This window comes from Folsomia candida, unplaced genomic scaffold, assembly GCF_002217175.1.
Source record: "Folsomia candida strain VU population unplaced genomic scaffold, ASM221717v1 Fcan01_Sc022, whole genome shotgun sequence".
NCBI classification, from domain to species: domain Eukaryota; kingdom Metazoa; phylum Arthropoda; class Collembola; order Entomobryomorpha; family Isotomidae; genus Folsomia; species Folsomia candida.
The window spans coordinates 1095749-1156204 of record NW_019091214.1 but is presented as its reverse complement, the minus strand read 5'-3'; the positions used below and the strand labels follow the sequence as shown (position 1 = coordinate 1156204).

Here is a 60456-nt window from a genome sequence, read left to right as displayed (position 1 = left end):
AAAATATGTATATTTAGAAATCCAGATAAAATTACACACTTTGCTGTACTTAAATAGGACTAAATTGGTAACAAAAGCCTAAATTGCAACGTCATAAAAAATGTTACCAAATTAGGAAAAACAATTCCCGGTAAAATGTTACCAAACTGCTAAAAATCAGTTTTTCCTGTAATAAATACCCTCCCTTTTCCGGGAACGCATCTTCGTCCCGGGATTAATTAGTACAACCACGCCACGACTTGCAGAGCAGACCACAACCGGGTGGTAATATTAGTTGGCTGGCTGGCTGGTGCATATGGTGGTTGGTGTGAAAGGGGTATTTTTCGTCCCATCATGAATCTTCATTGGGCTCATCTCACGTCATTACTTTTCCTTTTATTCTGCCTTGTTTTTGCATGTTTTGAGCCTTCTGCGTCTCGTAATTTGGTCGCGCGATGATTGATGCGGACCTGGTGGCAGTGAGGACAGCTCCGACAGTGATGGACGACCACTAATCGCTCCCAAGTTGAGGCAAGACACTCATTTATAACGGGCCACTTATCTGTCAACCAACTACCCGGGTAGGGACGGAGAGAGGCATAAAAATCCCGTGTGAGAGTCATGCGGGAGAAAAGTGTTACTTGTTGGGAATGAGTGTGATGATAGGGGTGGGGGTAATGTGAGACGAAATAGGTTAGAGGGAAGTTTAAAATTTGTGGTAACTTGGTAAAAATAATGATTAAATTTAGACCAAATGGTCATTTAATTTGATAGAGCACGTTTTTATAGGGTGCGTTTATTCTCCGCGAAATTTGGATTTGTAACTGAAATGGTAAATTATTATCAAGTTCTTTAAACAGTCACATTGGTAACCGTGTTACCGAATTATTTACGTTGGTAAAAAAATTTGTTAAGGACCGGTAAAAATAATTGGTCCAAAATTTAAATTTGGTAAATCGATTACAGATTTTAATTTCGTGCCCAAGTCTTTCTTATTACCAAATCGTTACCGACTCGTTACAATAATTCCGGTAAACTCGGTAACACAATGAAAATAATTGTGCAGGAAACTTAAGGCAACTAATTTAATTAAACCTAACCAAATTGCGGGGGTGGAAGTTTAAATTTCAAATCGAACCGTTACCGACTGGATAAATTCCAAGGGCGGGAACAAATTTAAACTTCATACGCAATCTAATTGTTACGTACTAGATAAATTTTCTTTACCGACACACTCATCCCCAATTTTACCCCCGCATTATTTACAGTGCAACTTAACTATACACACATCCCGGGATTTTTCTGCGCTACGTAACTGTCCGTAATCTCTGGCGGGTCTAATTTATCTCAGGTGGCTGTGAGACGGGGTGACATGATGAGTATGCAGCCGTCAGAGTAAATGATGTTCCTCGTTAGGCGCCGTTGACACAAGTGTCATAAATAAGATTACTCTGCTTTCCGGCACCACGACGAGGACGAGGAGGATTATTAACGAATTTCGTTTCACCACCTCATCAGCCTCTCAACGTGCAAGCAGAAGCACGAGAAAATATGATTTCCCATCCAGCAAAAACCGTCATGATGATGATGATGACACTAACCGGGCATTACCGGGTAGAATATATACCGAACCGAGAAAAATATAGGACGCATTCCTTATGAAATGTTGAAATGTGTTATGGGACTTTTTGAAGTGATTATATTTATTGGAGAGATAAATTACTAGGTGGCAGGTTTTGTAGATATGCATTGTCCAGGTTTTGGTAATAGTTTGGTAACGGTTTGGTAACAAGTTTGAATTTCGTGGGGAAATTAGTGGTAAAATGTGGAATTTTAGTTTGAATTGATTGTGCATGTATTTGTAGTAAATCAGACTTAAATTGTGAAATTTGGTAAATAGTTTACCGGTTTGGTAGCAGATTTGAATTTCGCAGGAAAATTAGTATCATTAAATTGTAAATAATAAAAAGAAATTGCATAAATATTTAAGTTCACTTTGCAAGAGTTAGTAATTTTTTACCATTTTCGCACAAAATTTAAATTTCCCGGTAATGAATTTATTAAAGAATTAATTGTGTTGAGGTTTCCGGTAAACTTACCAATTTACTAAATAATCAAAATTTACTATGACAGGTTCAACCTCCCACTTAATTTGAAGTGGTTTTAATTTGATGTCCGTAATTTTTTGCACTTCGCGCGATTCCTAGTTTATTAGCCTTTTTATTGGTGTTGTGTTATTTTAGGAAATAATTTTTATTGCTTGGGCTCAAAAAGTGGGGAGAATTGATTGGATCCGTGACCCGAGAAATTGGAGAATGTGACATCGAACTGGTGACATTTTAGCGTGTTTTTTACGTGATTTATGCCACCTTGTTTGTCTCCCTCCCCGTAATTAATCCTTTCTTGAGGAGGAGCAGTAAAAGTTAATGTTGTTTCCGGGGGCCGGTGACAAAATATGTCATCGTTTTGGGTGCGACATCCTCTAATGTTTTTGATATTATGTTAATTGATTAATTAATTAATCAAAGATTATTAGGCTCAAAAATTCAGTTATCTCATAAAAATCGAAAAATTACTCAACAACGAAAAACGTAATCAACGACTTCTTTCTTGATTAGAAAATGTAATCTTATTGTGGATTAAATTATTTCTGGAGTATTTTTCTTTTGAGTTAAAACTATTTTTTATATATTTAAAACAAGCTGAGATATTTTTGTATTATATTAAAAACTTTTGATATTAGTTTTTAATCCCGTAATCCGAAAAATAATCCTCACATTACTGTAATCCGTAACCCAATACAATCCAAGAGTTAAAATCCACTTCAATAATTTTACAGGTAAAATAATCTCAAAAGTAAACTTTCCCAACGATTTAATCTGTAATCCGTAATCCGTTACGACTAAAAATAATATTTACATAACCAATTCAATGTCGCGCTAATCTAGACTTTCCCAAATTTACCAGTCTGCAATAAATATTACGAAATTAAATTGAATATTTCTCTAATCAGATTTCTTTTACAAATTGATATTTAGGAACCTTTTCATCTAACAATTATTTTGACCAAAATCTTGGTATCATTTCGTTTAAAAAAATTATGCAAATTTTGATGACACATTATCCGTTGGGTCCCTGGCCCTTCATGGTGGAAAGAAATGGATGGAATGTGTGTTGAAATAAGGAAGGAAGCAGTTGTGGGTCGTAAATTTGTCATCAGATGCTCCATCCATCCATTAGCTTGCTCTCTCTTGTTAAGAGAGACCCGTTTCTGTTGCGAGATGAAAAATATTGGAGGAAAGTGTCACCTCCGGAATTCGGGGATTCTTAATGGAGCGTACACTAAAATCGGCCCACCGTCAATAAGGCGGGAGAAAAATTAAGTAGTTTTCCGAAATTTTGGTACAATCAATTTTTGAAAAATGTGACCAAATTAGTGTCAAAACTACACAACATCTGAGTACCGAAACTAATTAAACATTTACTCTGGTGAAATTTATTACGGCATGGTAACTCTACAATTTGGTAAAAAAATTTAAATCTAATTTTAATTTATTTAATTTATTACTAATCTGGTAAAAATATTTAAAAGGTTAATTACCAAAGTCGATAAAAGATAAATTGTGTAACAATATTTTGCTACTTGACATGCAAAATTAAATTCCGCGAAATTTAAGAATGTTACCGACCCGGTAAAAATTACTAATTGTAATGGTAAAGATATTTAATTATTACAAGTATAGTATGCAATAATATTTTGCTACCGAATTACGTGGAATTTCCCGGGAAATTCAAACCTGATACGAACACAATTACTCATGAAACTCACACTATGGTAAATCTTTTACTTAATTTTTACCATTTTTTTCGGTCGTTCCATCTGCTTACTTGGTCCCGAAAATGCGCAGTATCAATTCTTTCACGAAAATTAAATCCGTTAAGAAAAATTATCAAAAACTGGTAATATTCTTTACCAAACTTTTTAGATCAACTCTTGGACAAATCTTAATGTATTACGAAAGTTTACCAAACTGGTAATATTTTTACCGAACTTTTTACCAGATTTTGACCGTTCCATTTCTTTAGTCCCGGACAAAATTACTTTAAGTCTAACATCAATTCTTTCACGAAATGTAACCCCTGTTCCAAAAAATTACCAAAAACTTGTAATACTTTTTACCAATTTTTTTACCAAATTTTCCTCCCCGTCCCATCTGCTCGGTCCGCAACAGACTTAATCTGTCCCTCGTTGGAGTGAATCCATTACGAACAAGTTAACTATGTTTGATATTTATGGCCTGTCACGTACCCTGCCAAGCAACCAACAGTTGTCTCACCCGCGTCGCATCCATCCATTTTCCTCACCCGGATTTCTTCTTCTTCTTCTTCTCCTCTCCTCCTCCTAACTGATATCTGACACGAGAAGTGACTCCGGTAGTGCGGAGTGATAAATGCCCGGGTAGAGAGGATTCACTTCTTCGCCGAGGTGGTGGTGTGACGGGGGCAAGATTTATGGCCGTGTATATGCCAACGATGTGTTCCTTCCTTGTGGAAAAATGTGATTGCTTACACACATGTACGTAGACAGACGGATGGATGGACGGATAGAATACCCGGGTAATAAGGAGATGGGGAAATGTATCGGTCAGGAGGAGAGTGAAGTGGGTAATTAGGCGGGTATAGATATTTAGGGTGAGGAGATGGATACCCGGGTATTTAAGAAGAAAAGTGATGAGATGGATTGGGTTAGGGAGATTTTGGAGAGGTATAGATATTTGTGTGGGGTACGGTATTATTTAATCGGGTAGGAGAGGATAATAAATACCCGGGTAGTAGGGAGTATATGGGGTACTGCATATTACTACCCGGGTGACTAATTTGGGGTTATTAGAGGTGATTTTTTTGGTTATAAAAGTGCACGACAAAAGAGGAAAGTGTCACTGTTTGGTAGGAAACGAAGTTGGTAGGCGGACAGAATTAAAGGATATAATTTTGACCTCGCGAGGTCACACAAGAGGGGTCACGGCAAAGGTCACATGCTTGCATAAATTATCGTAAAATTACAAGTTTCAGGTCAAATTTACCAAGTTTTAGACATTGTCTCTACTTTCTCAGCTTAAAAAATCGTATTTTATGTTATAATTCATGAACCACCATTTTTTGTACAATTGGTCACCACAGGTCAAACAGGGTTCACACTAGCCCTTAAATTACCTATTTTACCCATAATTTAAAAAAAAATTTACTAACAAAAATCTTGATTTTACTTCTTTCTGGCATCATGTCTAGCCTGAAAAAATCGCATTTTCTTCCCTCTCAATTCATGAACGTCCCTCCTTCTCTCTTAAAACTCTTTACGACCCTGTTTCTTCTACTCTGTGACGTGATAATGGGTGCAAAAGAGTGGCATCGGTCTGGCGAGATCGTAAAGAAGGAGGAAATGAGACGCAATAAATGTCAACAATTACTTCACTAATGGTTTCTCGTTGGATGGAATCAATTACTCGGATATTTTAGCACTTTGTAGTATCACTAAAGTTGAATATAAATAAAACCCGGGTGATTTTGGTTAGTTGGCTGCCAAGAAAACCGGGTAGGAAGAAGACAAACTGGGGCGGACGAGGTGAGTGACGGGGAAGAAATGAGGCGAGCCCGATGCCATGTCGAAGGTCATGCGGAATGAGAAACAGCGACAACTCGCCTGTCACCCGGGTGTCAGGCATTAATCAGAACAAAACCGACTTTTCAGAGAGATGAGATTTTCTTCTTCTATGAACTTGTTGAGGAGAGGAGAGGGACGTACAGGAGGGATGGCTGGATGGATGAGGAGGGAATTATTAAAACCGGTAAAAATCTGGGGGACCGAATTGGTAAAAGTGCTGGGGACGTATTGGTAACAATTATTCAAATAATTCACGCGGTCTTTGGCAACTTTGTAAAATGGGTAAAGTTTGTAAAACAATTTTTCAAAGATTTTTACGAAAATCTGTGCGGGACCGGATTGGTAAAAGTGTACGGTTTGGTGGGACGAAATGGTAACAAATATATTCAAGAAGTCCTTCGTAACTTTGTAAAATGTGTAAGGTTTTAAAAATCGTTTTACAAACTTTTACCAAATAAAGAAATCCCCTTGATCTGTGTAAGTTTACAAAAATTTGGGAAATAATTTTCCTCGGAAATACATATAAAATTTTGTAAAAAGTTTGTAAGTTTACGAATTTTACGGATTTTACAATGTTACCAAGGCCTTGTGAGTTGGACCGAATTGGTAAAAGTGTAAGGTTTTGTGGGACAAAATGGTAACAATATTCTCCCAGACTTTGGTAACTTCGTAAAATGGGTAAGTTTTTAAAAATCATTTTACGAACTTTTACAAAATAAAGAGACGCCCTTGATCTGTGTAAGTTTACAGAAATTTGGGAGCCAATTTTCCTCAGAAATATATATAAAATTTTGTAAAAAGTTTGCAAGTTTACGGATTTTACGTGTTTTACAATTTTATCGAGGCCTGTGTGAATTCTCTGAAAAATCTGTGGGACCGAATTATAAGGTTTGGTGGGGAAAAGTCAAATAATTATTACCATTTCGGTAATAATTATTTAGCTTTTTTAGCTGGGGTGTAAAAAATTTTGAAATTTTGAATATTAAAAATTTAATATTTTTAAACAAACTTTTTGAATGACTTACACACCGAAAATTATAAATTAGTGAAATTTATACGGTTTTACTTGGAAATATAGATGGGTTCGCTTCAATTGGTTCGCTATGAATTCAATCTCGGAGAAATGAAATCGTATTTACCTATTTATATGTTTTAAAAAATCAGTTGTAAAATTTTTTCATAATTTTAAATCGTATAATTTCCTAATTTTTCATATTCATTTTTACTTTAAAGATATCTTAAATTTGTTGCAATTTCGCACCGATTCAATAATTATGGTGAATTTGATATCCATAAATACGGTTTAGGTGTCTCCAATAGTCTCCATTCTGGATGTGGCGAGAAAAATTTTGGAAAGGAATTTTTACGAATAATGCAAATTCAGTTTTTTTTGAAAATTCAAATTTTTAATTTATAAAATTATTGTTCAAATTATTTTATCACGATGGCCGAATTGGTAATCATGTAATATTGGCACTGTGATTGTACATGTGAATAACATGGTAATCATTATTAAAATGGTTTACAGTTTTATTTCAAAAAATCGTATTTTTCCAAAATCGTATTTATCCCAAATTTTATTTATTCATAAAAAAACAAATTTTGATTCTTAATCTAGCATTTCCAAATCTAATTTATCGTCAATTCAGAAAATCTATAATACTTTAGGACATAAAATAATCAATAATTTTTTAAACACGGTCAAATTCCTACAATTTTGTGTAAGCTAAAGATATTAATTCATTAATTTTTTTAAAAAACATCAGAAATTTTATCTAAAAATATTTTCCTGGCACAAATTCATTCCACACATTTCCAGCATAACGACACCACCTTAAACGTACTTGCAGCATAAAATTGTCCATAATTGAGTGAATTTCAACAAATTTGTGATGTCTTCAAAGTTAAAAGTGACCATGAAAAATTATGAAATTGACCAGTTACAGTTTTCTTCCCTTTTTAAAATTATGACAGAATTGCTAACCTGATTTTTTTTACGTTTCACCAAAAAAATTATGATTTCGTTTAAACTGATTACCATATACACCATTCATCTGTATTTTTAAAATAACCGCTAAGAAATTTAATTAATTAATAATTACGGTGTGTAAGTCATACATTAAAAATTTTTTTTTTGCTAAAATCATGGGTTCAAAATTCTTCAAAAATTCGATTTATTTTCAAATTTTATATCAAACTTGCTAGTTTTGGGTAAAGTTTGTATTCCACAAGTCTAATTTTTTCTCTCGATATCCTCAAAATGTGAGAAATTATGGGTTCAAAAATTCAAATCTTTCAAATTCAAATTTTTCAAATTTTATGGCAAAGAAGGAACATTAAATGTTGTACCTCATTAATCTCGATAAATACACTCAAAAATACGAAAAACTGATATTTACCCAGAAAACTGAATAAATAAATATCTAAACTGAATTTGTTTGTATTGTTAGCATTACTATAAAAATTAGGATTTAATATCTAGATTAAATAAGCGACGCAGATTAAGAGGCATACAGTGTCGGACAGATGTCTACGTCCACATAGTCGCGTCAATTTCATTTTCAAATTGTCACTGAACTACTGAACCAATTTTCATCATTGATATATCAAATTCTCACAAATTTAACGTAATTTCATAGCACATTATTAGTTTTCCGCTAAAAAATTTATTTTAGGCCAGAGATGTATTTTAATTCAAAATGAAAACAATTGGATGGACAAAAGTCAACGTCCAGTAAGAGAAAACATACAAAAAAACTGTAATTTATAAGGAATGTTATAACAATTAATTTTTAATATTTGGTTGGGCCTCCGTTCGCTTTAAGGCGTCGAGTCATAGAGTTTACCAAATTCTTGGTCACATCTTCAGAAATGGTTTCCCAAACTTCAAGAATTCTGGATTTTAGGCCCGGAATTCCTGAAAAAGATTGTTTTCTTATTTCTCTTTCAATGTGGTCGCACAGATGCTCAATGGGATTCAAGTCTGGAGATTGGGGAGGCCATTCTAGCTTCGGAATTTTTTTTTCTTGAAGTATTCCATGGTGGACTTGGCAGAGTGTTTCGGATCGTTGTCTTGTTGGAAGGCAAATCGTCGTCCAAGTCCAAGTTTTCGAACAGATTCCTGGATATTACGGTCAAGTATTCCCTGGTACTTGTATTGGTCCATAATTCCGTCAATAAATTCCATTTTTCCTGCCCCACTTGAAGCCATGCATCCCCACACCATTACCGACCCGCCGCCGTGCTTAACTGTGGGGTTGAGATTTTTTGGATTCAAAGCTTCTTTTGGATATCTCCACACTCTACGACGCCCATCTGACCCAAAGACATTGAACTTTGACTCGTCAGTCCATAAAATATGTCCCAGAATGTTTGTGGCTTGGAAATGTGGTCTCTGGCAAACTTCACTCGTTTGGTTGCATTCCTCTGTACAATAAGAGGCTTCCGGACTGCTCTGTGGGATTTCAAATTTCCCTTGTTCAGTGTTCTTTGGATGGTCCTAGGACTAACTTGTTTGTCGAACATCTCCTTGATCTCGGTAGATAGCTTTGGAGCACTAAGTGAGGGTGTAACGTTGACTTTGTTGAGCACGTGGCGTACTTCTCGGTGAGCCAAAATCGGTTTTCGACCACTTCTGACCTTGTTTTGGACTGAACCATTAGCTTTAAAGTTCTTAATGATTGTCTGGATGGTTGTCCTTGCTAATTTATACTTGGTCCATATTTGTCTCTGCGACAGCCCCCTTTTTGTCCACCCTTCCAGTCTTGAATGACAAGATCTCGAATAGCGATAGGAATTTCCTTGCGTGTCGACGCCATCATATTTTTCTGGAAGAAAATTATTTAAACATTAATGCGGCATATGTTATTGATAGATTTATTAAGTTACCTGATTTTTGTTGTTGACAATTAAAGTGAAGTGGACGTAGACTTTTGTCCGCTCAAATTTCAACCTCTCTCGCTCTGCACTATGATTCTCAGTTTTCCCAGAATTTTCAGAAATAACTCATATGTTTTATGAAATTACGTTAAATTTGTGAGAATTTGATATATCAATGATGAAAATTGGTTCAGTAGTTCAGTGACAATTTGAAAATGAAATTGACGCGACTATGTGGACGTAGACATCTGTCCGACACTGTAATACCAAATCAAAAGTTGTATTAAATTTGTACCTAAGCAAAATTGGCTTATCGAAATTGAAATTAATGATTAGCAGGCTCTAAATTTTGTATAATCAAAATAAAATAATGATGTAAATTAGGAGCCAATATAAAATCTTTCTACGCAATTAAAAATGCAGACAAATTTTGAACGGGGCCCTGCTTGCAAAAAACTATCTACCAAAATGTTTTTTTAGGTGTGCGGAAAACCTTGTGGATTACGAATCGCTAAAACAATTAGATAATTTACGCTGTCATTGGTAACTTTGTAAAATGAGTAAGTTTTATAAAATAATTTTACAAACCGAACCATTAATCGGGATAAGTTTACATAAATTTGTGAACTCATTTTCTTCAGAAATATTTGCAAAATTTTGTAAGCGTAGAGAACTTACGGGTTTTACAATGTTACCAAGGCCCGCGTGATTGGCTTCAATACTGAATTGGTAAAAGTGTAGGTTGTTAATGGGGGCGAAATAGTAACAATTATTTGAGTAAATTTTTTGGCAAGGTTTCAAAAAAAATTATTTAAAATTTATTCAAAACATTTAAAACATTATTTATTCAAAACTTTTAAAATTTATTGCATGATTTACACACCGCAATTATAAATTGCTTAAATTTATACCGGCTATAATTGTAGATTTTGCAAATATCAAGATTTGAAAATCAAGATTATTAGAATCTTCCGGAACGGAAGACATCACTGTGTAGTGGTCGAGATCATGTAGTGAGTGAGACGCGCATGCCTATGTTCAAAGTAGAAAAAAGAGGGTTTGGTGAGCTCCTGCTGGGCGCCGAGAGAACCATTGTTTTGAAAGTATGCGAATCAACATATGTATAAAAAGAAAAGGGGGTGGGCAGGTGGGCAGTGATGTCTTCCGTTCCGGAAGATTCTAATAATCTTGATTTTGCTTCACGCTGCTACGCAGCGCTCGCAAAATCCACAATTATTCTTCATCTTCCTTCACTTCTTACATCACTGTGTAGTTGTTTAAAGTACATATGTTGATAAGGAAGAGACCGGGTAGAATATTATATGATTATCTTACAAACAGCACAAATTTATTATAAATCATATTTATGAATTACAACCCAGTACGGCATCAGCTAACATATTATTCGTAACAATTGGCTTGTGATAAAAAGTTGCAAAAGTTTTTGAGGTCGCAGACCAGCCAACACTTTTCATAATTACGTCTACATTTACACCCCTATTTGCAGCCGTTGATGACGCTGCATGTCGATAACTATGTGCACTAAACTCTTTAACATCAATACCAGCTAATTTAAGTACAGTACAAAGCCAGCGACTAATTGTCTGTGAAGTTACCTGACCATGAGGCTTTACAAACGAAATTAACAATTGATCACAATTTTGTAACCTAATTTCTTTAGTTTTATCTATGTATATCTTAAGACAAGCTACGGGACAAAGTCTAACATCATGGTAGGGAGGTAAAATTATTAATGGGTTCTGATTACGGATCGTGGTCGTTTTGAGTACGTCCGTCAATTTTATCTGAACAGGATTGGACCAAATTATGTTACTAATCTTTAAGGACTTTAAGGTCTGAACTCTTTGTGCTGTCGTTAAGGCTAAAATAGCAACAAGTTTTAAACTTAACCGTTCTAAATTTATAGTACTATTATCCCATTGGGAAATTAATTCTAAAATAGAAGAAGGATCCCAGGTCACATTATATTTACAAAGTGGGGGCTTGGATTTGTACACCCCCTTCATAAACTTACATATTAATTTATTTTCTCCTATATTTATATCGCTATTCATTCCAAAAACTGTAGACAATGCTGATCTAGCAGTATTTATAGAATTGTAACTTAGACCAGATTCAACCAAAGATGATAAAAAATTTAAATATTGGGAGATATCGATTTTCCAAACATCGTAACCCTTTTCAGTACAAAATTTTACATATTTTTTAAGTGACGATTCGTACTGCTTCCACGTACTTAGTGATAATGATTTTCTAATAATATTTATAACTTGATCTGGAAGTTCTAATTTAATCAATGCTGTCCTGATAATATAGCTGCCATCAATGTCACTTGGTAACTCAAGGGATGTGCCCTATTCAAATAAGGAGAAAATAATTCATTTTTATTCTTTGGAATTATTATTACTTGAGATATACTCATATCATTGAATAGTGGGAACCAGGCCTGAGTAGGCCAATAAGGAGCCACGACAATTCCTTCACACTTTTCTATTCTTATTTTATTTAAAACTCGAGGAATAAGAGAAAAAGGAGGAAATGCGTAAAAATATGTTGTCCAAGGTTGTGTAAATGCATCGACCCATTCGCAACCTGGAGAAGGCTTCCATGATACGAAGCAGTCACACTGTCGAGTTAAATTGGACGCAAACAAATCAATATTCGGATCACCAAGTTTGTTTTTAATTAAGTTGAAATTACTACTGTTAAGCATGAAGTCAAATTCGTCAACGCTTTCTCTAGATAAAGCGTCGGCTACAAAATTATCTTTTGTGCTAATATACGATGCAAAAATTGTTATTTGTCTTTCTTCGCACCACTGCCAAATTGACTTGGCAATCGCGTGAAGTTTTATAGATTTGCATCCACCATACTTATTTATGTATGAAATGGTGGTAGTGTTATCGGTACGGCACAAAATTTCCTTATTGGCACCAGAAAAACATTTCAATCCATTAAATAGTGCAATCATTTCTAACTCATTGATATCGTACCTGTTTTCTAATATTGACCAAAAACCTCTCGTCGTTTGACCATTACATTCTGCACCCCACCCTGTGAGTGATGCATCAGTTGTTATCCTCAAGTCAAACGAATCTTTCCTTAACCCCTTTTTAGCTGACTGTACGTGTGATAACCACCAATTTAGGTCTTTAATAGCTTCGTTAGACAGCACCATTTTTGCCAAAAATGAATTATTTGAATTTTCCAGTGCTAAAGTTTTTTCAATCTCTAATTGTCGTGTGTAAAGTTGACCATACTTCACAGCTGGACAGACAGAAATCAAAATACCAATTATTTCAGCTAACTTATGAATTGTGTTACAATTGGAAGACAAATACTTAATTATTTTTTGTACAAGGTTGTTTTTCTTTGATATCGGAAGGGTTAAGTTCATATCAATTGAACAAATTACAAATCCTAAAAATTTAACTTCACGAGAAGGAATTAATTGAGACTTTTTAAAATTTATTCTGATTCCTAGCTCTTCAAATAATTTAATTGTGAACTGAAGGTTGACAAGACAAGCTTCTAAAGTTCTTCCTATTGTTAATAAATCGTCTAAATAGCTCACGTTTTGAAATCCCCTTGATCGTAAATAAGCTAGAACTGGCTTCATAATTTTTGTGAATAACCAGGGGGCCAAATTCAAACCAAAACAAAGACAAGTGTATGCGTACAGGACGCCATTCCATCGAAACTTTAAATACTTTTGAGATTCGAGAGCTATTGGGATCATATAGTAAGCATCTTTCTGATCAATCACCGTCATGTAGCACCCTGGACTAACTAACTGTTTTGCCATTCTAATATCTTCTAATTTAAAGTGCGGTGCAAAAATAAAAGTATTAAGTTTCTTTAAGTTTAAAACAAATCGACGGCCCCCGTCTGATTTGGCAACTGTGAAGACTGGTGAAATAAATTGTCCAGCTTCTTCTTCAGAAATTTTGATTGCGCTACTTATAACTAATTCCGAAATCGCATCATTAATAAATTTGGACTCTGTTTCACTCATCTGTGGATTATTAGGCTCAGATAATTGTTGTGGCTCAGATTCGAATGGAATTTTATATCCCTGAATGGTTCTTAACACAAACCTATCCTTAGTAATTTTTTGCCACTCATTAACAAAATATTTTAGTTGACCTGCCTGATTTTTATTAGCTTGATGACTTGCTACTTCCTCTGGTTTTGATAATGTGGAGTTGATTGTTGAAGAAAGTTGTTTGTATGCCAACGTCGACGTGGAAACATTCCTCCCCTCTGTTGCTGCCCGAACTGCTGCCTCTGGGGAGTGAAGAGCCTTGGGCGATTCAAGTTTAAAGAACTGCGAGGATTAAAATAAGGTTGGGGACGTTGGTTCTGTCCTTGACGAGTAAATGACTTGCGAATAACATTGGATGCAGTTTTGGAAGCTTTTAAGGTTTCGTTCAGATCGGAACCGAAGAGAAATTCTGAGACTGGAATCTTTTACACAAAAATTTTGCATTTAGCACACCCTCAAATTTTTTGTTTACAAAAAATTATTACTATAAAAAATACCTGCGAGTTACATATCCCGTGGTATTCAGAGTTAATGTGCTTTTTTACTTCAAGTCGTCTCTTTTTGGAAATTGATTGGATTTGGTCACCCAAAATATTTCCCCCGTCAATTGCAAGTTTAAGAATGGAAATCTTCACCTCTTTTGGTATATTGCTTGCATTTTTCGCAACTTCATTTGCAATTTGTGCCAAAGCATTGAGTCCAATTCCAAGGGAGAATTGATTTTGTTGCATATTTAAATCGATAAAACGAGCCGGCCCTGGGAGGTGTGACCAAATCTCTTGATTCATTTTTGGACTAACAAACGGTTTACAATTGATTGGGATCTTGAAATTATTTTTCAAATTGTCTGAGGTCTCTTTTGATAGTGGACGACACATTGTTTTATTAAAGCCCTCAGCAACTTCAGCCATTATCTCCGGCCCAAATTCAATTGATTTCTCCACATCCCTTAACAAATCTTGAATTTCACTATCCAAAGGGGCCACATTATCAATTCCTAATAACAATCATTTGCTCGTAAATATAAACAGGTCAAATGAATATCAATTGATAGGATTAGTGAGCACAAAAATTTACCCTTCTCGCCTGATCCATTGAACAAATTTGCAAAAGCATTCGCCTCAGAATTCACATTTGCCGTATTCTCAACTTCATTATCAGATTCATCTGATAAATTAAGATCCCAGGATGCTCTTGGGGTTGTCATAATTCTGCGACATAATAATTCTAATTAGAATCTAGGTGAGGGCCGTATAGGAACACCTCGGGATTTTATTTGGGCCGTATAGGCACCAATTCCCGTACCTATTCAAGGTTGCTCAGAGATTTTATTTTACTGTTATTTTTCTTGTGGCAAAAACATCCTTCTTACGTGGAAAAACTGCCCACCCTCGTAAAAAATGGTTACCTTACCTTGTTGATTCAGGAGGGAAAGACGGGAAACACCCACTCGAAAATCCGGCGAGAAAAAATCCGTTGAAGAACGAAAAATCGGGAGCTCAGGCACACACGTCCACACTGCACTGCTATGAAAAAGACAATGGTTCTCTCGGCGCCCAGCAGGAGCTCACCAAACCCTCTTTTTTCTACTTTGAACATAGGCATGCGCGTCTCACTCACTACATGATCTCGACCACTACACAGTGATGTAAGAAGCGAAGGAAGATGAAGAATAATTTACAAAATACAGATAAATCCATGGTTTCTTTTTCCCATCAATTCAATCTTGGAGAAACAAAATCATATATATTTTTTGGTGAAACATGAAAAAAATCAGTTTCAAAATTTTGTCATAATTTTAAATCGTATACATAAGCTGTGTAATTTTCTATTTTGTGCATGTTAATTTTGTCTTTAAAAATTAATGTAAATCAAAAATTTGTTGGAACTGTACACCGATTTAAGAATTATAGGCAATTTGATATATGCGTAAATATGCTTAAGGTAAAGCCTTCTCTTGATTTTGGGACGAATTTTCCTGAAAGATTTTTAAAGAATAATGCAAAATATCGGATTTTTAAAAAAATTAGAGTTTTTAATTTACAAAACAATTGTTGCGGATATTTTTGATTTCTCCAAAGTAAAAAATTAATAAGAAAAAATAGGAAATTACACAGATTACTTACGATTTTAAAATTGTGATACGATTTTTTAAACTGATTTTTTACGTTTCACTTGTAATTATAAATTCGTTTAAACTGATACTCAGGTCTATCGGAGGATTCCATCTGAATTTTTTAAATAAGTTCTTCCAAATCACTAATTATTAATTACGGTGTACAAGTCAGTAAAATTTTAAATATTTTCTTTCCCAGAAATATAAGTAGGTTCAAAATCCCTGAAAAATTCAATTTCTGGAAATTTTATATCTATTTAACTTGCTAGTTTTCGGTAAAGTTTGTGCCCCACAAGTCTCATTTCTTATCTCGATATCCTCAAAGTGTTAAAAATCATGAAATCATATGAGTTAAAAATCGCTCAAGTAATTAATTTGATCACATTTTACATAATAGAATGAATATTTTTGGTAAACTTTTGTGACTCGTAAATCTCAATATACTCAAAGTACGAAAAACCTTTAAAGTATTTATTACACAGAAAACTGAAAAATTCCCAAAAACTGAATTTTTAAGCATTACTAACAAAATTAGGATTTCGTGTCTCCACTAAACTCTCAATTCACCATTACGAAGAACAATTTTTTTTAAATAAAATAATTTCCCCAATTAAACAAACTGATCTAAAATCTAATTGAGCAGTTAAAAAACTCAGTAATTTCTCAAACGGCGTATTGCAGTTGCAATAGCTTCGTACATACGAGATTTTGTACCAAGATGTTTTTATTGTGCGAAAAATCGTGTAAATTATGAATCGCTAAAATAATGAGCTAATGTACGCAGTCATTGATAACTTTGTAAAATTGATAGATTTTGTAAAATAATTTTACAAGCTTTTACAAAATAAAGAGATCAGAGTAAGTTTACAAAAATTTGTGGGCTAATTTTCCTTTAAAATATTTGCAAAGGTTTAAAAGTTTACGGAATTTACGGGTTATACAATCTTACTAACTATGCGATGACGCCAGCGGTCTCGCTCCGATTTTAATGAAACCACGATAATTATGTAGCCTTAGGTATTTAAATAATTGAAGACATGTTTCGGGATTTTTCATAATTCTCAGTTTAAACAAAGTTATGATGGTAAACGGGGCCGAAAATTCGCATTTTTCTCGTGAAGTTTTTCGTTTTTCTTTTTTGAGGGAGAAAAATGCGAATTTTCGGCCACTTATACCATTGTTTAAACTGAGCATTATGAAAAATCCCGAAACATGTGTTCAATTATTTACCTAAGGCTACATAATTTTCGTGGTTTCATAAAAATCGGAGCGAGACCGCTGGCGTCATCGCAATGTAAGGTCTGTGTGAATTGCCTTAGTAATTAATAATTGAGGAGGGTAAATATGTACGTCGCTTTATGAAATTACTATCTACACAGATTACGCAATTTAAGACTAGGGGAAAAACTGTAAGTGAAAATTTTGTAAATAAATATGCTTATTTTCTTCCATTAGAAAACTTATAGTTATCTATTGATATCCGAACGCCACAAGAGGTGTCTAAATTATGGAAATATTTATTCATTTTGTGTTAACAACTTACTTGAAAATAAATTCATTCGTGTAATGATTCATGTAAAAAGAGTCATTTTTATAGAGAGCGTACTCACGTCAACCTTCGCACATCTCGCAAATTGAGCAGTGCAACATAATTGCGAAGTTTTGCGAGATTCATGATGGCCGAATTGCCAACTATGAAATGGTAGCAGTGTGGTAGTTCATGTGAAGAAAATGATAATCGGTATTTATGTAAATGGGTACAATTCTACTCAATTTTATTTCAAAAAATTTTATTTTCCCAAAATTGTATTTACTCACAAAAAACAAATTTTTATTGTTACGCTAGCATTTCCAAAGCTTATTTATCGTCAATTCAGAAAATCTATATTACTTTAGAACATAAAATAATCCATAATTTTTTAAATAGGGTCTAATACCACCAATTTTTTTGTAATCTAAAAATTTTAATTTTTAAAAAGAAAACATTGGAAACTTTGTATAAAAATTTTTCTGGCACAAAATTCATTCCACACGTGTGGAAATGTGTGCACACATTTCGAGCATAACGACATCACCTTAATCAAACGTACTTGCGACCATAAAATTGTTCATAAAAATGGTGAAATTTAAACAATTTTTGTAAGTGTTCAGAGTTAAAAATGAATATTAGGAATTGGGAAATTACACAGGTTACGTACGTTTTTAAAATTGTGATAAAATTTTTAAACTTATTTTTTACGTTTCATCAAACATTATGATTTCGTACAGTTTCTAAAAGTCCAGCCCATCGGATGTAGAAAATCTGTATTTGTAAAATACATGCTTCGAAACAAATAATTAATAATTACGGTGTGTAGGTTATACATAATTTTTTATAAATATTTTCGTTGTTAACAAGTGTTCAAATTTTGAACTTCAAAATTCTTTAAAAATTAAAAATTCAATTTTTTCAAATTTTATATCAAACTTGTTAGCTTTGGGTAAAATTTGCACCCCATTTTGTCTCTCGAATATCCTCAAAGTGTGAAAATTTATATGGGTAAAAAATCGCTAAAAAATTCTATTTTTTCAAATTTTAGATCAGAGAATAATCATTTTTAGTGAAATTTTGGGCCTCATAAATCTCTATGTGCTCAAAGTATGAAAAACCTTGAAATTATTTATTACACAGAAAACTGATAAATTTCCGAAAACTTAATTTGTAAGAATCCAGGATTTCGTATCGGGATTAAACTCACAATTCACGATTTGAAGTACAAAAATTTGTTTCTTTAATAAAATTATCGCCTTAAAATTAATCTAAAATCTTGTTAAGCAGTTAAAAAACGCAGCGATATTTTAAACGGCGTGTTGCAAGAATTCGTACATATGAGACTTACTAACTTAAAAGATATTGCTTTTTTGTTATGTGGAAAACCTAATAGATTATGGGATTATGAATTTCTAAAGTAATGAGATAATTTACGCATTAATTGGTAACTTTGTAAAATTTGTAAATTTTGTATAAACAATTGCAAACTTTTACAAAATAAAGAGAATCCCTTTGATCGGAGTAAGTTTACACAAATATGTGTGTTTATTTTCCTTAGAAATATTTACCAAATTTTGGGCGTACTCACGACAACTTCTTATTTCGCATCGCAATTCATTTAGCAAACTTGCGAAGATCAAAATATTTCTGTCGTGAGGGGATTCGCAAAATATGACTTCGCAAATCTCTCCAATCTCGCAAATCTACTGAAAAATGTCTATTTTGGTATTGTTTCCATGGATTTCTTACATTTCCCTTGCTAGCGATGATGAGGATGAGTTTGCGAAGTAATTTTGCGAAATAAGAACATGCCCAATTGTTGGGTAAATTTGCGAAAAAAATCCCATGGTTTTCCAGCAAAATTTTTACGAAATCTCGCATATCTCGCAAAACTTCGCAAGTTATGTTGCTATGCTCAATTTGCGAGATATGCGAGATATGCGAAGTTTGACGTGAGTACGCTCTTTGTAAATGTTTACAAGTTTATGCACTCTTAGAAACCTGGTATTGAAAAAAACCTAACGGTATTGATACGTGACTCTACCGCCTTGGTATTAAATGGTTATACCATATTGGTACACGCTTAGAAAAATATACTTAATCCAGAGTAAAACATAAACCTATATCAACCAAAAAATGACTCGATACCAAATCAGATAAACAGTAAGATTTTGTGAAAGGGTAGCTTTCTGATTGTCTAAACATGGTAAATAAATATAAAACGATGAAGAATATTGTCACAAACCGGGTTCCATGGTGCAAAATGACAACATCGATAAGAACAGCTGCAATAAGTTGCCTATCTGCTTTAATGATCATTAAATTCTCTGGAATCTTGGTGGCGACGATTTTTTGTAAAGAAGTAGATTTCTGAAGGACCTCGTTTATATCCTACATAGAATATGGAAAAAGGACATCAAATGTGAGCGCACTTCACAGGTCATGCATAAATGACTCTAAAATTCACTCACAAATCCATAGATATTCCTACGTGACGAAGATTGACGGGGAATTTATTTTAGATTTGGAGCGGTCCCCGCCTGGCTTGAAACATTCTACATGCAAATTAAAATAAAACGAAATTTGAATTCTACTGAGTATAATAAATTAAATTGATATTGATGGATGAAATAATTACACTGTTCGAATTTGCTACTGCTGCTCCCGGAGAAGCAAATACCTGGTTATCAATTTGTGACCTTACTGGAAAACGGGTTTTAATTGGTACAAGATTTGACGGCACTAAAAGCTCTTGACAATTTTGTGAGTCCAAGACTGGAGCGGGTGGCAACTCCTGAAATATAATTCTTTAAGGGACAGTATTACAACCTCAAATATTGGCAAACTTATCAAACCTTATTTTTAATTTCCTCCTGATTTGAATGCGAGTTGGAGCTTTTTGAACTACATTTTAGTATTGACGGCGACAAGCACAGCCCCCTTTCACGTGCTTCTTTCTCGTCTAAAATGTCATTGGTATCAATTGAAATCCCAGCTTCAGAATGAGTTTCGTCTTGTAGAAATGAACATGAGAAATTTTCAGTCTCAGGAACATTGACGTGAAACGTCTGAAAAATTAAATACAAAATTATTTTTTCGCACTTACTTTATTGTTTAATTTAAATACACCCATAAATTCCAAAATCATTCAGAAATTAATCCAATAAACATTGTACATAGGAAATTAATGACTAAATTAATTTAATTGGAAGGATCATATAACTAGATAAATCATTTAATTTGAACGACTGCATTGAATACAAGGGCAGGAAGAAGGCAAAATCATTTATATCAATAATTCGGACAGATTTTTTATCATTTAGAACATAACTACAAAAATGGTTATCATACTCTCCACTCATTTCGGAAATTATTATACTACAGTCTCCATCTTCCAAAATAATTAATTCAATTCGACCAAACAACTGTTCCTCTTCTCTGCAGCCCAAGTACACAAAACTACCAATCCGATACTCCAACCCGTTTAAAGTTGCCTTGTTAGAAATTTTTACCATTTCCATGTTAAATCTGTCCCTAATTAAATTCTCGAATTCCAAAGACGATACTTGAACTGTGTCGTAAATATCACAATGAAAATCATTATGGTAGAACTCATTTTTAGACAACAGACGAAAACTTCGGGACAGTTGATGACGATAACAGACTGATTTGGCAATATTTCTAAAATTACAAGTCATATGCGCATTTGTTTTAAAGAATTTATGTTTTGCTTCATATGCCATGCTCCAAAAATAACGAAGTGGTCCAATCAATTCAATTGAACTTGCATAATGCAATAAATGGTGATGCTTTGGCTTGAGCAATTTCTTGACAAAATTCAAATTCCGAAATCAATGAGTCTACATATGTCAAACCACCCTTAGAGATACTTGGAGCCATTAGAATATCTAAAATTTCCCTAAACGTGAGAAACAAATTCCACTGAATATTCCCGACTGGGACCAAGTCATCAATTAGCAGAGGTAAAACCGTTATCAAGCATAGTGATTAGGAAGCATTCTGGCCAGATTTGGAATCACCTTTAAGGTAACTTTGTTTAGAAATTGAAGGCTTGGTATTGCAGAAATGTCTACCATAATCGAAGGATTCAATCCTGTGATTTAATTTGTCTAAGGTCATGAATTTTTGACTTATTAAGTGCTGAAGTAAAAGAATAACTAAATCCATACCAACTCCCTCAAATATATCATGCATGATATCGAACACTACCATCTTCGTAACATGGTGATATGGAGGCCGATTGAGTACTGATTCAAAATTAATTCCTGTTGCTGAAAAGTTATTAGACCTAAGGTCAGCAGTGTAGTTTTCTACCGTACGTAAATTAGCGTCATTTAAAATAAAAGATTTCTGGCATTCTTGTCTATGTAATCTACAACGTCGACATGGAAAATTGGCAGTGAAACCTTCTGTAAACCCTAAAATGGAGTGAAGGCCTAAATTATCCCCAGATAATTGAGCAAGTGCAACTTTCACATTCGTCTTTACCCCGTTAAGGTCAAAATCAATTCCCACATTCCACAGCGAAATTAATTCCTCAACTATTACTCGCACAACTGAATTTGATGAAGAAATTTTCATGTCAGAGCTTTTCACTGATGCTAACAGAAGAATATTATCTAACGATGACAACATAAATTTTGGGAGATCAAGAATCGAATAGTAGAAGTTACTCAGCTTATGCTTGCCAGCCTTCGACCCTAAAGGATTTGCTACCTCAGCCTCGTCAAAGTAAATATTTATAAATATTGTGTTTTTGGGGAAATTCATTTGGCTAAAAAGCAATCCATCGCGGAACGTAGTAAACACATCTCCATTATACGACTTGTTTAATTCAAGAATCTCAAAGAAACCAGGTTTTCGTAAAAGTTGGAGAAGTGACTCCGTAATTGAAATGTACTGCATTGTCACAGGGCGATAAAATTGTCTCTCCGGCGTGCGACGAAAAGCCAGGTCAGAGTCGAGTACAATTGGTTTGGAGTCGTTTTCAAGTCGTTTTCAGTCAAGTATTTGTCAAGCTTATACTTCGTATCTAGTCCATCAAAAGTTGAATCATCTCCATCCAAGCTTAATGGATCCATTTGCATAAGTTTTGACGAATCTGGGATTATCTCGGCATCCTGGTAGAATAAATCTTCGCATTCTTCCTTAATTTCAATCTCATCGTTAAAACTATCCAGTCTGGAATCTGTAATTTGAAAAAAATCGGGTTAGAAATGGCCATATGTGTTTTATGCAAAATAAATACAGATTCATGGAAAATTCAAACAAAAAAATCATAATTTGGGTTACAATTAAAATATACCTGCGACTTCTTCGGCCTCCACAATTTTTGCTCTTTTATTAACCTTGCAGTTTCTCTGACTAGTTTGTCGTGTAACTGCAAAAATTCATAATTCATTTACAAACTTTGTAACTTATTAAGGATCAAAAAATACTCCAACCTTTTTTCACCAATTTTGGCAGAATCTTTCCCAATTTTACTCTCGCCCCCTCGAAAAGTCTGTGCATGTCCGTTTGCAACGTAACAATTTCCTGATGAAGGGCGCAGACTTCTTTAATTGTGGTCAAACATGTGGCGCAGGATTCGATATTCGTCGTAAAATCTGAGTAGACCGAGCCATCCAGTTTTTTCCTGAGGTCCGTCGTCATGACCAGAGTTTTGAAGATTGTCGTCAATTCGGCGTAGCGACGACGCGGCTGAGATTCGGAGGCGAGGTCGGATAACCCACAGATAAAGCAGGGACCTCCTCCTCCATCGTTGGGTTGAGGAATTGTCGCCATGATTTTTTATTTGAGTCTGGAACAAAAATGAATCAAAATGTAATACTTGCAAAACGAACTTAATGTTTACACAAATAATTTTGACTACATAACCTTTATAAATTGAAATTATGAATGTTGGTTTCATAATTTCGTCGAAGATTTAAAATTTCATCACGAATTTACGAATAAAAATTAATTAACCCTAAAACTAACTAATATTGGATATGTACACACATTTTTGTATCCGGTACATCCCCTGAAGCCCAAAGTTTAAGCCTTTCTTACGTTGTAATCTCCTATACTTCAATCACCATCATTCCAATTAGCGCCGGAGATTGGTACAAAAAATGTTTGCTAGCCCTCCCCTTTCGTTATCCTTCGGATTTGTTTGTGAATCTTCCCAGGACGAAATGCTCGAACAGGTTGCCAATTTCTCCGTTGGGCTTGACGGATATCGACTTGCCATTTTTCGTTCTGTTTGACCCTCCCAGATTAATTAAGGCCTTGAATTCTTCATCTATTGGTTCCAACCATTCTTCCAGAAATGCAGGATTAAGTACGCTGACTCCATTAAGTAGGACCTCACCCACTTCAAGAATTCGGGACAGTTCCGGTTAGAGATGACGAGGCGGATCCTATTGTGAATTTAGTTATTCATATGTTAGTTTCAAAGATTAATTGGGTATAATTTAATTAAGGAGATTATATAACTCTCTTTTTGGGTTTATATACCCGTGTTATCTATCTGTCTGTCTGTCTGTCCGTCCGTCCGTCTTTTGATAACTCTCGTAAAACTTATCCAATCGACTTGAAATTTAGCACACACTTAGAAAATGCAAAATTAGGAATCAGTTTCGAAGATAAGCCAAATCCGTCAAGTGGTTGACCGGTATGGGTCATTTTAGTCGTTGTGGGTCAAGAGTCAGAAATTCTGACTCAGAATATTCAAAACAAAATGCTAAGTTTTTGGCACAGGGTGTCTTCTGGGTCAAGGTAGAATGGAATATATACCCTTTTACCTAGTGTGACCCTTCATCTATACCGAATTTAAAAAAATCATCTAATCAGGTTAAAATTTGGTAAAGAGGTTGTTAACGGGTTTTAATGAGTGAATATAAAGTAAAATTCCAAAAAATTTCATCGAATGGGATCCTGAAGATGACCCATATTGATTTTTTAAAATCGTATTTTGACCACTATAATTAATGAAGGGTCAGTTTACGGTAATTTGTGACACTTTGAGACAAGGCACAAAATTCTGTAGCATTTCACTGCAAGGTGTAGATTGACTAACTTCAAATGCATGTGAGATCATCTCACTGAAATGCACCTTATACCAGTGATGCTTAATCGGAATATTAATTCAATCATTCAATTCAGTTATTCAGTTCATTTATTCCATTAATTAATTCAATTCAATCATTCAATTCACAAAATTCGAAATTTTATGTACTCATTGATCATTCCTTTCATGAATTAATAACGCAAACAAATTGCTTAAAATATTTTGAATAATTCGCATTACTCATTACACAAACTTACCACCTTGAATGAATGTGACATATTTATAATTATGTAGGAACTTGTATATTTCATATAATAAACTACGACAATTACCCGTTATCTTCGTAGTCCTTCCTAGCATGCGACTCTCCATGGATTATGGACTTTTTCAGAGTTTTGAGTATATTGTGATGATCCTCTGATTTATCTTGATCAGGAATGCAATTAATTCCTAGCTTAATATCAACACATTTGAGTTGTTTGAACAGGTCTGGGGACTTCTTGATGTAGTCGACCACTTGAATAAATCCTTCTTCCTATAACATTTTTAAAAACGTATGAGTTCAGATAGAGGAAAATTATCGGTTATTATGCACTACGCAACAATATATAATTCCAATCAATATAATTAGTTTTAATTTCTTTAAGATGGGGAATTTATAACCAGAAAAAAATATTGTGTACGTAGTGGCGACACTTAAATAAATAGTGTTAATTTTAAATTTGCCACTAGAGGTCACTAATATAGTGACTCACTTTACAACTACTAAATAGCTTTCTGACCATATTTCTGACAACCGTGATAATCAAATACTTAATAGATAGCTATTTGTAGATTATTTACTTACCCATTCCTCATCAAATTCCTTGACACGATACTCCAAACTTCTAATGAAGACGTCACAGTTCGACATGTGATTCAAAATGATGTTTCTGCCTAGACTCACAAACCAGGAGTCATCCTTTTGCGCGATGAAACTATTCCGCCAAATTTTTGAAGAAGGCATGTCAAGGTTTTTCAAGAAACGCGGGTGGATTCTTGAATTAAGAACTAGAATATATTATACCCTTTTCAGGGTATAGTATATTCTGGAACGTTCCTTACTTTTATTTTCCAACTACTTTATTTCAAGTGCTGCGGAGTAATACATGCTACGTGGAATTAGTTAGGCGTCGCCGTTTGGTTATCTGTCTGCCTGATAAGGCGTAATATCCCCGTCATGTTAATCATACATATTTTTAGCAGCAGCGTTGCAACATTTATTTGAACTACACTCAGCCACAAAAGAATCACGCCATTAGACTAAAGTTGTTAAATATCTGTAATCAGGAAATCCAATTTAAGTAGAGTAGGTTTTTGTCAGACATTTGTGAGACAGTGAGTACTTTCCAGACACAAATGTATTATCGGTATTCTGGTGATTTATCAATTATATTGTCATGCAGATTTTTACCCTGAACATACATATTATACTGCTGATTGTAAAATAATGTATTAAACTATTTGCACTTCTCAGATCATAAATTCAGAACTAGCACAATATTGCAGACAGAATTCACAAAGCTACGCATTTAAATCAAAATTGTAATCCATAACAACATGTTTACCTGCACCAGGGCATCAAACGTTAAATCAATTCTTATCAGTAATGAACACCAAATTAATACTTTAGATGAAGTTCTCGGAATTTGTTTTAGTCTTGCCGTTACCCGAATAAATATTATGGACACGTACATCCGGACTGACGCACAAGTAAATAATTTTTTCTACAAAGGTTATCGTCCAATATATCTTTTCCCTGTATCTCAGCAACATTACCTCTTCCTCTTATTGGAATTTATTGGACAGAAATGCAACCAACCTAATAGGGTTAAAAAACTGGACGTTTTTCTAGTTACCAATACCTACCATAATAGACACATGGATGAGACTGAATATACAATTAATGCTCGAACACCGGCTGATGTTTATCAAAACATCTACAAGAAGGCCAACATGGGTGGAATGACTCAATTTAAATTTAAGTCGCAATCAAACTTTCATGATAGATCGATCAGGTAGAATATTTTAATTTCTATTTAATTTTTAAGTTAAAAATAGTTTTGCATCTCTGTAGCGTCCTTACTGAAGTTGCCGGAACTCCCACTGTGTACCAAATTCGGTTGGGGAAAGGTCTAGATTTTTATGAACCTTGTGATTGCAAAGTTTTCCGACCAAATAATAAATATGACTTTGATTCGGCCCAAAAACGCTATTTAGTAAACGAGAATAAACAATACGAGGCACAACATTATGTTGAATGTGTTGAAGGAAAAACTACCGACCAATTTTCCACCGTCCGAACCGACATTACGATAATTACTTGGAGAGAGATTGAGAATTTTAAGATGATTAAGTTATACGAAGCAATTTTCAAGTATAACACGAAAGGTGATATTGGTGATTTATTGGTATTCAAAAGTTAAGAAGTTATGGTAAGAGCAATAAGAAGAAACTGCTGCAATTTTTTGCATATTTGTTATCAAATTGGGAAAAGTTATTTATACATTACCTGACCTTACATTTATACATTATCTGATTGACTATAATAAACAAATATTTATTAACTCACTCTTCATTATTTATGTATGTATACTGGCTCATTAAAATATATGTGGACGCGAAAGTATCGATATTATTTACAGCTGTGAGGTAAAGGATACTATTTTCATAGATAGAATGGCCAGTTTCGCCAAATGTGACATGTTTTCGCCCCAAGTGATTTATTTTTGGCGAAAAAATTGGCCAAGAGGGTTATTCTCCAAACTGTCCGGATCCGGATCCTCATGGCTCTTGCAAAACAACGACACTTTACTTTTATGAAGATATAAAAGCCTATTTATTTATTCACTAGGCATACCACTGCGTTTGGAATATTAAAACTATAATAATTCAACTTTTTTATGTTTGCAATTATGTCGAATCTAATTTGTTCACTTTTCCCATGACTTGAAAAAATTGTGCACATTATATAGAACTCATCATATTTTTTTGGTAAGTCAAATCCCTATATGAAATGCTAGTTAGTATACATTATTTAAGCCAAATTATGTTGTATCATTCACTCACTCACTGTCGATGTGTGTAACTCTAAAATTTACGGATACCGCTTTACCGGTTCATATAATTATAAAAAGGTTGTTAGATACTATGCAGGCATGCGAAGTTTTAATGAAAATCACCAAATTCCACACGTACATACAAATGTATTTACATAGTTATGCTCTTTAGTCGATATAAATAATATTAATTTTGATAGCTTACTTGCAAACATAGGTATGTACATTTACAAAAACATTATCGCAAGTTATGGGTTTCATGAACACATTGCTGTCTTTCTTCCATCAACTTACAACTTTATGAATTCGTGTAATATAACGAAATAATGCATATCCGGGTACATTTGTCCTCTCTTTTCTATATATTTACTAACACGGCTGCTTCTGTGTTCCGTCGTACAGCTGACTTTCTCCCAACTTTCTCCTCATCCTGAATACTTGTTATGCTTTGCAACCTAACAGTCCGTATAAAAAAATGTAAACTAACTTCTCCATGGTGCTAATATATACATTTTGAGCGTTAATATATTTTAACAATTTTCTAAGGTGCTCCATAGTTTCATAAAATCAAATACCTGCAGAATAAAACTAATCTCTACGTTTTCTTGAATTATTCGCATCAGAATATAAATATATTAAATAAATATCTAGATCGAACTTCTAATATAGATATAACACGGTGCTTCTAAAGTTCGTTCATCGAGTTCATTTATGTAATAAAATATGTAACAGCATGTATGTACCTATCTCGTTTTTTATATAAAAAAATCTACCTATTTTAAATTCATAGGTACCTTTACCACAAAAATGTCTAATGACATATTTACATATTCCATCAACGAAAAAAATAGACACCTTGATTACAAAACTTTACGAGATTAATTCAGTTGACGTTCTTGATGTAAATTAATTTTGATGTAGTGAAAACTATGCGTGCTATGAAAATTGTGGTAGAACAGTATAAACTTCTAGATATTTATTTGTTCACACGTTTGGTAATAAATATGTACAAATAAGTACATACACATCTATAAGTAAGTATGTATGCCTTAACATACTATAGTGTTAAGGATAATGCACAACAAATTGTGCAGTAATAAACATGTTTAACAGCTTATGTTGTAGAACTTATATAGAGTTTGATTTGCAACTATTAGTCTGGTCATAATTTAATATTTCATCTGATATGTAATGCTCATGTATGTAAGCAGAGAAATATATAAATAAGCGAAATATTATTTCGGAAACAGTAACCATTTCGATAATTCTTATTTATTTAGACAATATTAAATTTACTTTGAGCAAAAATCTACCCAATATTTGTACAGGAAAGCTGAAACATTATTTTGACTATGTAATCCTAAATCGGAAATTCTGATTTGCACATGGATTATTTGATACTGTTTAAAATATGCGTGTGCCTGTTATGATACAATTTATGATAAAAAAGAGTTAATGCTTTGTGACGCTTTACTTCAGCAATTCATTTTTCAAAGGACTCAGTGAAGCCAAAGTAAATAAAAAATTTTTTCGAAGTTAGGCTTAATTTTTATGAAGATGAGTAAATTGAATATTTTCCATGACATAATCCGATTGGCTTTTGGCAAACTCAATGTCCATCCTTGTCAACTTTTCATCAATTTTAACCAATTGGTTGGAAATAGTTCGATGTTTATTTTCTTCTTGTTGAATCTTGATTTTTAGTTTGGCTGGGCTATAGGAAATAAATATGTCCAGAGAATACAGACATGTAAGATAAAATTATTTGCATAACTAAATATATATGGCATGCATTCATAAGGGTAAAAATAGTTCAGTTCAAGAGACACTTCCTGTAATGGATATAATCATAAGTAGAGTTGCCGATGAGACTAGCTATACCCCATCTTATCTCATCTGACCACCTCGTGAGATAAGGCCAAAGTTAAATGAGATACTGAAAATTAATCTCGTCTCATTTAACTTGAGATGAGATGAGACGAGATGAGACACGCGAGGACTAATCCATCTCATCTCACAATTGACACGTGACATGTCATTTAACCGACACCTCATCTCGTATTATCTCATCTCATTTCCTGATCAGATCATCTCATCCCAGCGGCAACGCTAATAATAAGAAAGCAAATATTTAAAACTTACTCTCCATTCTCGTTGTCCAGTTGAACTTGTAATTGTTCAAGTCTACATGAAGAAATTTTTTGCGCTTCCACCAAGTCGTCTCGTTTTCTTATAATTTTCTTTGGGATCAAAACAATAAATTGAGATACGAATCGATTTTTGAAAATTATGCACTAATCCTAAGACCTACATTCATTTCGGTTTTATCTCTTCCTTCAGGCGGAACCCGACGAGTACGTCGCCCTTTTCTCGAGAAGTGGGCCTCAATTTAAAAAAATAGATATTTACTCAATTTATTGAATATTCTATTGTTAACTTTTTTACGGAAACTAATATTCCTCACTTTGACACTTACAAAGCCTGATACTGCCAATATCAGAAAGACACCGAGACCGAGTATATGGATTAATGCCATCTTCTTGATCCTAAATTGTGTAAAATAAATGTATTTGAACGTTGCGTTAAATAAGACTCATCATATTTGAGAAGTTTTCAATATTACCGAGTCGTGGTTTGATTGACAATTTTAATCACAAACTTTCAGTATTTTCGACTCCTCCTTTACTCGAACGATATGGAAATAAGGAACTTTTTATCTGGAGAGTGAATACAAATAGAGGAAAACGGCTTACATACACAAATAAGGAAGACAAAGTGTTTGCTTTGTAAACAAAACGGTTTGAATGTGATATCTATTTTTCGTTCAGTTTTGCGTATTTACATTTGTTAACGTTAAATTTGGATTATATATTTACACAGAAATTTGCTATCGGAAAGCAAGGATTTATCCTGAACCCAGATCTTACTTTATTTTTGCGTATACATTTACTGTACGCATAACTCAACCGAGGACACATATCAGTAAACTACAGACTGCAGTTTACAGTTTAAGTTAGGAACCAGGTATTTGGGAATGATATGTTATGCAGATTGTTGGTGATAAATATATTGTAAAGAAACCCGGGATATCCAGTTTAAAATAAATGAAAACATTTATTCAATACACTGTTAAAAGTCCGGTAGAGTCATATATAGACTACGTGACAGTAATGCTTTCGGTAAGTATTTATTATGAGTTGGTAAATACTCAATATCGCGCGGTGTATAACTTCTTTACCAAACGTATACCGTGCGATATTAAATTGATCACCAAGCGCGTTAGAGTCATATATAGACACCTAACGGTAATGATTCATTATCAAACTTCTGAGAGTGTATGTTTGTTACCCGGTAAATGTATTGTATTTTTGAACTATAATAATCCTCATCCGCCGATGATAATACTCGAGGATATTTATGTATAAGTATGTATTTACATATGCAATCGATACAGAGTATGCTCTTGCTATCTTTAACAGCATTATGTATTCCTTTCTTTCATTAAATAAATGAAGAACATGAACTATGCTAATTTATGTAGGTTAATTTTTTAAATTTTGGTTTGACAATAACTAACAAAATTCCTATGCAGAATTGACATTTGGTCGTTCTACGTTCGACTCTACCGGACTTTTAACAGTGTATTGAATAAATGTTTTCACATAACATCATAAATGTGACAAGTTTATGACAAATTGTTTATACTCAAGCCTTAAATTCTTAAGGTTTAGCTAAACCTCAGTTATAGCCATTGTAGCCGGTGTGGTCTAAGGCGCCGGAGCAGTATCAGTATTAACGGCTGCTATCGTGGTTGCCGTCGAGGTTGTAAGAAACATAAATTTCTATTGAGCTAAAAAAATATTATTACAAAAAGTCATTCAGATTTCAAATTGTAGACGTTGACTAAGCCGAAAAAAAGACAATTATTCTGAAGAAATTCTCACCTTCTTCAGAAAACCACCAAGGAACTTTCTGTAAGTCTAAACTTGCAATTTCCAATTAAATTTTATAATTTTAAGTGGACCGGACACGTAAATAGGTAAGGTTGATGCATTACTCAAGGAACGAATTTTTTAAAACATTTTAAGTAATTGTCTATTGATCTGTAAATCTGAAAATTTTAATGTTCCTTATTTTAAATTTATTGCATGATTTTCACACCGGAATTAGTAACGAAATCTATACAGCTTTTACTTTACAAAATGCAGATCGAATTGCATGATTTTCACACCGGAATTAGTAACGAAATCTATACAGCTTTTACTTTACAAAATGCAGATCGAATTGCATGATTTTCACACCGGAATTAGTAACGAAATCTATACAGCTTTTACTTTACAAAATGCAGATCGAATGCTCTTGTTGAATGTCAATATAATCTCAAAGAAATAAAATAATATTTATTTGTTTCTGACACATAAAAAAATCAGTTTAAAAATTTTGTCATCATTTACAAAGTTAATTTATTTGCTTAAGTTATGCTTCTAACTACTACTTCAGGACATAAAATAATCTATCATTTTTTAAACAGGGTCTAATTCGAACAATTTTTTGTAAACTAAAAATTTTAATTTTTCTAAAACAAAACAGGAAACTTTGTATACAAATTTTCCTGGTACAAATTCATTCCACACATTTCAAGCTTGACGGCATCACCTTGCGATCATAAAATTATCCATAATTGAGTAAAATTTCAATAAGTTTTTGATATCTCCAAAGTAAAAAAATAACACAAAAAACTAAGAAATTACACAGCTTACGTACATTTTTAAAATTACGACAAAATTTCTAAACTGATTTTCTTAACATTTCACCAAAAAATATAAATTCGTTTTGAACTGAACGTCAGAAGGGGAGTCGTATCTGTATTTGTAAAATAAGTGCTTACAAACTTGTAATTGATAATTACGGTGTGGAAGTAATATAATTTTTCAAAAATACTTTCCTCTCTAGAAATATAGGTTAAAAATCCTTCAAAAATTGAATTGCAAAAAATATTATATCGAAATTGTCAGTTTGTTTTAACTTTAGTTTTGGGTAAAATTTGTGCCTCACAAGCCTCACTTTTTCTCTCGATATGCTTAAAGTGTGAAAAATTATGAAATTTTTGGGTTAAAATTCCAAATGTTGTATTAAATTTGTACCTCGGCTAAAATTGGCTTATCGAAATTTAAATTGAGGATTAGCAGGCACTAATTTGTTTATAAATAAAATAATTATCACAATTGGATTAGAAGCCAATCTAAAATCTTGATAAGCAGTTAAAAAACGTAGCGATGTTTTAAACGGCGTACTACAGAAAAAAATTCGTACATGAGACTTTCCCTCAATAGTTTTTTTGCTATTCGAAAAACCTTGTAGATTATGAATTGCTAAACTAATAAACCGTCGCAAACGCGCATACGGAAGTAGCTTCAGACGTACTTCACCCCAAACGGTCCCACCACAACTCGGGAACACTTAATTTCACTCTATTTCACCTATAGATTAATTTTTTGTAAAAATCTCATTTTGCCCCGACCACACCCCCTGGCGACGAGGGGGTGTGGAACAACTCGGGAACACTTAATTTCACTCTATTTCATCTATAGATTAATTTTTTATAAAAATCTCATTTTGCCCCAACCACACCCCTGGCGCCTAGGGGGTGTGGCACAACTCCGGAACACATAATTTTACTCTATTTCACCTATAGATTAAATTGCACTAAAAATCTCATTTTGCCCCAACCACACCCGCTGGCGCCGAAGGGGTGCGGCAAAATCGGGGAAACACTCAATTTCACTTAATTTCACTTAATTTCATTTAATTTCACTCAATTTCACTTAATTTTACCCATAGAATAAATTGCACTAAAAATCTCATTTTGCCCCAACCACACCCCCTGGGGCCGAGGGGGTGTGGCACAATCGGGGAACCACTTAATTTCACTTAATTTCATTTAATTTCACTCAATTTCACCTAATTTTACCCATAGATTAAATTGCACTAAAAATCTCATTTTGCCCCAACCACACCCCCTGGCGCCGAGGGGGTGTGGCACAACTCCGGAACACATAATTTTACTCTATTTCACCTATAGATTAAATTGCACTAAAAATCTCATTTTGCCCCGACCACACCCCCTGTCGCCAAAGGGGGTGTGGTCCGGTTGCCCCCAAAAGTTGATAGGATCCTCCCCCTGGGGTCCTATGTATGATGGCGAAAACCGATTTCGATTATCTCAATCCGTTCTCCTGATATCCTGCTGACAGACAGACGGACAGACAGACAGACAGACAGACAGACAGACAGACAGACAGACAGACAAAGTCTTCACATAAAGTAGCTGAAGCTACTTAATAAGGTAATTCATGCAGTCCTTGGTAACTTTGGTAAAATTGGTAAGGTTTATAAAATAATTTTACAAACTTTTACAAAATAAAGAGACACCCATGATCGAAGTAAGTTTACACAAAATTGTGGGCTAATTTTCCTTAGAAATATTTGTAAAAGTTGGTAAGTTTACGGAATTTACGGGTTTTACAATGTTACCAAATCCTGTGTGAATTGCCTCAATAATTAATAATTTAAGAGCGTAAATATGTAAATATACCGTTTTATAAAATTACTCTCTACACAGTTAACGCGATTTAAGATTGCATGTCAAATTGACCCAGTCACATTGACCCACGACACATTGACCCGCTCATATTGACCCAACGACAGATTGACCCAGCACCATATTGACCCACGTCATATTGACCCCATGCTATACCTGGACATACTGTATTTTTCATACAAAAAAACTTAATTTTATTTCATATTTCATTTCTGGTCAAATATTCCAATCAAAAATTGAATTGTTCTAATAATTATTGGTCGTCTTTTTCTTATGTGAGGCTAATTTAAAGTATTGATGAAAGCCACAACCCTCCGATACAATTTCAAAAACATTAAATATATTCTGTAATTTATTTAATACAACGACAAGAACCCGGGTGCCGTCGTCAAAAATTGAGCAAAGAGACATAAAAGAGAAAAAGGCATCAAAAAGCCAAATCGGCACGCAAAAAGATAATAGGGCATTGGAAAAGGCATGACGCAATAGCAAAAAGGCTGCCTTCCTTGCACACACTGCTTGGACGACTACACTGTGCTACAGTGCATCTTCAAAATCTGAACAAAATACAATTTTTGTCAACCGTTTGATCATATTTTCTTAATATTTTCCCCCATTGAGTGGGTGTGGTGGGCGCAAATGTGGCCATACCATCAAAACACTTAGGGGCTTATGTTCATTGCATGTGCACTCACTCTTCTTAAATTAAGAATCTTAATACAAATACCTATTATAATAGGTATTATTACCGTACTAGTATACTAGTACCGTTGGTTAAATGATTTCGTTACTAATAGATTAAGGAATTTTACAAAAGGAGGACTAATGGTTATTAGAACAATTCAATTTTTGACAGGAATATTTGACCAGAAATGAAACATGAAATAAAGTTAAGTTTTTTGTATGAAAAATACAGTATGTCCAGGTATAGCATGGGGTCAATATGACGTGGGTCAATATGACGTGGGTCAATATGGTGCCGGGTCAATCTGTCGCTGGGTCAATATGGTGCCGGGTCAATCTGTCGTTGGGTCAATATGAGCGGGTAAATGTGTCGTGGGTCAATGTGACTGGGTCAATTTGACGCCCGACCCGATTTAAGACTATGGAAAAATTATGAGTAAAAACTTTATTAAAATCCTTATTGTCTCGCGTTGGAAAACCCGATAGATATTTATCTATTGATTTTCGAACACCACAAAAAACTTCAAAAATTTTCAAAACTGTATCCCAACCAAAAAATTTTCTATTTTTGTTAACAATTTACTATAAAGTAAGCTTTATTTATGTAATGATTTATACAAAATAAGTTATTTTTCTCGTCTGGAACTCATTTCCCTAGTTTGATTTTAAACGTATAGGTAGGTATTTTAGGAAATATAAATTTCCGAAATTTTCATCTAATATGCCGTGAAAAGTTTTGTGTTCTCGAAAAAATAAGAGTTCAATTCGCAAAAACGGGTTACAAATCGGCACATATATTTTTCACTGTGAAATAACCGTTTCGGAGTCTCTAATAACTCGACAAAATCATCATCTATCATTTCCAAAGCTTATTTATCGTCAACTCAAAAAATCTATACTACTTTAGGACATAAAATAATCCATAATTTTTTAAACAGGGTCTAGCTCCAACAACTTTTTGGTAAACTAAACATTTTAATCTTTTCATGAAGAAGACATCGGAAATTTTATATGAAAATTTTCCTGTCACAAATTTCGAGCATGACCACACCACCTTAAACGTATTTACTTACAACTTCCGACCATAAAATTGTTCATAATTGAGTGAAATTTCAACAAATTTTTCATATCTCCAAAGTAAAAAGAATGTATACAAAAAAGTAAGAATTTACAAAGGTTACGTACGATTTTAAAATTGTATTTTTTTTTCATTTCATCAAAAAATTATGAGGTTTAAACTGACAGTCAGGTAAATAGGAGGATTTGCATCTGTAATTGCTAAATAAATACTTCCAAACTAGTAATTATTAATTACGGTGTGCAAGTCATAATAATATTTTGAAATATTTTCCTTGCTAGAAATATAGGTTCAAAATCCTTCAAAAATTCAAGTTTTCAAATTTTATACCGAACTTGTTACTTTGCGGTAAAGTTTGTCGCCAACAAATCTCATTCTTCTTTCGATATCCTCAAAGCGTGAAAAATTATGAAATTATATGGGTAAAAAAATCCCTTAAAAATTCAATTTTATCACATTTTACATTATAGAAGGAATATTTTTGGTCAAATTTTGTGCCTCGTAAATCTCGATTTACTCCAAGTACGAAAAACCTTGAAATTAGTTATTACACAGAATCTGATAAATTACTAAAAACAGAATTTTTAAGCATTACTAACAAAAATCAAGATTTCCTACCTCGATTAAACTCACAATTCACCATTGGCAAGTATAAAAATTTGTTTTTTTACATAAAATAATTTCCAGAATTGAAAAAAATAATCTAAAGTTTTGCTAATTATTCTAAAAACTCAGCAAAATTTAAAACGGCGTACTGCAGTTGCAAAAAGTTCGTACAAATTTACGTTATCTAATTTTAATCCGATAGAGTAAAATATTTCAAAACCATGTAAATGGCCAGAAACAAAAGTTTTTTAAACTTTAATGTTGAAAAAAACATGCCAAAATTGAATACAATTCGAAACAACTGGTTACAAATCGACGCATATATTTTTCCTTGGGATGGCAACCGTTTCGGAATAGTTCCTCTAATATCTGGACTAAATCTTAAAGCGAGTATTTCCACATTTTCATATTTCTAGAAACAGCGAAAAACTAATTCAACACAAATTTCATGTACCAACATTTTATGAAGAAATATAAAATTTATAAAATTTATAAATGGTGTGAAAGTCCAAAATTTGAGAAACTAAATTTGTAACGCAAAGTTTGAATGGATACGGAATTTATGACATGCTTGAAAAATTCCGCATTTTCATAGGTTACATTTCTATACGAATAAAAAGCTTGCGATGAATCAGAATTTGATTGAGAAATTAAAAAGTTCAACGTTTGTTTCATAACGCAAAATAGATTAGTAATTAAAACCAAAATTGGCAACGCTATAAAAATTTCAAGTTTGTAAATAATTCACGCATTCTTTGATAACATTGTAAATTTCGGAAACTTATACATTTTTACAAATAATTGTGAGGAAAATTAGCTCATAAATTAATTGTAAACTTGATGAAGTGCGTCTCTTTATTTGTAAAAGTTTGTAAATTATTTTAAACCCTACACTTTTACCAATTAAGTAACAGATTTTTATACATTGGGACAATTTACGCAGTTCTTGGTAACATTGTAAAATTCGAAAATTCTGTAAATGCTAAAATTTTTGAGACTTAATTAAAAAAATTATGATTTTTCTTAACCCAAGTCTTAAAGAATGCATCTGTATTTCTAAACACTTATGAGAAGTTCGGTAAATAGTAATTACGGTGTGTGAGTCGTACAATTTTTGTGTATTTTTTTTGTCAGAAATATATTTTAAAAACCACTCGTAAATTCAATTTTGAACCAAACTTCTTACTTCTGGATAAATCGTATTTTTCACAAATCTCATTGATATCCCTAAAGTGGTGAAAAACTATAAAATTATATGGGTTAAAAATCACTCAAAAAAAATTCAATTTTTTCAAATTTTGTATCAAAAAAGAGATATGGCTGGCTAAATTTTGTACCCCATAAATCAAGGAACATTTAACACTATAGTAAAATAATTTGAGTCAAAATTTCATAAAAATGTTTGGTTTCTCCCGGCAGAAAATTCAATACTTGAAATTAATCATGGAATTGTTTCCATAGCGATCTTTAGACATTCTATAGCTATAAAATATTTCAAATATTTTCAAAACGGTGTCTAAACCTGAAAATTTTTGTTTTTTGTTAACAATTTACCTTAAAGAAGACTTTAGTCGTGCAATGGTTCATATAAAAAGGGTTATTTTTCCCATTTGTAACTCATTCTTATAGGCTCACGTTAAACGTGAACGTAGGTATTTTAGGAAATATAAATTTCGAAAAACTTCATGTAAACCGTGAAAAGTTTTGTATTCTCAAAAACATTAATTTTCTAACCATGGTTGAATTCTTAAAAAAATGTTTTTTCGTTGCAAAACACTTGGAAATCTAACTTTAGCAAATTTAACAATGAAATATATTATAAAATTATGTTAACAGCGTCAAGCAAAAGTGTTTGTTTCCTTTCAGAAATATGAGAAAATTGAATACAATTCCTCAAAAACTGGGAATCGCCGCATAAATTTTCATCGTTATGATAAATTTGGTTTTGTATTTTTTTAGAATTTTTAATTTTTGCTATTTTTTTAAAATCGTGCTAAATCAGGTAATTACATTTTGTCACATTTCTAGAAATACCAAAAATTTTTTGGTTGCAGTAAGTAAGCAATAATGCGATCTATCAACTTTTAATTATATTAAAAACAAATTAATAAAATTGTAAATGGAGTGAAAGTCCGAAAAGTTAGTAAATACGGAATTTATGGCATTACCTAGATAAATTCCGCATTTATATATTTTCCTATTTCTAGAATTAACAAAAAATACACTCAAGACCTGCGACATCCAGATCTACGCTTTACTAAGAAATTTCTAAATTGTGTCATTTGCAGCAAAAAATTTGATCGAATTTATGTCATGCTTAAAAAATTCCGCATTTATTTATATATATATTTTATATTTTAACATTTCTATATGAATAACAAAACTTACAATAGGGTCTCCCAAGTTTGTAAAAAAGATCTGAAAAAGCGAAAAGCTAAAAAATCTGAAATCCGCTTTTTTCGCTCAATACTTGACTGTCCCGATTTTTTATCGCTTGAATACTCAGGAGCAGAGAATGGGTGGTCAAGAAACTTTGGAGTTTCTTTTAAAATTTAAATTTGCTTCATGTTGGATATGATAAAACAACTATCTAAGATCATGTAAATCCAAAAATTACCAAAATGGGATGAAAATAGGATTTTTGGCAAAGGTTTGAATGCGGTAGTTTTAGTGGTTGCAATGCTTTTCAGGGGGTGTGGCGGGCGCAGGTGGGGCAATGGAATAAAATCCTCCCTCACTTTTCATACACTCACCTGATATTGCAATATATTCCATAGGGCATCAAAATCGGGCGATGTCCCCTTAAACATGTCTCTGAGAGACTGATTTTTCACTCAAAGTAGTAAAAAGAGCGAAAAAATCATCTTAAAGTAGATTTTATTTTTGAGCAGAAAAAGCGGAAAAAAGATCGGAATCGCATGCGCAGTGCGGTTTACAAAAAGAGCGAAAAAATCGTGAGCGGAAAAAGCGATTTTTTTTTACAAAGTTGGGACACCCTAATAAATTCATATTTTAGTGTGGAATCAAAAACTTTCAAGTTTTATAAAGTTAAAACAAAAATTAGATATTAAATAAAACCAAAATTGGCAACGCCATAAAAATTTCAGGTTGACAAATAAGTAATTCACGCAGGTTTTGATAACATTGATAATTTCGTAAATTCCGTAAACTTTTCCAAATCATTTGAATGATTCGAATGATTTGAATGATTTGAATGATTTCCTCAGAATGCATTCTGAGGAAAATTCGCTCATACATTAATTGTAAACTTGCTCCAATTATTAAGCGTGTCTCTTTATTTGTAAAAGCTTGTAAAATTATTTTACAAGCTTACATTTTTGGTAATTCTGAAAATTCTGTAATCTGTAATGCAAAATTTTTAGACTGAATTAAAAAATTATGATTTTTCTTATCTTAACCCAAGTCAAAGAATGGATCTGTACATTTTTAAGCACGTATGAATTTCAGTAATTAATAATTACGGTGTGTGAGGCGTACAATTTCGATAGCGTGAAAAACTATGAAATCATATTGATTACAAATCCCTCAAAAATGCATTCTTTAAAATTTTATATTAAAAAAGGATCATTTTCGGCAAAATTATGTGTCCACTAAATAAGTTTGCAAAATTATTTAACGAAACTTACAGATTTTATAAAGTTACCAAGCACCACATATTTTGTTGGGTTCGTGGTGACAGCATTTTTCCTGCACGGCCCGGGCACGTCGTTAGGACGGGGTCAGTTTTATGCGGTTTTATGTCTACTTGTAAATACGAGGTGTGAATTGGTTTTGGGTTCTTGGGCAGCTTGTGAAATGAGAGAGAAGTTTTATGGTTTGGTTTGCTTTGAGGGTTTTGTCGTCGTCAGTCCGTTCCCAGCTCTCGACCCGGGTAGAAGTGTGTTTCTCGGTGTGAAGAGAATTTCGGGGATTGTTTTTCTCGGTGTGAAGAGAATTTCGGATTGGGATTTTCGGTGTGAAAGGAGAATTTCGGGGATTGTTTTTCTCGGTGTAAAGAGAATTTCCGTGTTTTTGAAGAGTTTCGGATTTCTCGGTGTTAGTTGAACGAATTTTCGGATTTCTCGGTGCTATCTGGTTGACCGAATTTTCGGATTTTGGAATTCGGTTGGATTGGATTTTCATTTTTGGTGGTGGAATATATATTTTTTTACTGTGTGGGCGTGATGGATCTTCTCACAGTAAATGGGAGAGGAGGAGACCAATATTTGCGACCGGAATATTTATCCCCGCTACCAACCACGGTACGGTAAAATGTGGAATTTTAATGTGTTAATTAAGTTCTTATGCGAAAGTTTAATGTATTTGGTAATAAATGTGAAGAATTGGGTAACATTTAAATTTGACTTAAGACTAGTAAATCTTCCAAGGTTTAAATTTGGCTCTGATTGATATGGTCACAAATTTGATGTTTTACCAAAAAATTACCATAATAAATTGGTAAAAATATGTAACTCTGTCGGTAGCGGTTTTCCACTTGATAATTTCAAATATAAACTCAAATTTTGTTACTGCACTTTTCGTAAAAATGGGTTCCTGGCCAATTCGACGCGGGGACCGGTAACATCTTAATACCAAATCACGATGGGCTTGGTAACTTTGTAAAATCCGTAAACTTACAAACATTTATGTGCATTTGCGTAACTAAAAAAAAATCTAAACAAGTTTTAAAATATTTCTCTCTAATAAATTTATTCATTGACTTGGAAACCCAACTACATTTCGTGAATTTTTTTCTAAATTCTGAAATATAATTCGAATTACAAATTTGGTAACATTTTAAAATTTGTAAACTTACAAACCATTACAAAATTTCATGACTATTTCTGAGGAAAATTAGCTTGCAAATTTTTATAAACTTACTCAGATCTCGGGTGTCTCTTTATTTTATAAAAGTTTGTCAAATTATTTTACAAAATTTACGAATTTTACAAAGTTACTAAGGCCTTCGTGAATTGCCCAAATATTTCGAGTATAATTCTGTAGTTAAATAGTTAGGTACTTAATTGCTGATAAGATTAATGGGTGATCCTTTGAAAGGAAAGGTCAAATGGTGGTCGTGATGTCAACGAGATGTGTCAGCCGTCGAGGTTGCTTTCACTTTCAGTTTCACTCTCTTTTTCCGAGGTGGACGTTGTCACATGGATTTAGCCAAGTAAGTGGTGCTCCGAGTGAAAGTGGAGAAAGGTCCAGTTTTTTCAGGGAAAAGAGTTTTTTTCCAGAGATAAATAAATCTGCCCAATTTTTCGAAGGTAGACTTGAAGGATATGTGTTGGTATCGGTTTTTACCGGTTTGGTAAATATTTGGTAACGTTTTTGGTAAAATTTGGTAAAAATGGTGTGATTATCAAATTGGCAAAGTTTTGAATTAATTGCCAAAAGTCGTGATTAACGGATTTTTTAAATAGAATTGGTAACAAACATAGACCAAATTTTATCAAAATAAAATCCATTTGGTAAAAATACGACCAATTTGGGTAAAAGAAACTATTATAAATTTTATACCAAAATATAGTTAATTACATTTTATACCAAAATATAGTTAATTCGATCGAAAAAATGTGACAAATCTTGTAAATAAAAGTTTATCAAATTGGTCCCAAAAATTTTACCAAGATTTCATTTCCAGTAAAATTTTACCAAACTCGGTACATTTTTTGGTAAAATCTATGTATCACTTTCCTCCCAAAATATCGTCCGAATCACAATTTGTCCTCGTTCTTGTCGTGGTCAGGATATTATTTCGTCTGGTTTTTGCCTCCTTTCGCTTTCACGGGGTTGACACGAGCGTCCCGTGGTTTGGTTTGGCTTGATTTCTGGGTAGTTTATGGTGTGGCAAATTCCGTTATTTTGGAGCTTCCTCGTCGTCGGACCGAGTGGTGGGCCGTTTGACAAGCGGACGGACACATAAATAAATCACGACTCCATTCAGACCAATCCGACGTATGGGACAGATCCCTCCCGTCCATTTACTTTCTCCTCTCACAAAGTGATGGGCGCGCTCACGTCAAAGTTGGTAAACCTGCTAAATTTCGTAGAAAATGACATTGAAAATTTATTCTGGATTTAAAAACGGGTAAAATTTTTGTCGATAAAACTTTGCGAATCAAAATTTGGGGAAACGTTTTGTCTAAAAAAAATTGACAACTTTTCGTAAAATGAAATGGATAGAATTTTTGCGAGAATTTTATCAAAATTTGGCGAAATGCTTTGTCTTAAAAAACTGAGATTTTGTTGTGGCACAAATCACCTCAAAATTAGTAAACCTGACAAATTTCCAAAAAAATGAAATGCTGGGAATTTTCCCAGGATTTAAAACAACTAGAACTTTTGTAGCAGCGAAAATTGTGTATAAATATTTCCGGAAACTTGATGTCTAAAATACTAGCATTAAAATGAAGGACAAAACAACTTCAAAATTGGCAAACGTGACAGAGCAAAATCGGTAATTTTGCAAGGTTTTTAATCTTCTCTGCAAAATTTGCGAGTATAGGTACACTCAAAATTGCATGCACCTATTGTAACCTAAGCTTAATTAATTAAACTCTCGGAAAAATTGTGGGCGTAAATATTTGACCAAAATTTTGAAAAAAAAATAATTAGCAAGAAGTCGGGATTTATTCTGGTAGAATTTTTATCGTGAAAATTCTTTCGAGATTTTTATCAAAATTTGAGAAAAACTTTTTGATACAAACCGAGATACTCCTTTCTCAAAATAAAGGACAAATAATGGCAAACTTCGCTGAACAAAAAAGTGGAATTTTGAACTAGATTAAAAAATTATTTCCGAATCCATCCAGTTTTGCTTATGTTGTTTTTACTTCCGCAAAATATTTTCCTCAGAAATATTCGGAAACTACGCGTGAAAAACTCATCTTTACGCATAAGAGCGGACTGTATCTGTTCTTAATAAATTGTTTATTAAATTTAAATCGCGTAAAATTGATGGCATACAAGTTCGACAATTTCGAAAAAAATTAACTATCGAGAAATTATTTTACTCTGACTTGTTTATTTTGTAAATAATATTTATCATAATTTTACAGGATGTAATGCATTACAATCAGTTCCTACAGGTCTTGGTAACTTTGTTAAATCTCATTAATTTGATCACATGTGAAAGACGGGAGAATTCACGTCAAAATTTTTTATTCAGCTTCACAGCTGAATAAAAAAAATCAAGAATTTTACGATGAATTTTGATATTAAAAATAGATTAAGAACTTTCACGTTATACATTGTTGCATAACTTGCAGTTTACAAAAATTTTCGCAAATTGTAACCCTCCTTAATATATTTATTCAATAATAATAACAATAAGTTTCAGCAGGATATATCAATTCTTTAACTCGTTAGTTTTGATCCGAATAAGTTTATAAAAATTTGTAAGCTAATTTTCCTTAGAAATATTTTTAAAATCTTAGAAAAGTTTGTAAATTTACATATTTTACAATGTTACCAAGCCCTGGGTGACGTGACTCATTTAACTTGATTTAACTTACTAGTAAAGTCCTATTTAATTTCGTCAGTAGTGAAATAGTAAAACAACTCACGTCAAAATTGGCAAACTTCACAGCCGGATAAAAAAATTTGAAATTTTACGATTCGTTCTAGCAATAAAAACAGATGAAGTACACTTCACGGTGAAAATTGTTGTATACATAATTTGCTGTTCACAAAATTTTTCATTTTCCTTCAAAACATTTGTAAAATTTTAAAATTTACGGATTTTACAAGGTTACGAATCTTGCCATATTTAATCGACTTCGTCTCTCATCTCGTGAAATTAGGGCAAACTCACGTCAAAATTGGTAAACTTCACAGCCCGATAAAAAATTAGAATTGTAGAATTATTTTTGGCGTACAAACACAGATAGCCTTCCCAGCACCAATAAATTGTTTCATAATTTGAAGTTTACAAAAATTTTCACCAAATTACGATCCTCCTTAATATTTATTCAACCAATTATAATAATAAGTTTCGGAAATGTCACTTCCTTAACTAGTTACCGGATAAATTTACAAACATTTTGATTTCTGGAAGTAATTTTCTTTCGAAATATTGCCAAAATTTTTTAAAAGGTTGCAAATTTACGGATTTTGCAAAGTTACCAAAGTCTCCGTGACTTGCCTCATTTAATTTAACTTGCAAAGTCTTATTTAATCTCATGAAATATGTAAGACCGAACTCCAGTCATAATTGTTAAATTTCACAACCGGGTTTAAAAAATTAGAATTTATAGATTTATTCTCGGATTAAAAACAGATAAAGTTGCATTGACTGTGTGAATTGTTTTATAATTTGCAATTTGCAAAATTTTTCTAAAATTTTCGCAAATTCTCACTAATATTTGGTCAACGCATAATAAAAAAGCTTTTACCGGAAATGTCAATTCTTTAACTAGTTAATAAACCCCTGTTTCAACAAGACATTAAATTATTCTCGTCGTCAGAGTCATGTGTCACTCGCCTTAAATTAAGAATTTTACAATTTATTCAGTAATTAAAAAAAAGGTACACAGAACTTCATTTTCTATGAAATTTCAAATAATTTTATGAAATTTTATAACATTTCCAGTTTGCCAATTACGATCCTCCTTATTAAATCCATAATAATAATAAGTTTCACGTATAAATTGTTCCATAATTTACAGTTTGCAAAAATTTTCGCAAATTACGATCCTCCAATCCTCCTTAACATTAATTTTTAACACAATAATAATAAGTTTCCGCCGGAAATGTCAACTCTTTTATTTTCTTTAACTAGTTAATAACCCCCGTTTCGACAAGACATTAAATACTTCTCGTCGTCAGAGAAGCCCATGTGTCACTCGCCATAAATAATGGACACGTTGACACCCCTGCAAACAAACCAGTTTGTCTCCCGGACACGAAATCGTTCCGAAAAAACGAAATCGTTGTCCTCAAAAAAGAACAAGAACAAGAACAAGAAAGTGACAAACCTGTGTTGCATTCCGAGTGGACTAATTGTCCCCATTTTTCACCCCGACGCAACATAAAAGTGTCGCGGGAGGGATTAAAAATGAGACTGGTGTAATGAACCGGCCTCCGAATTTATGGGGACGTAATTTGGCAGATGGATAGGCTACCCGGGTTTCGTTCGGGGAGTAATTTGCTATTTTTGTTGAGAAGAAGAGATTTAATTTAGAATATATGTTGTTAGAAGTAACGTGAGGTTTTGTTTTGGGGGTAAGTGGATGGGTTTAATTTGGTAATAAAATTTGAATCTGGCGGGAAAAAATTGTTACCAAGATGGAGTTTAGATTGTAACGAATTATATATTGCTGAGATTATTAGATAATATATTTTTGGTAACGGTTTTGGTAAAAATAATAATTTCTTAGGAAATTTACATTTGTCACAGGCAGGAAATCTTGGTAATTTATTAAATTTGAATTTAGCGGGGAAAATTGTTACCAAATTTATAACGACCGAAGAATGAGTTTAAGCTGACGAATTATATATTGATGGAATTATTTTGGTAACGGTTGTGGTAAAAAAACGTGGGAAATTTAGTTTGTTACATGTACGAAACTTGTTAATATGTAAAATTTGAATTTAGCGGGGAAAATTTTGTACCAAATAAACGTAACGACCAAAGAAGACTTCTAGGCTATTTATCACCAATTCGGTAGAGGAATACGTATCATTGAGAAAGTAGAAGATTGCTAAGAGATTATTTAGAGTTATGCAAAACAATTTTGGTAAATATTTTTTTACCAAATAATTTACCGGGAAATTTAATTTTTTATTTTCAGTTGGACGCTAAAAATTCTCCGCTCGCTCTTCTGGCTCAAACATGCTCGCAAATTGGTGCAGATCCACCCGCTGCGAAGAGCTTGTTGGCCTCGATCACTGCCTCCGCCACGTCTGCGGGAGGATCGTCCTCTTCCTCATCCGGGTCATCTTCCTGTCGTGACGAAGAAGGTCAAGCCCAAAGGTCAGCCTCCGTCGGTAGCCGAGTCACCCCGCCCAACAAGTCAAAACCAGGTCACGGAAATATTAAGGGGTCATCCGCAACTAAAAAATCGAGCGGGAAACAAAAAGAGAAAATTTCCCCGGGCTGGATTTCCTCGTCAGAAACGAAAAATAATAAAATTTCCCCACCCACCAATTCAAGTTTTGAAGTAAAAAGAAGATCCTCCCGGTCCGAAGAGGACGAGAATAATGTAAATGAAGAAGACAATTTTGAACTTGGCGGGGCAGTAGATTCAAAAATCCCGCTTAAAACGAATAAGAAATCACCCTCACCTTCTTCTTGCCGGGGAGAAAGTAAAAGTCCTTCTTCAGAGAAGAGCGGTAAACAAAATTCAAATCATTCGTCCCCGCCGCCACCACCCCCGCCGGTAAAAAATAAGGATAAGTTGACCTTGACCTCGCCCCCGGTGACCTTGCCGTCCTCCTCCTCCATCCTATTTCCCCCCTCATATCCAATCTCTTCTTCCTCATCTGCTCTTGTACCTCCTCTTCCACCCACCACAATCCCGCCGTACCTCCATTCCTACGCGAGACTAAAAGCCGCGGCTGCCTCGTCCGTCTCATCTTCCCCGGATGGATCCTCCCTTCTGGCGGGAAGTCATGCCTACTGCCGCGACCCTTTCTGCCCCGGGTGCACGACCCCCCTCGGCGCGGCGGGACATCATTTAAATTCGCTGGCAAAATGTGCGAGTGGCGGGGGATCCAGCTGTGTGGGGTGTGACCATTCTAATAAAAGTGGTGGTGGAATCCCGCCATATTTCCCGCCTTTATTTCACCCCGGTTTTCTCTACCCGCCCCCGGTAACGGTAACGACGCCATATATTTGTAACTGGATTTCGGCGGGAGAATCCTACTGTGGAAAAAGGTTTGGAACTAGTGAAGAATTACTGCAACATTTAAGGACACATACTACGAACAATAATAGCTCGGCGGTAGATTTGAATCTGTACGGATCGCGGTCTTACCCTACCCCGCCGTTAAGTCCGATTTCGGCGGGAGGAGCGGCGGGATCGGCGGGGGCGAGGTATCATCCCTACGCGAAACCGGCATATCACCAGTCACAAGTTGGGTCATATAGTTCGTTATTTCCATTTTTGGGGGGTCAACAAGGGTCAAGTTTTGCCGCTTTGGCGGCCGCGATGAATAATCCACTAAGTCCGTATTTTCCGTATGCCTTGTATGGGCATAGATTAGGCGGGGGAGGGGGTGGAAATGGCGGGATGGGGAATCAGTAGATTTTTTTAAAAGGGACGAAAAAATTTTGGCGGGTAAAGAAAAAAATTTTGCGGAATATGTAATGTAAGTTAAGAATGCTCAAAAATATGAAGAATCTTGTCGTCTTATAGATTTTAAGGAAGGTTTTTTGACGTTGTGATTCACGTGGATTTTTGTAACGGTGTAATTTTGCAAAAGTTTACGAATTTGATGACAAACTGTGTAAGATGGATTTACGATTTTTACAAATTTATGATTTTTAAAATTGTCTAATTTGCAAAATTTGGGGATTTTGTTTCAATTTGTGTAATTTCAAAGCTTAAAAAAGTTTTTTTTTCAATTTTTTCGTAAATCGTACAATTTCAAAGTTTAAGAAATTTTTTTTCAATTTTTTCATAAATCGTCTAATTTACAAGGTTTTAGAAAAATTTAGGAAGTTCATCGGTTATGTATTTAAATTTGCTAGAATGTTTGTAAACTTTGCAAAATTTACGAAATTACAAATGTCCACGTGAACCACACCACAAACTTAACTTCAGGAAAACAAATTTGTCAATCATAAATATTTAAGTATCAATACTTTTCCCTAGTTTTTAGTTTGTAAACCTTGTATTTTTTCAATATTTCTATTATGCAAATTAGTCTTGCGGAATAATAATTACTTATGTATATTTGACACGCTTACGATTTAGTCGATAAGTCATTAATTAATTAATAAATGTTTAAAAAATACTTATTTGTGATGGTAACCAACCCTCGTCTTATCAAGTAATAAAGATAATCTTGTCCCATTTAACAAAATATGTGAAGAATTTTTTGAAAATAAAATGAACCGAAATTTCAGAAAAAAATGATCCGTGCTTTCTCCACTTTCACCACTTTAGAATTTAATTTACCTGATTTGCATAGCGAACGAGCAAAAAATATGTTGATCCAATTCACGCAGTTCTTTGTAACTTTGTAAATTTTGTAAAATAATTTTACAAAATGTTATAAAATAAAACTTTGATCTGAATAAGTTTTTAAAAAATTTGCAAGCTAATTTTCCTTGAAAATAATCCTAAAATTTTGTAAAAGTTTCCAAGTTTACGGATTAAAATGTTACGAATGGCTGCTTGAATTTCCGCATTATTTTACACGATTTGAAGCATTTACAGACATTGAATTCACTGAAATAAGAGCAAAGTCATGACAAAATTGGTAAACTTCACAGCCTGATTTAAAAAATTAGGAATTTATGATATACTCTGGTACTAAAAATAGATAGACCTTGTCTCGCCCTATAGTTTTGAGCGTAGCAGTCCTTCGTAATTTTGCAAAATAATTTTACAGACTTTTTCAAAGTAAAAAGACGCCCTTGATCTGATCTGAGCAAGTTTACAAAAACTACAAGTGCAAGTTTGCAAAAAAATTGTGAGCTAAATTTCCTTCTAAATATTTTTTGTAAGAGTTTGTAAAGGTTTGCAGGTTTACGGATTTTACAGAGTTACCATGTCCTGGGTGAATCGCCTTGGGTTACGTACATACAATTTTTTCGAAATAGAATTAACTAAAATTCCCGCAAATAATTTGTCCTCCACTTGGATTTAATTTACTTACTTGATTTGCATAGGATTTCTTCTTTCGCCCATAAATAAACTTCGTCTGTTAAAAGAACGAAGGAAGAAGATGGAATAAAAAATAATAATAAATAAACAAAAATAAATAGCTGATGCTGATGGGATTCCAATTTAAAAATTTGCACAGTCCATGACACCTGAATTTATAAAAATTTGTGACCTAATTTACCATCAAAATATTTGTAAAAGTTTTTTAGTTTCTGGATTTTACAAATTTTACAAAGTTACGAAGGCCTCCCTGAATTGCCTCAATATACAAGTTTTTCGAAATATTTCGAATAAAGTGAAATTCCGCAAAATATTTGTCTCTGCTTTCTCTAGTTGGATTTAATTTACCTACTTACTTGATTTGCATATGATTCTTCCTCCGTCCATAAATAAACTTCGGCCTGTTAGAAGAATGAGGGGAAGGAGAGAGTAAAACTAAAAAAAATAAAAAATATGGAATAAATGGCTGACGGGAATCCAATTTAAAAATTTGCACAGCCCATGACACCTGTCACGTCGACGAGGGCGACGACAGGGACAGGCGACACGACAAAACAACTACATACCGCATTATTCTCCATCCTTTCTCTCTTTATTACATATTCCGCCACGGCCAGACGACAACGTCATGAGACTGACAAGCATGATGAATGGGGAGACAGACACGCTTAAAAATGAGGGGGAGGATTTTTGGAAATTATGAAATTACGGAGAAACATGATTAAAAAATATAAATAACATAGTAAGAAACTTCAATTTTAAGGAATTTTTTGAGATTCGTAAACAGGGAGATGGACCACTTAAAAATGGAGGAACAACTTTTGGAAATTCTTTAAGAGTTACAAGAATTTTGGGGAGGAAGACACGATTAAAAATTTTTTTTTGAAAAAACGAAGAAAAATAACTGGTTTTTCTGGATTTCGCAATTTACAAAAATTAAATTTGTAATTTAATATTCTGAACTCTTTAAAAGTAAAGGATTTTTGTAATTTATTTATCTACAAATGGAAGAAAATTAGAAGAATTTGTAATTTTTAGAATTAATAATTTTTAAAAAATTGAATAGGTTGGTAAGAAACATGAGGGAGGTTTTTGCAATTTATTATTTGTGTGAGGTCCTTATTTCTTAATTTTTTTAATTAATGAGGAACTTAAACACAGAAATTTTGGTTTTTGTAATGGTGTGATGATGCTTAAATTGATTTTTTTAAGATATTCACTTGTGATTTTAATTTTCTAAACTTGTTAAAAAATGTGACCAAATTGGTAACAAAATACGAGTCAGTCCGTGGTAACATATTATTACCAAACTGGTAATGAACTTGGTAATTACCAAGTTATTTGATCCCACAGAATAAGGGGGATTTTATAAAAAGTGGATTTTTAAGAGTGCATCAACGTAGAAAGAGGACGCCTGACACGACGAGTTTACTACAACCGACAGCTTTCTCTTCATTTTCTCCTTGTCTGTCTCGCATCGCGTTTCATTCCATCCTTATTTTTCACCGTCAAAGCCAATTCACGCCAAGTTTTGTTAACTGTGCAAAATTATGAAACAAGATAAAAACGCATTTAATTTATGCAAATGTAATTTTTTTTTACGGATTTTTAGGTACGAATGTCATGATTTTTTAAATTTCGACAGCGATAAAGTTAATTTCTTCATAAAACATGAATTTTCAAAACTTGTCGAGTTTGTAAATTTTGATTGAAACTTACCTGGTTACAAATTTTTTAAATGCTCAAACGCATAATATCCAAAAATTCTTAAAAATTTAATTGATAATGTTTTTATTTCGAGAATTTTTTTAAAAACACCAACGTTTTTATATACCTAAACTCTCAGGGATGCATAGATAATATCCGAAACTATTTTTAAAGTCGCAAAAATCCAGCATATTTCGGTTTCATCAAAATTTATGAAAATTTCTAAATTTTGTATGAAACCTATCTTTCTTTAAAAAAAACAAAAATTTCATAAATGCCTAAACTCTAAGAGACGGATCTTACCCGAAAATTATAAGATATCGCATATATAAATCCAACATATCTTGGTTTTGTCAAAATTTAGGAAAATTTTTAAACTCTGCTTGAAACCTTAAAAATTTCGGAAATTCTCAGTGATGGGTAATATCCGAAAATTATTATTTTTTAAATCATACAACACACCCACGCCCACCTCCTATTTTATTGTGGAGACAAGTGAAATCAGAATTTTCTTAATAATAAATGGCAAACTTTCTCCTTTTTTGAAGCCACGTTTGATCTCATCTGGGACATTTTGGTTTCGTCAAAATTTATGAAAATTTTTAAACCTTGCTTGAATCAAACCATAAAATTTCAGAAATTCTCAGTGAAATCCGAAAATCATATTTTTTTAACATCGCATAACACGTCCACGCTCACTATCTATTTTTTTGTGGAGAAGATAAAAGTGAAATCAGAATTTTCTTAAGAAAGGTGAATCCTCCTTTCTCCTCGGTTTTTTGATGGCACGTTTGATCCTGTTCTCATCTGGAGAGGACGGTTGTCCAATTAAGTCGGGTAGGTTCGAATGCCGGGTTTTTGGATTGGCATCCCATTATTATTCGCGTATTATTCTTCGCGTGATTCTGACATGTAGAGGTTTTTTGAAGAGAAGGCTGAATAATAGGTGCATTTACTTTCTTGTAATTTGGGTAAAAAGTGAGGTTATTTTTTACCCGGGACTTTTTTAAAGCAAAATAGATTACAGAATATTTTTAGAAAGTTAGAGATTTTTTTAAATTTTGAGATTCGCAACGAGATGCTTGTAACCTGGTAAAATTTATGGTTTGTTAGACTTGATTTATTAAGTTCGTAAATTTTAAATGTTCAAATGTTAAATTTTGTACGATTTTTTATTACGGCTAATTTGGATTTGCAAAATGTTTAATCGCGAGGACGGAATAAGTTTTGTTAATAATTTTGATTATAATAGGACCGTAGGTATAAAGGTTATTGCGACATTACTTCAAATTACAGAAAATTCTAACTTAAATCTTGTCCAATCAATTAATTTTTGGTACAACCTACCAAATCTTAAGCCTTAAAACATAGTTTATTTTCCCCACTTTTTTTCACAATGAATTTCCATTCAAATAATTAAACTAATTTTTCAAACAATTAATGGTTTGTAGTCTCAAAAATTAAGTTTGTATTAAAGTTTAAAAATTTACCTTGATCTGAAAACTTATCAAATTGAAGGCTTTTTAGCAACTTCCATTTAAAGATATTGAACAGTATCAAATTGAAGGCTTTTTAGCAACTTCCATTTAAAAATATTGAACAGGGGTATAGTGAGATTAACAATCCATGACATATCAAATCGTCATCCTCTATAACCTTAATACTTTTCCGTAGTAAATTATGACTGGGATGCATCTTCATCTTCAGTAAATTTTACGTTTAAAAAAGGGCAAAAATATTAATTCCGGCGTCGAACTCAACAAAAAGTGCTAACTTTTATTCTATAGATTGCAAGAAATTATAAATGTAAAATTTCATCTCTGGCGAATGAAAAGTACATAAAAATTGAAATAATTTATCAAGTTGAGTGTGAAAGATTCGTGGGGATTTTTGTAATGTGGTACGATTTATGTAATTACTTATAATTATTCGTAATTACTTGATTTATTAAGTTCAAATTATAAAATAATTCCGCAAAAACCTCAAAAATCGCAAAAGTCGCAAAAAATCAAAAAGCTGCAAAAATACTGGTAAAACTTTCCATTGGGCTACTCGATCTCGTATATTATTAAAAAATCTGGGCCTTAATATGGAAAATTGTTACCTAAATTAATTCCGTCGTCGCGATTGTACATTTTACAAAAGGAATTCAAATCCAAATTAAGTATTAAGAAATTGTGCAAAATTCATTTTTTTGCAAAATATCGACTAATTTTATAAAATATTTGGCAAATGATCATTTTTGTATACTTATCATCATAAGTATACAAAGATGGAAAATAACTCGCTAAACCTGCATTGTATCTCTAAATTTCAAAAATCTGAGAAAAAATTTGAACTAGAAAACTATTAAAATAGGACGAACAAAACATTCCTGCTGATCTAATACATTACCAACCTCATCCAAAATTCGGAAGTTTTAATTCGTCGTTAAACGAATGAAATATTATGAAATTCGGCATTTTGCCGAATTTCATATTTCCCATTTGCCAATTTCCCATTTGCCGAACAAAATGTGTAACTGGAAAAGTATTGAAAAATTGAGACTAAATTGTAAAATTAGTTGGCACTTTTATGTAAATTTTTACCTCTATTTTTTTTAAATCTAACAAGGGACACTCACGACCAGTCGTTTGAGTCCAGGGTACCCACTATGTTTTTTAGAATCTACTAGGACCCCAGATGAAGGATTCATTCTTATTTCCGTGTAAAACTCATATTTGGCGTCGTGCCGTGGCACCAAACTTAAAAATTTGCATTTTCGACCAACTTCAAACCCCCATAACTTTTACAGTTTATGTCGGATTTTCAAAATTTTATGCTTAAAATGATCACAAAAGTCGAAATTTTTGACAAAAAAATTAAAATAAAAAATTTCTAATTTTTGAAATATTTTTTAGCATTTTTTCGACGAACCCCCATTTATAAAAAAATTACGAAATTTTGCGAAAAGTTAAAAGCGATAATTTTGGAAAAAATTTCATGGGATAAGAAAGTTGAACTCCTTGTGGTGATTTTTTCCACAAATTTTGAAAATCCTTCCAGGATTTCAAAAGTTATGGCGGTTTCAAAAATTAAAAAAATTCAAATTCGGCGAATTTAGCGCCACGGCACGACGCCAAATATGAGTTTTACACGGAAATAAAAATGAATCCTTCATCTGGGGTCCTAGTAGATTCTAAAAAACATAGTGGGTACCCTGGACTCAAACGACAGGCCGTGAGTGTCCCTTGTAAGATGTTTATTAAGTTAGAAAATTAATCAAATTCATTCTCACATCCATCTGACAAATCTAAATACATACAAATTTTATGCAAAATTGCTGTACGTATTTAATCCGTCGTTAAAGTTGAACAATTTAAAATTCTAACAAAAAATCTATTCGCTATTATAAAATCCGGCAAAATGCTGCATTTTTTAACACAACAATCAGTCTTGTAAAATATGATAAGTATTTTTTTTTAAATTAAAATTACTTATTAATTATTAGACCGTAGGATTCACATTTTTTGAATTTTTGAAAATAATTTCGATATCAACTTTTTTCTCTAAATTTCAAAAATGTACGAAAATTTTTAACCTAAATGGATAATTAATCAAGGGAACCACACATTTTTGCCTCTATATGTTGCACTTGTAATCCAAAATTACCAAATTCGTTGTCAAGATTGAAATTGTGACAACACTAATTCGAGGTAGATAACTATTTTGAAAAATTATGCATATTTGTGCAAAATTATGTAATTCTTAGAAAATTATAGACTGCATTTCCATACTCTAGTATGGCAACATGAACAGATGCAAATTTACGAGGATTTACAATAAATCGATAAATGCCATTGGTTTAAATTCTTCAGAATATTTAAATATATTTCCAAAAATTTGTAGTAAATCAAGCTAATTTGGTTTGGCCTGGATGGAATTTGATTTTTAAGGGGAGCAAGTTATTTGTAAGGTTGAGATTGGCTTGGATTTCACGGGAATGTTTGTGACCCAATAAAATTTGTAAAATTTGACTAGATTTATTGAGGATTTAGTATTTTGACATTAAGTTTTTATCTCCAAATTGTATAAATTTTAAGGCTGGGAATTTAATCAGTACAATTTGGTGGAAGAATTTAAGGACCTGGTATTTTATTTCAATCCAAAATTCATTAATTTACTAATCCCGTCCTCAAGACTAGGCAATTCACGTCAACCTTTGTAACTCCGTAAACTTACGAAGATCAGCTTACAAACTAAAAACTTTACTGTAGGAAATTAGCTAATGACTGGGTACACCTTTGGATTTCATATTTAATTGATTGATTAATTGAAGTTCTTATAACTAGTGTCGTGCGAGTATTGGTTTTCAGCCCTGGTTTGGACACCAAAAGATCTTCAAAGCAAAATTTTATTCTGCAGTTTGCAAGAAATTGATCAATTTCAAATTTCATTTCTGGCGAATAAAAAGTATAAAAAGACTGAAATTGATTTATCAAGTTGACTTTGAAGGATGGATGTTTGTAACCTGCAGAGATTTATGATTCGTAATTATTTGAATTTGTTTTAATCATACCTGTTCACTTTCATTCATTTGACTGATTATGATGGTGAATGGTCGTGAATGAAAATGAATTTCCTGTAATTTGAATGAAAATGATTGAAAGATTCAGTCATTTCAGACGAATGACTGTGAATGAAATGATTTCTCACTCATTGATTTTTCACCCTATGCATAATACATGGGGCGAAGTAAGAAATGAAGTCTGATGAATAGGAATGAAATGTGTGTCTGAAAGAAAATGATTAAACGTGAATGAAAATCTTCAGTCATAAATTGGAATGACTAACTTTTGAATGAAAATTTTGTTTTTGAACAGATATGGTTTTAATAAACTCAAATTTTCTCAAGTTTAAAAATAATTTCACAAAAATCGAAAAAATTTTGGTAAAACTTCACATTATGAAATCCCTTATCGTAACCCTATTAGCAGACATTGATGATATCTACCTGTTATTTTAACTTATTTTTCGAAATTTGTTAACCATCAATTCCGGAGCTGCGATTAAACATTTTGCAAATCTAAATTGACAATTTAAAGAATTCGAAATTTACCAATTTTATAAAATATTTTGCAAATAATAACTGTACCAAAAGTTGAACATAATTTACCAACTAAATTAGCATTTAAAGATTCACTTCACGAGCAATTTTTATGACCCAGTAAAAACCATCGATCTTTGAGGATTTACTGATTACGATTTTTATAAATTTTGACATCAGCTGTTATCTTTGAATTTGAAAAATCTAAGAACATTTTTAAACCTAGAAAATTAATAATACTCGGAGAAACATTCCACATGACCTAAATATATTTAACCTCGATGCAAAATTCCTAAACGTATTAAATACGTCGTTAAAGTTGAACTAAATTATTTTAAATAAAAGGTTAAGGGCCTGGGGGAAGTTGCTTAGAAATCACGTCAACTTTGACGATAAAATTCAGCAATGCACAAGAGGGCAGATTTTTTAAATTATGTTTAATGCGTTAATCATATCTTTAGATCTTACTTGAGTTTTTTTTGACGATCTGCCCTCTTGTGCAGTGGAGATATTTGGTCGTAAAGTGAGGACAAATTGGCTTAGAATTGCCAAATTAATGGCAGGAATTGCATTTTGAGTATCCATGGAACAAAAGAAACAACTTTTTTCAAAAACTTGAGGGACTTGAGGGAAACTTTTTCAAAAGCAGTGACAAAACCAAAGCTTTTGAACGTGAGTGTCCCATAGAAACGGTGTCAATTAATTGTGGTCGTAACCTAACAGAGCGATAATAATCTTGGGGCCCTGGCAATTATTGTTGCTAACATAAAATCAAGTAAATCTTCCCCCGGGCCCTTAATTAGCAACTTAAAATTATAACAAGATTTTTAAATTCTAACAAAATACACCAAAAACTAGGAAACATTATAAAACTCGGCATTTTTTCAAAAATTCAATCACTTTTATAAAATAATATCTGTCAAGTGGTAAGTTTTGGAAACTTGAGAATAACTTACAAATTAAGTTAGGACTTGAGGATTTGCTGCTTTTGTAACACCGTAAAAGCACAAATATTTTAGGGATTTATTGATTTAGAATTTTTGAAAATAATTTTGACAGAAACTTTTATCTCTAAATTTCGAAAATCTAAGAAAATTTTGAATTTTCTTACTATAAAATTCATTTCTAAACTTCCAACTAAACGAAAGACCTAAATATATTATAATTATCGTGCAAAATTTCTTAAAAGTATATAATCCGTCGTTGAAGTTTACCAATTTTTGAAATTCTAATAAAAAACTAGTAAATATTATGACTATAAAAACCCAAAACTTTCAAGGATTTTTTCAGTTGGATTTTTTTTAATAAGTCAGCATCAACTTTTATCGATAAATTTCGAAAATCTAACAATATTTGAAAATGGAAAATTAACGAAAACAACCTCGAAACCGTGAAAAAACTAAATATATTACAGATTCAATGCAAAATTCCTAAGTCGTCGTTAGGATTGAAATATATTTATGAACAATTTTTGAAATTGTACCTAAAAATATTAAATATATGTTTAATAAATATATATTTAAATATGAAATCCGTCAGTTTTGTAAAGTATGCATCTGGCAAATTGTAAGTCTTCACACAAATAGAGAATAACTTATCAAATTAAAGTTGAAACATAAGAATTTGCCGGTTTACTTACAGGGATATGTATTTGTAAACCTAAACTTTTGAGGATTTATTGGATGCGAATTTTTGAAAACAATTTTTCTGTCAATTTTTATGTCTAATTTTTTTTAAATTGTAGAAATATATTAAACTAGAAAATTAATAAAATGGATTCACAGATCCATCCAACACATCTGAACACAGTACAAATTTTACACAAAATTCCCGAGATTATTTAAACCAACGTTAAACTTGAACAATTTGAAAATCTAAAAAAACAGATATTATGAAATTCTAAAAAAACAGATATTATGAAATTCTTAAAAAACAGATATTATGAAATTCTTAAAAAACAGATATTATGAAATTCTTAAAAAACAGATATTATGAAATTCTTAAAAAACAGATATTATGAAATTCTTAAAAAACAGATATTATGAAATCCTTCAAGAAAATGCATTTTTCAACAAACCAGTTCTGTAAAATATGTATCTAGCAAATGATAAGTATTCAAAAGTTAGGAATAACTTATCAGATAAGTTGGATTTGATAATTTATTTGACATTATGAATTCACTGATCGTAATCGTAACCCTATTAGCCGACACTGATGATATCTACCTGTTATTTTAACTAATTGTTCGAAATTTGTTAACCAAATTAATTATGGAGCTGCTATGGAACATTTTGTAAATGTAAATTACCTGTTTAAAAAAATCGTTTACAAGAAATTTGCCAATTTTATCAAATATTTTTCAAATGATATTAAATAAGTGTACCGAAAATTGAATCGATCTTTGAGGTTTCGAGGTTTTACTGAATTCGATTTTTCCTAAATTTTGACATCAGTTTTATCTTTGAATTTGAAAAATCTTAGAAAAATTTCAACGTAAGAAAATTAATACGGCTGGCAGAAGGGTTCCTGATGATCTAAATATATTGCAAATTCCATACAAAATTCGTAAATGTATTAAGTCCGTCGTTAAAGTTGATCTACATTATTTTAAACACCAGGTTAATTAACAACTTCAAATTAACAAAACGCAAACAAAAAATATTATGAAATTCTGCATTTTTCAAGAAGTCAATCAGTTTTATAAAATATGGATATGGTAAAGTGAAAAATTCATAATTGAATTAAAAAATAATAATTTGATCTGGAAGCCTGGTATTGTATGATCTGATATTTTATTTCGATCTACAATTTATAAATTTACGAATCCCGTCGGCAAAATTGGACAAAGATGTAATTCCCGTCAGGCTTCGTAAATTCAATAATAAACTTGAAGAAATCATCGCCGACTCAAATTATAGGAATTTCATTTTTTTAATGTACAAAATTATATATTTTCCTGAAAATTGAAAAACCTAGAACACATTTCCAATGACTTTGATGGATTAATAGTGTTTGTATGATAACCTGGTAGATTTATGATTCTTAACTATGCAGTTGAACTTGATTTGTTCAGTTCAAATTTTCTCAAATTTTGAAATAATTCCGCAAAAATAGCAAAAATTTTGATAAAGTTTCACATCGGGCGTACTCATGTCAATATATCGCATATCTCGCATAACTTGCGTAGTTTTGCGAGATATGAGAGATTTCGTAAAAATTTTGCTGGAAAACCAATGGATTTTTTTGCAAATTTACCCAGAAATTGAGCATGTTCTTACTTCGCAAGATTATTTCGCAAACTCATCCTCGCCATTACCAGGAAGGGAAATTTAATAAATCGATGGAAACAATAGCAAAATATGTAGGTGTTTTTCAGTGGATTTGCGAGATTGGAGGGTTTTGCGAAGTCATATTTTGCGAATCCCCTCACGACAGAAATATTTTAACCTTCTCAAGTTTGCTAATTTGCGAAATGAAACGTTTACGCCCATTTTAATTTCACTTATCCTAGCTTTTTACATGGATGCAATTCATCTAGGTTTTTAATTGATATGCGTAATTGCTGCCTAAATTAATTTTGTCGTCGCGATTGAACATTTTCCGAAAGAAATTCGACTCCACATTATGCATAAGAAATCGTCCAAAATTTTACGCTTTACAAGAAATCGACAAATTTTATAAAATATTTCGCAAGTGATAAGGTACTTATCATTTTTGTATACTTGCCATAAGTATACAAAAATTGAAAATAACATGCTAAATTGGAAATGAAGTAATGACGAGGATGTTTGTAAAGTAAAACCCATGAAAGATTCGATTTTTATTGATTTCGAATTTTTGAAATTAATTTTTACATCAAGTTTTATCTCTAAATTTCAAAAATCTAAGAAAATTTGTTAGAAAATTAGTTTAGCTAGGAATAACGCTTCCGATGATCTAAATATGTTACGCAATGCACCCAAAACTGGTAAATATATTAAATTCGTCGCCAAAATTGAACACGGAAATTCTAAAAAAAATTCATCAAAAACTATGAAACATTTTATGAAATTCTACAAATGGTAAGTATTGAAAAACTGAGATTAACCTATAAAATAAATTGGTTTATAAGGATTTGCTACTTTACGAGGATACATATTTGTAAGACCATAAAAACCCAAACTGTTGAGAATTTATTGGTTTAGAATTTAAGAAAATAATTTTGCCATAAACTTCTTTCTCTAAATTTTAAAAATCTAAAAATTTTATTTAGAAAAATCAATCCAATTATTAAACTATGGGGTTCAAGGGAGGTATCTAATTATATGTCAAATAAACTGCAAAATTTTCAAAATATGTTCAATCCGTCGTTGAAGATGAACAATTTTTGAAATTCCGATAATAAGAAACTGTATTGTTTTAAAAATTCAATCAGTTTTATAAAATAATATCTGGCAAGTGGTAAATCTTGAA

At 32.7% G+C, this 60456-nt stretch overlaps 4 protein-coding genes across 13 annotated transcripts; 2 read left to right on the top strand and 2 right to left on the bottom strand.

Annotated features, from left to right (window-relative positions):
• Positions 1–11434: 11434 nt before the first annotated feature.
• Positions 11435–25439, bottom strand: LOC110858763. 7 transcript variants are annotated; one of them, XM_035858871.1, is made up of 13 exons: positions 25153–25292; positions 24638–24840; positions 23255–23655; positions 22699–23054; positions 22560–22634; positions 20089–22442; positions 19872–20027; positions 19705–19788; positions 19479–19624; positions 15000–15109; positions 14664–14797; positions 14084–14583; positions 11435–14008 (listed from the first exon to the last, which is right to left on the bottom strand). In XM_035858871.1, exon 13 carries the CDS (start codon positions 13554–13556, stop codon positions 11835–11837), a length of 1722 nt encoding a protein of 573 aa, XP_035714764.1. In that variant the 5' UTR covers positions 13557–14008; positions 14084–14583; positions 14664–14797; positions 15000–15109; positions 19479–19624; positions 19705–19788; positions 19872–20027; positions 20089–22442; positions 22560–22634; positions 22699–23054; positions 23255–23655; positions 24638–24840; positions 25153–25292; the 3' UTR covers positions 11435–11834. The 7 variants fall into 5 exon arrangements, 6 of the variants coding, with proteins under 6 accessions (XP_035714764.1, XP_035714767.1, XP_035714763.1 ...); XM_035858870.1 differs by having other exon boundaries at positions 14664–15109; XM_035858872.1 differs by having other exon boundaries at positions 14664–15109; positions 19914–20027.
• A 251-nt stretch (positions 25440–25690) lies between these two features.
• LOC110858771 lies at positions 25691–26915 on the top strand. Of its 3 annotated transcripts, none has more exons than XM_022107641.2 (3): positions 25691–26057; positions 26154–26362; positions 26422–26915. In XM_022107641.2, the coding sequence occupies exons 1-3, from the start codon at positions 25905–25907 to the stop codon at positions 26768–26770; spliced, it is 711 nt and encodes a 236-aa protein (XP_021963333.1). In that variant the 5' UTR covers positions 25691–25904; the 3' UTR covers positions 26771–26915. The 3 variants fall into 3 exon arrangements, with proteins under 3 accessions (XP_021963333.1, XP_021963332.1, XP_035714768.1); XM_022107640.2 differs by having other exon boundaries at positions 26115–26362; XM_035858875.1 differs by having other exon boundaries at positions 25741–26362.
• A 1730-nt stretch (positions 26916–28645) lies between these two features.
• Positions 28646–30476, bottom strand: LOC110858753. Of its 2 annotated transcripts, none has more exons than XM_022107616.2 (5): positions 30027–30476; positions 29868–29949; positions 29715–29786; positions 29546–29643; positions 28646–29117 (listed from the first exon to the last, which is right to left on the bottom strand). In XM_022107616.2, the coding sequence occupies exons 2-5, from the start codon at positions 29937–29939 to the stop codon at positions 28946–28948; spliced, it is 414 nt and encodes a 137-aa protein (XP_021963308.1). In that variant the 5' UTR covers positions 29940–29949; positions 30027–30476; the 3' UTR covers positions 28646–28945. The 2 variants fall into 2 exon arrangements, with proteins under 2 accessions (XP_021963308.1, XP_021963309.1); XM_022107617.2 differs by having other exon boundaries at positions 29880–29949; positions 30027–30461.
• Positions 30477–40194: 9718 nt separating this feature from the next.
• On the top strand, positions 40195–47956 carry LOC110858826 (zinc finger protein Noc). Its single transcript, XM_035858928.1, has 2 exons — positions 40195–40634; positions 46170–47956. Exons 1-2 carry the CDS (start codon positions 40557–40559, stop codon positions 47622–47624), a joined length of 1533 nt encoding a protein of 510 aa, XP_035714821.1. The 5' UTR covers positions 40195–40556; the 3' UTR covers positions 47625–47956.
• The last annotated feature ends 12500 nt before the right edge of the window (positions 47957–60456 follow it).

Bases quoted from the DNA above. Each gene is read 5' to 3' on its own strand.
- LOC110858763 (XM_035858870.1), bottom strand. From the start codon at position 13,556: ATGAGTGAAACAGAGTCCAAATTTATTAATGATGCGATTTCGGAATTA.
- LOC110858771 (XM_035858875.1), top strand. From the start codon at position 25,905: ATGTTTACCTGCACCAGGGCATCAAACGTTAAATCAATTCTTATCAGT. The intron at 26,363-26,421 runs GTAGAATATTTT...GCATCTCTGTAG, and splicing joins TTTCATGATAGATCGATCAG to CGTCCTTACTGAAGTTGCCG.
- LOC110858753 (XM_022107616.2), bottom strand. From the start codon at position 29,939: ATGGCATTAATCCATATACTCGGTCTCGGTGTCTTTCTGATATTGGCA. The intron at 29,787-29,867 runs GTGAGGAATATT...TTTTAAATTGAG, and splicing joins CAGGCTTTGTAAGTGTCAAA to GCCCACTTCTCGAGAAAAGG. The intron at 29,644-29,714 runs GTAGGTCTTAGG...TTGATCCCAAAG, and splicing joins GAGATAAAACCGAAATGAAT to AAAATTATAAGAAAACGAGA.
- LOC110858826 (XM_035858928.1), top strand. From the start codon at position 40,557: ATGGATCTTCTCACAGTAAATGGGAGAGGAGGAGACCAATATTTGCGA. The intron at 40,635-46,169 runs GTACGGTAAAAT...TTTTATTTTCAG, and splicing joins TATCCCCGCTACCAACCACG to TTGGACGCTAAAAATTCTCC.